This window comes from Nilaparvata lugens, chromosome 3 (assembly GCF_014356525.2).
Source record: "Nilaparvata lugens isolate BPH chromosome 3, ASM1435652v1, whole genome shotgun sequence".
NCBI lineage: Eukaryota > Metazoa > Arthropoda > Insecta > Hemiptera > Delphacidae > Nilaparvata > Nilaparvata lugens.
In genome coordinates, this window is record NC_052506.1 from 95,093,688 (window position 1) to 95,150,528 (window position 56,841).

General features: G+C 34.3%; 3 protein-coding genes across 3 annotated transcripts; all 3 read left to right on the plus strand.

Annotated features, from left to right (window-relative positions):
* Positions 1-4,521: 4,521 nt before the first annotated feature.
* Positions 4,522-26,488, plus strand: LOC111054837 (DEAD-box helicase Dbp80). Its single transcript, XM_022341948.2, has 10 exons — positions 4,522-4,779; positions 7,785-8,035; positions 10,299-10,391; positions 12,099-12,201; positions 13,033-13,147; positions 16,129-16,306; positions 17,438-17,675; positions 18,547-18,709; positions 22,104-22,295; positions 26,213-26,488. Exons 1-10 carry the CDS (start codon positions 4,717-4,719, stop codon positions 26,272-26,274), a joined length of 1,458 nt encoding a protein of 485 aa, XP_022197640.1. The 5' UTR covers positions 4,522-4,716; the 3' UTR covers positions 26,275-26,488.
* Positions 26,489-31,184: 4,696 nt separating this feature from the next.
* On the plus strand, positions 31,185-48,068 carry LOC111054840 (arylsulfatase I). Its single transcript, XM_039425138.1, has 11 exons — positions 31,185-31,581; positions 34,604-34,745; positions 35,118-35,277; positions 37,733-37,959; positions 41,189-41,438; positions 43,542-43,699; positions 45,014-45,162; positions 46,089-46,231; positions 46,388-46,536; positions 46,722-46,861; positions 47,619-48,068. Exons 2-11 carry the CDS (start codon positions 34,614-34,616, stop codon positions 47,782-47,784), a joined length of 1,674 nt encoding a protein of 557 aa, XP_039281072.1. The 5' UTR covers positions 31,185-31,581; positions 34,604-34,613; the 3' UTR covers positions 47,785-48,068.
* Positions 48,069-52,790: 4,722 nt separating this feature from the next.
* Positions 52,791-53,855, plus strand: LOC111055115 (ceramide glucosyltransferase-like). The gene has a single exon (XM_039422975.1). The coding sequence runs from the start codon at positions 52,791-52,793 to the stop codon at positions 53,853-53,855; it is 1,065 nt and encodes a 354-aa protein (XP_039278909.1).
* The last annotated feature ends 2,986 nt before the right edge of the window (positions 53,856-56,841 follow it).

Below are 56,841 nucleotides of genomic sequence, written 5' to 3' on the forward strand. Positions count from 1 at the left end.
ACCCAACCCCTGACCCTTTCACATTCTATACTTTGGATTTCAAAACAAACTCCTAACCCCCTAACCTATCCTTTCACCTTTGAAACAACAAAAAACATAACTCTACCTGGACCCTGGCCCCTTCTAGCATATTGCAATTTCAAAGCAAAAACCTAACCTAGCCTCATGAAACATTATTAAATATAACTTGAAAAAACTTAACCCTTTCACATTCAATACTTTGGATTTCAAAGCAAACTCCTTATCCCCTAACTTATCCTTTCACCTTTGAAACAACAAAAAAAACATAACTCTACCTGAACCCTAGCCCCTTCTAGCATATTGCAATTCCAAAGCAAGAACCTAACCTATCTTCATGGAACATTATTCAATATAACCTAAATAAACTTTTGAAACAACAAAAAACATAACTCCACCTGGACCCCAGCCCCTTCTAGCATATTGCAATTTTAAATCAAAAACCTAACCTATCCTTATGAAACATTATTAAATATAACCTAACCCTCAACCCTATTTTGTCAATTAGTTGAATTTCTACATTGTTGATAAACGATGTGGCAACCTTGCAATGCGTGAAAGAGATCTGCTTTGTTGAATGATACACAAGGATAGCAACACCATTGCAAATCACCCACTACCATTATAACGTGGACCTCACTATAGATACTCAAAGAATACTTTTGAATAACTATGTGATAACTGTGACCGTTGCTGGCCGTTACTCTGTATGTGAGACAAAGAGAAGCTGCTGTTTTTTGTAGTGTGCTATGGCCTATGGCTGATAATAAACTCTGTGGATCTACATAGCCTCCCTTCAAAACAAAATTCCTTGATTTTTTCAACACTCAATAATCATGAACCGCGTTGAATTGATAAAAAGTAATATTCTATAACTTGTGTCACAAAAAAATAAAAGATTCAGCACTGTGTTCTTTCCCGCGGTGCTTATTTACAGTGACGAAATTCAAAGAGTAGAGCTCAACGAGTCAAGAATTGAGATCAAGATGGCATTGTCAAACAAAAAATCGGAATTATTGAGTAGGGACGTTCCATTGATATAGAGAATAAGATTAAGAAGAGCGAAGTCCGCTATGATGCCACTGCGCTAGTGTAGCTACCAGAAATTTCGGGCAAGAAGTCGGGTATTTGTATTCGCTGTGTAGAAAAAGAGCCTATTTCAAATGATAATATTTTTTTTATTGAAGCAATAAAAAATATTCAAAGTATGGTAGTTTCATGCAGTGCTTATGGATGTACGAATCTGCATGCGCCAGATAAAAATATTTCTTTTATACATAAGTATTTTTATATTTTCATCGGTCATGTTTCATGCAGGCTAAGCCTAGTGCCAAATGATCGTTTCAAGGAATATTGTGCTTAAGTTGATTCATTATCATTATTTGCCAAGTAATAAAATATAAGTTTCGGTAATATTATAATAAATTTTTTATTTCCATAGATCCAATATAGGTATCCATATTCCATTCCATTAATTTGTCTTATATTGTAATATTTTGTGAACTATGAAAATATTGTATGCTAAATTTGTATCATAAAAAATATTATTTGCTAAAATTGTCTATAAATTCTTCATCATTGCTATTGTTTTATTTTTCCCGTTCTTATAATATGTAGTTATCTATTATCTTATATTAAATATAGGAGTATAGAGTATAGTTAGGTACCTACTTAATATATATTAATTATACTTAAGTTGCAAAACGAATGAGAAACAGTTTCACGAAATATTGTGATAACGGTTAATTTATTATTATTTGCCATCTAATAGAATATTATTACGGTAGTACGGTAATATTAGCGATCTATAATTTTTGTTTTATTTTTCCTGTTCTTATAATATGTAGTTATATATTATCTTATATCAAATATAGGAGTATAGAGTATAGTTAAGTTGCAAAACGAATGAAAACAGTTTCATGAAATATTGTGATTACAGTTAATTTATTATTATTTGCCATCTAATAAAATATATGGTAATATTAGCGATCTATAATAAATGTTTTATTTTCCATATTCTACATACATGGTAGTCTAATAGGAAAATATTGTAAAAATGAGATTCATTTTCTAATAGAATGGATCAAAATCTGTAGTGAGGTAGGTTCACTAAATTAGATGTTTGGTCGAGTAAAAAATAATGTTCAATGAACAAATCATTGTATCATATGGTAATGGAAATGACAAAAAGTTGAAAAAAAATTATATTGAAATCCATCAAGTATGTCGAAAGATATAACGCAATGAAAGTCGATGTTTTCCCATATAAGTCTGTCTGGGCGCCTGACTTCTTGCCCGATATTCAATGGCGACGAGAAATGAAGGAGGCATCATGCTTCCAAACGCTTGAAGATATAGCTTAGTCATCTAACTATATATATCAATGGGACGTTCAGATACCGACGTTCTCTCGATACTTGGTATCGGAACGAGGTTATCGATATTGGTAAAGTATCGATACCACAAGTATCGATTGAGTATGAAGTGATGGAATGTACAAACAACAATGCACACTAGTAGTTCTGTGAACAGTAGACCTCACGCAGTATTCTCATCCACTAGTACCTGATGTCAACTGTTTTAAATGTTAACAAAATCAGTTCACGTTTGAATTTGTATTCCATAATTTTTATATATATTTATGTTAATTTAAACAATGAATAGAATATATTTCTATTCCAGAATTTATATAATATTCATCCAGTTCCGTGATAATCTTTCGCCATCTGATGAAAATTATTTTTTTCCAATCAAAAATATTATAATTTCTTCAGCATTATTTAGTTCATTTGATTATTTTCAATCACCTATTAAATTAGTTTTTTCGAATGTATGAGAATATTGATACTGATGGACACGCATAATAATACCATGACTGCAAAACAAAATATTGAAACCAAAGACCTTATAGCTGCGATTAGACCAAATTTATTAACAAAAAGCTAATAACTCAATCCTTATAGATTATAATATTGGATTGAACATAACTTATCATACACATGATGAACATGTGTGTTTTGTCAACTTGCTTTCAATCTAATAGAATCTGTAGGGATTAAGTTATTAACACTTTGTTAATAGCTTTGGTGTAAACCCAGCTTAAAGATGCATACCTCTTCAAGGTCTTTGATTGATACTATAGACCTTATACAAATACAGTAATAGACTGGCTTCTCCACACATCTGTGTAATCACTTGTCAGCTGATTTATGATGAATAATTCCAAAGACCATAGAGATCTTTAGGTATCTCTTTTAAGGTCTTTGAATGATTCTACAGTCTGATTCTTACTCTAATATTGGCGTATGAAGGAGGCTTCCTTTTATATTATCCTTGAAATGCAAAATTTCCAAAAACCATGTACATACGTTGACGCGCAATTTAAAAAGGAACATACCTGTGAAATTTCATGAAAATCTATTACCGTGTTTCACCGTAAATGCGCAACATATAAACATTTACACATTAGAGAAATCCAAACCGTCACCGAACTAATCCAAACCGACTATTGATATTATAAAAATATGCTGAAAATTATTAGAGAGAAGACATTTTTTCACGCTATTATTTCAAAATTCTAAACTCAACTAACCTAAAACTCTATTCATAAATAATAGAAAACAGAGCAGACGACGCAAACACAAGCGGTGCACCCTATTTGCATATTTAGCGCCTCCGTGAGCTATAAAAACAAACTAAGGCTACAAAAGCGAATCAGCTGATGAAAAATCTCTAAATACGTGAGCATTTACTCCAGAGTTCAGGAGCATAAGGTAAAAGTGAAAGGTAAAGCTTATTCATATAAAAATGAACAAATGCTTTTGCTTTTACCTTTTGCTCATGAGCAAAACCTTATGCTCCTTGCTCTTGCTCATGAGCATTTGCTCTGGTTTTATTCATATGGGCCAATGAATGTATAGACTATTTTTTCTGAGCAAACGTTCAGTTTTGTCATAGGCCCTTACTACAATATCATACACATTTTAATATCTAGGTCTACTATAAGAAAAAATAATATTCCAACTACTCATCCATTCATGATATTTAGAAAAATAACATTAATGTAAAACATATTTCTCAAGTTTCAAACAGAAAAGTTTCTAAATTTTTGAAAATTCCATATTTCTGGCCAAGTTTAACTCAGCATCAACTCATTCAAAATGCTTTAATCACTGATAGGCCTACACTACAGTACCGTAAATATTTGCATCAAATTGCAATTATAATAATAATTATGTTTATAGTGTAAAATACAATATTTTGATAACTCTGATAATTTGATTTACTCAAGTAATTTCCTAATTACCTGAGTCTTCAGAGATCTTTATACTCTTTCAAAATATTATCCATAGAAAGTTTATTTTCTATATTAGAAAAACTAATTCTCACGCTTTCGATAGGTACGGTACTGCTGTGCTGTTTCGATGCTTTAACAATAAAGTATCGAATCCTTCGATACCGATACCACCGGTATCGGAAGCAAAATATCGATACCAGTAAGTATCGGAACGTCCCTAGTACTAGTTGTGGTTGTGGTTCTGGTTCTGAGCTGAGAAGAGTTGTCTGGAAATCCCGAATAAAGTTATAGGGTTTATTGCCACTCATCATAAATTATTGATAGATCAAGTCAAAATACATGTTATTCAATTCCTCAATAAAGTAATATTCATCTCATTGTCCAATTAGACTTTTACAAATATGTCCAGAGGAAAAACGTGGGCAGCGTCAGCAGATCAACAGGAGAAAGATCTCTTAAAAAAGGTAATTTTTTCTGTAACATGTTAGCTCTGTTAAAATGTATGAAACCGAGTTTCAAATAAGTTTGTTCTGATTTTAAAATTTTAATTGTTTTTGTAGAAGTACTTGTGCAAAATCGTATAAAATAGATGTATTTGGGCTACGTCAATCAACATAACCTAAACTTTAGAAACTTTTCATTGATCAAACATGTAATTATTTTATTTATTTTTCAATGTACCTGGTAGTCAACTATCTATCAGTTGAAGATATATCAGACCATGGTCAAGGTCTAACCTTACTTCTTGGGATTTTGTGATGAATAAATACACCTTAAAAGATAAAATTTAATTGTTATTGATTACGGTAAGATTGCTTATCATTAAATTATTGTTATGGTACCCAACATTATTGTTTAGCATGATATTTTTCAAAGATAGAATTTTAATTTTATTTGATTAAAATTGAAAATTATGTTCCAACATTATAAATATACCTTCCAAGGTTTTTTGTGTATTGTTGTATAAATAAATATAATAAAACTTGCAAGTAAAGTTTATTGCTTGTAAGATATAGCCTACGCTCCCCATCCTGACAGTTTCTTAGACCTAAACTGTACGGGCTTCTCAGACTTCTTATTCTATCCAACGCCCGTCCTTGGCTGTTCAGCCATTAGAAGCCTTGCCGTGCAGTAGAGCCTTGCTTTTCCTTCCATAGTGTTGCTTTCTCCTTCCAGACCACTACACCTAGCCAGATGGTCGGCTGTTCCCTCTTCATTGATACACAAAGGGCAGATTAGTGAGTTTTCAAGTATTATTTAAGCCTGTTTAGATGGCTCTGGAGATAGTCGTATCCGGTTTTCATCCTTTAAGGTAGCTACAGCTATACTCCTTGACAAAGTATGAGAGATTGCACTCGTTGTGCAACCCATCAGCCTCACATCTGTAAAATTCAAAATAACAGAACGTATGATACACAGCCGTCTTCAAACAAGTACTCGTTGACAAGTGGTGTTATTGAGCATGAACAAGCTGGTTTTAGAAAGCATAGATCAACAACAGATTAGGTAATCAAGCTCACGCAATTCATCAATGACTGATTTCATCGCAAAATGTCATCTTTGGCATGCTTTGTGGACTTTCAGGGCTGAATCCTGTAACTGGCCTGTGATCGGTGGAGGCGTCTCCTGGGGATATCCAACAGCTCACTGCGCCTGGTGTTGTGGCGGTGGATGTCACTACGGGCAGCTAGGGTATGCTGTATCTTCTTGACATACACCAAGCACAGGAGGATGTAATGGCTGAAGACCGTCAGCACACCAAGGCGAGCAAAGATGGGCTTGCAGTGGGCAAGATGATCGCTGCCTGTTATAACTCTTATAGCCCTCTTTTGCAGTCTCAGCACATCAGCAGTAACTTAAGCCGGAAAATCCTTATGAACAAATTGGTGGATGTAAATATTTCTGGCAACAAGTTTTGGTGGCTCAATGGCTTTTTGTCACAGAGATTTGTGAGGGTGAGGTATGACGACTCACCAGAGGAGAGGACTTCCACAGGGTGCTGTACTCAGTTGTGTGCTTTTCAACATAATGATTAATGGCATCATATATACGTGAGTTGAAGAAAGAGCCAGGAATACAGGTTTTCTGTTATGCTGATGATATAACATTATGGACAACAAGCAGTAGTGTATCAAAAATGGAGAAAGCTGTCAATAGGGCCCCCTTTTCACTCTTTTCTCAAAAACGGCTCCAACGATTTTGATCAAATTTATACCTAAAATAGTCATTGATAAGTTATATCCACTGCCACTAGTCCCATATCTGTAAAATTTTCAGGAGCTCCGCCCCATCTATGCAAAGTTTGATTTTAGATTTCCAATTATCAGACTTCAGGTTCAATTTGAACGAAAAGTTTGAAGTGGAAAAGAGTGAGCATATATATCTTTAAAATTAATGTCCAGTAACATTTTCACCTAAAATTGAAAATAAAATCGAAATTCGTGAAAATGTTAATATTCAAATGCAAACTTGATGAGAGAGGCAACTGTTGATTCTATTAAATCATTCACTTTACTGGAAGAGATAGCAGAATTGATCTCGTCAGCTGATCAATTTCAAATTATATTTCCGAAAACTCGACTCTTAAGGTGCGTACAGACTGTCGCTCTGCTCCGCAACCGAACGTCACTCCAGCAGAGCGATTGATGATCGACCGGCGAGCAACAGTGGTTCGACCGGGGAACGCGAGAAGATCTAACATCTTCCGTAACGTTCATGATGGGTGCGTGGGAGGAGTGACTGTGGTTCGATGGTGGTACGAGGGCGGTACGAGGGAGGAGCGTGCTCGGTGCGGGTTGGAAGCGCGAATATGTGTACGCAGCTTTACGCTGGAGACACACATAACGGCAAGGAAAGTTGTGTGAGTGCGCCAAAGTTAGTAGACAGAGTGCGCCACACCCGATTTTTTCTATCAAAATCCTTTATTCTTGGAACAATTCGACAGTGATCATTATTAACGTACAGGAAATGTTTTATAACTAATGATACAGAAAACTAGTATTCTACTTGCCTTTTTCACACTTACACCCGGTTGCACGAAAGTCTGTTAACTTTTAATCCCGATATAATGTAACGAGAACCAATCAGAGAAGCCTCCTTTAAAAAAACCTTCTCTGAGTGGTTCTCATGGAATTTAATTGGGAATTGAATTTAATTTAAATTCAACAGGCTTTTGTGCAACCGGGCCTTACCAATTGTGGACCGACTCTTAGAAGTGCCATTCGATTCGCTTATTCTCACCAACAGCTGATCGTCAGCCAATCGGAGGACAATTCCAAGTGTCGACCAACAATCGGTAAGTGTGAAAACGGTCATTCTCTTAACGAACTGCGATTGCAAAATAAATTGCCAAACTTGGAAACAACAAAAGTTATTTGCTCAAGTTATTCCTGTTAATATTTAACAGTGATTTTTCATATATGAACAAAGTTTCCTGCTAAATGTTTTCTTACAACGTTCTATTTTTCAGGTTGATAGTATAACTTTGTCAAATCAAAGTAGGGAATCAGTGAGTGTTGGATTGAAAAATGGCGCCTCTAGTATGGGTGGTGGAGGGGATACGGAAGAAGAGGACAAGAAGCCTCTGAGTAAAGCTGAACAGTCTCTCCTTCAAAAGGTGGTCAGAAGAGGACTTATCGTTAACAAAAATGATATCGAAGTACAAAGAAAGGATCCCAACTCTCCCCTGTTCTCTGTCAAGACATTCGAGGCGTTACACTTGTGAGTATAATAACAATTTATTTAATTTTGAATGATTCTTCGTCGTTTAACTGTTTTAAATGCTGTGTCGTCAAAGTAGTCTTTGAATTGATAAATGATGGTTATTCGTTCATTGAATCTCAACTTTTCTCCCTGATTCGTATGTGCGATATCTCAAATGTGCAAGTATTTCAACTTTTCGTTATTTGTTTTTATCATTTCAAATTATGAGATAATTTTATGTAATATTAACATATTTCCATTTAAAAGCCAAAACCCAATCTCCCTAACCATTCCTTTCACCTTTTAAAACCTAATAGTGAGGAAAGTGGTACTTCAGAAGTAAGTTCCAGGGAAACAAATACGACTCTATAGTGGTTCAAATTCTAATGGCAGTGGAGAAAGATAGGAAAACAGCGTTGCCGATTTTCTGCCATGCCTTTGCCTTCTATAAAGTCAAATCAAATCATTCTTTATTGTTGCAAAACATTACAATAATGTTAAAACAAACGTCATATGAGTTAAAAGGATAGCTGATACTGATGTAATTAAATATCAACCGTTCATTTTTGTTTTAAGTAGTCAGTTATGTATTAATTGTCAAGAATAATTATTTGTGCAACTAGTGCGCAAAGTGACAGTTTGCTGCACCGAAAGAAACGTTTACGCCCGAGCCGTAGGCGAGGGCGGAATGGTTTCTTGAGTGCAGCAGAGGAACTTTGCGCACGTATTTCACATTAAGTTTTTCCTACAGTTACCATTGAATATGAAAAGTGGGTAATTATGAGTAAAATTGCCTGAAATCCATCAAATGTTTTTCTGTGTAATTTTATTATTGATGAAAACCTTAATCCTAAAATCCTAAAGTCCTCGCTGTCCTTGGTTATAATATGATGAATAATAATTAGCGCGTTGTGCTTTGTTGCACCTCTGCTCACTATAGCAGCCACAGCAGTCACTGTTACCAACTTCATTTTGATTTTGCTGCACTGTTGCTCCATATAACCTACTAAGTATTTTGCGTTGCCATGTTGCAAATCTGGAGTGCAGAAAAATTTTTCCCGCACTAGAGCGGAAAAGTGATTCTTTGCGTTCTGTAATCAGTGCAGCAATGGCCACTTTTCAACGTAACTGTAGGAAAAGATAATTTCAGTGATTGAATAATAAATTTTCATAATTATTGAGGTGAAATATTTTGTTAATTTATTAAATTATATTTCCACATAGTTGAAATACAATATTTCCACATATTTGGAACACAATTTGGTAACGTTGCAGTGCTAGAAAAGGATAGCACTTTCTGCTTTGTTGACAAGTATAGCTAAAACAATGTTAATAAAAAACTACCATTATATCGTTGACTGTAGGTGGAGGGAAAATGTTGAAGATGATAATCCATATGAGGCTTAGGCTTTTACATGGATATAGTGAGGTCCATGTTATGATAGCAGTGTTTGATTAGCAATGGTATTGCTATCCTTGTCTGTCATTCAACAACGTGGATAGCGCTATTACTCTCTCGCTTTGCTCTGTTGTCAGATCAATGTAGAATTAATAATCAATTCACAAAATATTTCATCTTATATTATGAAAATTCATTATTAAATTATTGAAAAATATAATTTCTTGCTTAATAAAATATAATTGATTATTTTAAACGAGAATGAATAGTTAATATTACATCAATAAACCTGTATCAGCTACCGTCTATAGAGGGCATTGACAAGACAGAGGATCGGCAACTTTTTTCTCCTATCTTTCTCCATTGCCATTATAACGTGGATCTCACTATAGTATGGTAGATAATTACCTAATTTTCACACTTGACGGAGTATAAGATGGGGTTTGTGAGTGATGAGTGGACCAACAGTTTTATGTGGCTCACCAAACCATCATTCAGTGGAGCTAGTCTCATTCAGCCGTCCTCTCGAGATAGCGATACTCAACTAATCAGAGCAATTACATAATTATGAATGTGATTACTGGATTAACAGATTTTCCGGTGTTATATTATTATCAGCTTATGGCTTTCAATGGTGAGGAGACCCAAGGGTAGTTCCAAATCGCCGTATACTAAGGTTATAGTATACATGTATCACTAGAGTGAATACTTTTATAATCTATATGTACAAGCTTATGAATTAAAATCAATCGTAATTTGAATGTTTAAACTCATTTATCTTTTGTAAAATCAATCACGCGTTTGTCCGCTCCGGATTTTGCAATTTTTCACATCAATTTTGTCTGTGTCTTACTACAGCTTATGACATTTTACTCGCCACAGGAAACCGGAACTTCTCAAAGGTGTTTATGAAATGGGATTCAACGCTCCGTCTAAAATTCAAGAAACAGCTCTACCATTTCTTCTGGCAAATCCGTAAGTAATCACAAAAACTCTCGAACTTTGCATTTATCAGTTTGTTTAAACTTTAAACCTTGGAGTGATCAATAATCACCTTGAAGTGGTCAATAATATTTTTTTAATCACTGAGCAAATTGCAAAATAAATAGGTAGAATAATTTGTTTTTTGTGTCTTTCTCTTATCTAATTTTAGAGTTATTGTGAAAAATTAAAAAATATTCCAACTAATCTATCCGGTTCAAAGTGTGTTGGCATCCAAGTTCCTTTCTCTTGCAAATGTCTAGCAGAAAGCTGTGATATCTTTGTTACTTAAATTGATGCGATTGCGATGCGATTTGCATGTCGGCGACGGGGAGTGAGAGAATCTTGAGCCCGTGGTTAAATGGTTGGACTAATGCTATCCATGTAAATGTGTCTATGTTAAAAATCAATCCACTAATTTATATAATAGAGAAAACATAGCATAAGCTTATGAAATATAGTTTAAGCTTTCTTTTCTCTACCCGGAGAGTCGAATCAAATGTATAAAATTGTGTGGAAATCTTTTTCAACGAACTTTCAAAATAATAACTCTCTTATTTTAAAATAATCATTCATTATTCAATCAAATTATTTATGACTAGCAGGTAGCCCGTGCTCCGCAAGGGTCTTATTAAAAAAATCACCTACTGAAATCTTGAAGAATTTAAAATAGGCCTGTAGTAACCATCCTCGGTAAATTATTCTTCGACTATACAGGGTGATTCTTGATTAAGGTAAAATAATTTAATACGTGATAGTAGAGGTGAAAATAAGAAAAAAGTTCTTATAAACATATATCCATAAACGCTTCATTAGCGAGCTTATAAACTTTTTCGTTATCTTAATTCAGTTTTGTTTCAATTTTTAATATTTGTCCTTATTTCTAATCAATTTCTTTCCTACTTTCTAATCTTCCTTTAAGCAACTTTTTTCCTAATCACGTTTTTTCTCAATTTTTATTATCAAGTTCTTATTTTTAAAACATTTTTAGATTTTTTTCTAAAACTTTTTTCTATTTTCTATATCTAGTTTTGTTTTGCTTTTCAATATTAATTTCTCAATATTATTTCTAAAACATTTGTGTCATATTTCTGATGTAAATGAGGTTTTTTGGAGTTTAGCTGTAAACCTCTTAGAGTTTTATTTTTCTAATGTAATGTATTCTCAATAAATGAAAAAATGTTTAAGAATCTACAGTACATGCAAAATCTCAAGTTGATCAGTCCAGAAGTTCAGACGTGATGATGCGTCATTCGTGAATTTCCTATCCCCCAAGTGTATTTAACCCAATTCTTCCCTTTATTATGTTATAGAGTATTTTTTACATTAAAATCAATCTTTATAAATTGAGTTGATCCAGTTGAAACCCATCAGTTATCAGTAAATGTGTTGTCTTCGATAATCTCAGTACCTTGGTTACACAAAAGCCGGTAAAATTTTAATTCCTGGAGAACCAATCGGAGAGGCCATCTTTTTCACAAAAAAAAACTTTCTCCAATTGGTTCTCGTGAAATTAAACACGATTGGAATTTTGTGTAACCGGGCTTCAGTTTTGAAATCGTCGCCGTCATTCGAATCGCAATAGTGTGCACAAGGCTTTAACCATTAACCATCGAAACCCAATCTGCGTGGGTCTATTTATTCAAGTTCACATTCAGTAAATTTTGCTGTTTTAATAGTAATTTTTTGTTTGTTTCGCAGACCTCAGAATATGATAGCTCAATCACAATCGGGCACTGGTAAAACGGCTGCATTTGTGTTGGCTATGTTATCAAAAGTTGATACTTCAAAACATTATCCACAGGTTGGTTTCATTTTCTACAAATCTATTAATTATATTCATAATTTCCTTATAGTAACTACAGTCTATTAATAGTTCTATAAATATCAATAATTGAATAAATATTTATCGACAAATCTGGTCTTAATCTTAAAAGTCAAATCTTAAATTTTCATATTTTGTTATACGAGTATTATCTTCAATGCTTCAATATGTCAACCACTCAACTGTCAATATTGTTGCTGTCAATTATTATTTTAAGAATGTGTTTTATTTCGTTCTATCTGAAAAAATCTTCTAATTATGAATCAATGATAATTCCTCATACGCATTAATTTATGTAACGAATAAATTTACTATCACCTCTAAGTTTCCTTTAAAATGTTTCTTTAGATTTTAAATGTTCTATTTTTTCCTACTAAACTGTCACTTCTCAATAATTGTTCTTCGTTTTGCTTGGAGTTTTTCTCCTCATATAATTTATAGTTAGTGAATATTAAGTTAGGATAATTGGGAGAATAAAATTAGTGTTATGCCCTGAATTCCCCTTATTGGGGTAAAAAGTAGGCTTCTCTATTCAATTATCAATTCTATTCTAAGTTCTAATATACGGTAATAAATATTCTTAATCAATAAACAGAAGAGTTTAATCAATTTCTTATTTATTTTTGAAAATTAAACAAAAAATATAAATTGTACAAGAAATAAATTTGTTATAGGAAGGTTACTCGGCCTCAACCAATATTTTCTTAATGTATGATATACAGAATATGTAGCTCAATAACAATCTAACAATGCTTTCTATTTTGTCTTTTCAATAATATGGCATTGATGTTTTAATGGAATATGTTGCAGATTCTGTGTTTGTCACCCACGTATGAGCTAGCCATTCAAACAGGAGAAGTAGCCGCTAAAATGGCGCGGCGCTGCCCCGATATCGAGATCAAATACGCAGTTCGTGGTGAAGAAGGTAACAAATGAATGCACACTCCCTAAATAAATAGAATCTTGAATGAATAATAAACAATAGAATTCATTTCATATCACATTAAGATCTAACAAACGCCGTCTAATGAAAATTCGGAAAATGAGAATGAGAATCTATTCTGTCTTAACCATTTGCATACAATTTTATAGTTTCAGAATAACATGGGTTAGTGTGATTCACGCCAAACAGTCAATAATAGGGAAATGGGGAACTTTTACTTTTGTTGTAAAGTTTCGTATTAAGACCACTGAAATTAGTGTCATTTGCATTGTAAATAAATTAAATGAAATTAATCACCAATCCGTCTTGCTAGGACTGTTTTCCAGTCATATTTAGTACCTACATTTGATTGATAGCTATTAATAGTGTTCAAGCCTTTCTTTATCGAATTATATTCAACATTGCTATTATCAAATTATGAATTATCATAATCTAGATAGAATATCTTTTAATTTTCAAGTTATAAAATGCCCCAAAAACATTTGTATTTTTTATAGTTTCAGAATTATAACATGGGTTAGTGTGATTCACGTCAAACAGTCAATAATAGGGAAATGGGGAACTTTTACTTTTGTTGTAAAGTTTCGTATTAAGACCACTGAAATTAGTGTCATTTGCATTGTAAATAAATTAAATGAAATTAATCACCAATCCGTCTTGCTAGGACTTTTTTCCAGTCATATTTAGTACCTACATCTGATTGATAGCTATTAATAGTGTTCAAGCCTTTCTTTATCAAATTATATTCAACAAAATATTATCAAATTATAAATTAGCATAATCTAGATAGAATATCTTTTAATTTTCAAGTTATAAAATGCCCCAAAAACATTTGTATTTCAGTGTCGAGCCTCGATATTGAATAAATTTCAATATCCAATCAAAGCCAATCTCCCAAAACCCAATCTGTCACAATGGTCTATAATACAGGTTGTTTATAATAATAAAAATATCGAGCCTGGCTGGCTGAGGTCTGGTGTCAGAGTTTTCAGGTCGTAACTCATGAATTTCAGGGCCTCTGTCATGACATAACGACTGCTTTTTTAGGCAGCCGAGACCGACCGCTAATCGTGTCCATCCGAAACACCGGAGTGCCCCAAGAGAATACAGATTCTTTGATTTAGGCAGGTTAGCTGGTAGTGGAAGCACATATACACACGATCCTTGATGAAGCCCCAAAGGTATAAATCGCATGGCGTTAGGTCGGGAGAACGAGGCGGCTATGAAAAGCAAGCCCTGTAATTGGGGCCATAAAATGCTTTCTGTTCACTAGTCGCCATCTTTGTTACTACCGCTGTTTAGCGGATTACGGTGGAAACATTGCACGCACATGCCAATAAACAAATCTTTTTGAGTTACTCTTTCATTGGACATATCATTGATAACTAACAGTTTAATGTAATAAACATTAAAACCCCATAAAAACATTAGGAGTTAAAACCCCTATATTCATTCATATACACTGTAAAATGACTAATGTAGGCTAGAAAGCCCAAAATACCTTTCAAGTACAACCAAACGAGACTGAAACAATGTTATATTTACTCGATTAAGGCTGTGCAAAGGCTAAAAAATAACTTTCTACTGGTGATACTTTTCAAAGTGTTCCGATTTGTATATCATAAAGCTATCAAAATGAAAAAGTTTCCTCAGGAAAACATTTTTTTGTCCGATCATTACTTTTTGAGATATGAGCGCCTAAGTTTAAATTTTTTGGACAGAACATTTCAAATTCTGTTAGAGATAAATCCATAAGAATTAGAGTACAAATTTTTCAAGGTATTGTTGTTTGAATAAAACAAAAATTTCTGATAATATCAATTGTTGAGAAAGTTATTCAATTTACCAAAAATAACTCAACTACCTACAAGCTATTTTTGGTAATTTTTAGTAAATTGAATAACTTTCTCAAAAATTGATATTCTCAGAAGATGTTTGTTTTATTCAATCAACAATACCATGATTAATTTATCCTCTGAATCTCATGGATTTATCTCTTACCGAATTTGAAATGTTCTGTCCCAAAAATTTGAACTTTAGGCGCTCATATCTCAAAAATTTTTCATTATTTCATTATCAAAAACTTTTTCATTTTGATAGCTTGATGATATATTCAAATTGAAAAACTTTGAAAAATATCACCAGTAGAAAGTTAATTTTTGGTTTTTGCACAGCCTTAAGTTTAAAAGTACTGTACCCCTTTATGATTAACCATACATTGCTCAGTTTGTAGGCTATCAGTAACTTATTTGGTTTATTCAAGGATAGCAAGCCTCGTTTCAAGCAATGCTGACTGCTGAAGCGAACTTTAGCATTGAACTTATATTTTCCTACAGTTACGTTGAAAAGTGGCCATTGCTGCACTGATTACAGAACGCAAAGAATCACTTTTCCGCTCTAGTGCGGGAAAAATTTTTCTGCACTCCAGATTTGCAACATGGCAACGCAAAATACTTAGTAGGTTATATGGAGCAACAGTGCAGCAAAATCAAAATGAAGTTGGTAACAGTGACTGCTGTGGCTGCTATAGTGAGCAGAGGTGCAACCAAGCACAACGCGCTAATTATTATTCATTATATATTATAACCAAGGACAACGAGGACTTTAGGATTTTAGGATTAAGGTTTTTATCAATAATAAAATCACACAGAAAAACATTTGATGCATTTTAGGCAATTTTACGCATAATCACCCACTTTTCATATTCAATGGTAACTGTAGGAAAAACTTAATGTGAAATACGTGCGCAAAGTTCCTCTGCTGCACTCAAGAAACCATTCCGCCCTCGCCCACGGCTCGGGCGTAAACGTTTCTTTCGGTGCAGCAAACTGACACTTTGCGCACTAGTTGCACAAATAACTATTTTCACACTGCAGATCTATTCTGAAAGTATTTTTAAATGTCCTAGCCTTTTTTTCAAATTGGCCTGCATTGTTCTAATTTCCACCCATTTGTAATTTCAGTTCCACGGAACACGAAACTAAAAGAGCACATAGTTATCGGTACACCTGGCAAAGTAGTGGACTGGGCCACCAAGTATAGGTTTTTCGATCTATCGAAAATAACAGTTTTTGTATTAGACGAAGCCGATGTAATGATTGCTACCCAGGGCCACCAAGATCAAAGTTTTAGAATACACAAGTAAGTAATTTTATTGCTCATTATCAATAAGCTATTCGGAAAATTGAGATAGTAAATAGCTATAGATAAATCAAGTCATAGATATAGATCAAATTACCACTTATTCTCCCTGTGAAGTTGAACTAAGAACTTTATTTACCCTAGGAATTCAGCTAAATTAAAAATGAAGTGTTTTGAACAAATTCACGTGAAACAAATATTGGCAAACTCTGAGGACATTAGAAGTCAGTTTTGAGGATTAATAAAAACTGGTTTGTGGATTAATTATTAATAAAAATAATTTACTATCCTAGTTTGCTATCCAATATTAATTGAATAAGAAAAATCGGAAGAATTGTACACCATCTGTCATTTCCCAGCAACAAAGACTAAAATTAACACATTTGAAAATCCTACACTAGCACTATAGAGTTGATTTGATTTGAATTATACTTGAAAACTATAACATTAAATTACGAAGTGAATAGAACGCGATAGTCTTCATCAATTGAACAATCACTTGAAATATTAAATTAATACCGACTTGTAAACTATTTTCATGAGAACTTGATTTGAAAGCTACCTAGTAACTTTCACGACGCGTTTCTTTCGGCATAGATGCCATCTTCATGTTCAGTAGATTTTTAATCAATTTGTCATAAAAATACATAAGCCTAACAGTCGATATTCATTCAGTAGTTCAAATGAATTTACTAATCGCAGTTAGTGATAGAACACAATATTTAATAAAAATTAACCTATTTCGGACTATTTGTAACCTCATCTAAATTTGGGAGAGGAATAGCACAAGGTTATATTATTTATCCTCTCCCTATCATTTCAATTCTGTACTTATTGTATGAATGAATAACGAATAAAATACATTCAATTCATGTGAACATCCTATATTCACAAAGCATTAAACATAACAAAATAATAATTTCTACTGATTTGAAGATTTCTTGCAAAGGTTTGGGGTCCACACATAGTAGAGCGTTGAAGGTAGAGTGTATCAGAGAAGGTAGCTGAGAGTGTTTAAAAATGCATGTATCCGCTTCATTGCACCTTTTACCCTACCTTCGCTGCTAAGTTTGACTCTTAGCTTAGACGTTGGGTTGTACTTTTTCTAAAGAAAATGAATGGACTTTGCAGGCAGCTCTCGCCGAACTGTCAGATGATGTTCTTCTCAGCCACTTATGACAAGGAGGTGCTCGAATTCGCCGAAGCCATTGTGCCCAATCCCGTCATCATTCGACTGAAGCGAGAAGAAGAATCGCTGGACAACATCAAACAGTACTATGTCAAGTGTCGATCGATTGAAGAAAAGTACACCGCCATATCGAACATCTACGGAGTTGTCACAATTGGACAGGCTATGATTTTCTGCGATGTACGTAAGCTTGGGTTTTCTACATAACTCTCAATGATTTTTAATTTATCGAAAAGAATTTACATTCTGTGAGCCTGAACGTCTTTAGACGGTTTAAGTTGTGTGAACATTCTGCCTTTCTTATGAAAGATAGACTAGTTTGTATGCACTTTTATGAATTGAAATTGACCGGATTACACTCATATCCGAGGATTTGAACAAAATATCATTCTTTTTTTGAATTTAAATGTTGCTTTTACAGTTCTGCAACCAATTATATTCAATTCAGATGAAAATCAAAGATGAGAAGCAATTCTATTTGTATCTTTGTAACCACCTCAAACATTTTTATATGGCCTCACACTGATCACACAATATTTCCACTAGAGTAGGTACTGAGTTTTAGGTTAAATCTTCGACCTTGTATAACTCGGTAACAAGGCATTTTTTACGTTTATATGAGTTTTTTTTCATTTTAGCTAAATAATGAGTTCAAAAGTAGTTCAGAATCAATCTACATATAACATCTCTAATTCCTACAAGTCCCTCCCTCAACTGATTCCATGGAATTGTTCAAAATTGATAATCAATATCAATAAAAAATTAGGTCCAGTCACAGCAATAATATTACTGTGCAGTTTGGATCGACCTGCGTCTATCTAACATCTCTAACCCCTTATATTTATTTTCTATACTGATACAAGATGGAATTTATCCAGCTTAACTTATTTTCCAAATTTAAATGATTATAAAATGAAAATGATTTCAAGTTGTTTTTATGTTCTTAATGAATCACTAAATAATTCATTCCATCATAGCCAAATCTCATTTTACGACGAGGATAATTTTTGGTGATTATTTAATATTCAATGAATTTATTTATCAATTTCAGACAAGGAAAACAGCCAGTTGGCTGTCAAGTAAAATGACAAAGGACGGTCATGCAGTGGCTTTATTGTCGGGAGAACTGACCGTCGATCAGCGGATATCTGTTCTCGACAGATTCCGAGAGGGAAAAGAAAAAGTACTTATCACCACCAACGTATTGGCTCGAGGTTAGTATTCGCTTGCTGTTGCACACAAACAAATAGTCGAGTGCGTAATAATTAATACCTAAGAGTTTGTAGTAAGTACTGAAAGGTTTGTAGAAACACCTAAGTGTTTGAGCGTTTGTGGTAAATACTAATGATATCAATATTAAATTCCGAAGAGTTTGAATAGTAAATACTAGAGTATTTATGGAAATAGCAAAGGATATTATACACTGAATCGAAAAACATTTTTAAAACACTAAAGCGATTGTACAAATACCAAAGATAGACTTAGTACCAGAGATTTGTGGTAAATAGTAAAGATTGTTGTATAAATTTCAAAAACATTTTGGTGAGAACGGAAGAGCTTATTGCTAATACCACGGCGTGTAGATGTAGATGTTGTGAAATGTATGTGCAATATCTGAGTATTTGAATGGTTCCAACACCTGAGGTGTTAAACTCTTATTAGTGAATCGATTTGAATATTCCTATAAAACAGAGTATTGAAATCATATAGAATAGCGTAAGAAACACCTTAAATTTAGTCCGAACATGCGAGTGACCTCTACCGCCTTCTTCTACGTAACGTAGTAAACACTAGTTAGTATATTTCATGCCAAATTCTCATATTTTAAGAAACGAATGAGCAATAAAAGGAACCAATCAGAATTGTTGAGCCCACTATTAAAGCTTTAGGCTAGCTTCACACACATTCGGTTTCATTCGGTTCGGTTCGTTGCCGAAAACTAATGAGACTTTCATACATATCAAGTTTTAATTCGGTATTTTCTTCTCAGACTTTAAGTGTCTGACACACAATAATATATCCATGCTGGTATTAAAATATAACAGCTGGTGTTTGAATAGTAAAGCCTAGTTTATACGATGCCAATTGGCGAGACAGTTGTCTTCTCGCAAGACAACAATTGTCGTCTCGTGGTTGCGGATTGTCGGAGGCCAGGCCAGTTGAACGAGAAGATGTTTATACGCGGCCAACTATTGGCACGTCAGTTGACAACAAAACATGTCCGAGTTCTCGTCACCTGTTGTGACTAAACAGCTGAACTGGCAAAACCAAGACAGCGCTACTGGCCTACACCGTTCAATTCTCCAGTTGACCGTCAATTGTCGCAACAACTGAGATTCCGAGTGGTAGGGGGCTCGCTGGGCCTAATTGACTGTCCATAGTCTACTCCCGGAGACAGTTGAATTTTGGAACAATTGGCAAGACAATTGGCCTGAAGTGTTTATACGAAGACAAAAATTTCATGCCAGTCAGTTGCCTTATGACAATTGTCTCGCCAATTGGCATCGTATAAACTAGGCTTTAGATGTGATTTATTGAACTACAAAATTTTCAAGTTGATTGAAACTCTTTGAATATTTTCTTTTTGATTATGTTAATTTTGGACGTTCAGAGTGATTATTTTTTTAAATTGAAAATTTATTTCTTGTTTTGACACATGGTACATAACTCTTCTCTCCAATTATGAAATCATATAATTTTCATGGAAAAATAAAATAATAAAAATTCTCCCTGAGTTTTAAGTCTAGTTTATACGATGTCAATTGGCGAGACAATTGTCATAAGGCAACTGACTGGCATGAAATTATTGTCTTTGTATAAACACTTTAGGTCAATTGTCTTGCCAACTGTCCCGACAATTGGCCCGAAATTCAACTGTCTCCGGGAGTAGACTATGGACAGTCAATTGGGCCCAGCGAGCCACCCACCACTCGGAATCTCAGTTGTCGCGACAATATTGGCGCCGTGTGAACGGTGCAGGCCAGTAGCGCTGTCTTGGTTTTTCCAGTTCAGCTGTTTACTCACAACAAATGACGAGAACTCGGACATGTTTAGCTGTCAACTGACAGGATTTGAGTCAGCTGTATAATCTTCAGTTTTCGACTGTCGTGGCAATAGCCCCGTATAAATATCGTCTCGTTTAACTGGCCTGGCCTCCGACAATCCGCAACCACGTGATGACAATTGTCCAAAGACAACTGTCTCCCCAATTGGCATCGTATAAACTAGACTTTAATTTATCTTCATATTTTTAGCAAACTATTCATTGAGAAAAAAATTACTCCAGTGAACTAACTGAAATGAATTGACCATATGACTTTGACATATGAGTTTTAAAACAGATAATCACGATATCAGGTTGAAATAAAAACAAAAATCGAGCGTGTGTGAAAGACTCTGTTTTTGTTTCCTGTTTAATAGCAACGAATTCGAATATGATGAAACCCAAGGTACCTAGAATACAATGTATTCTAGGTACATTGATAAAACCTATTCGTGTCGAGGGGGCGTTCGGTGCTATGCGGCTGCTATTCGGAACCGAATTCAAACCGAATCACCGTTTCATACTTATCGGAATTGGCTGAAAACGAACAGTAGGAAACCGAACCGAACCTAGTATGTGTGAAAGTAGCCCCTCGCTAGAAACGAATTTAAACCTGATAGAATTTATTAGTGTCAAGTGTGCGTTCTTTGTGGTTTCTATTCGGTTCTGAATTCAAACCGAATTCCCGTTTCATACTTATCGGAATCTGTCGAAAAAGAACCGAACCGAATGTGTGTGAAACTAGCCTTATACAACTAGTTCAAGAAATGATTTTTTAGGCCTTAGTGCTTAGGTTTTCACAGGCAGTTGATGTTCTTTAGTGACGTCCTCGTTATAATGGCAGTATTTGATTAACATTGATGTTGCTATCCTTTCTATCATTCGACAAAGCTGATAGCGCTAACCTTTTCTAGCTCTGCAACGTTGCCAGATTGTTTTTAACAATGTAGAAATATAATTAATTAACAAAATATTCAATATCATTTATGAAAATTTGTTATTTAATCATTGAAAAATATATTTTCATGATGAATAAAATATAATTGATTATTTTTAACAAATATTAACAGTTAATATCACATCAGATATACCAGTATCAGATGTCTCCTATAGAAGGCAGTGGCGAGGCAGAGAATCGGCAACGCTGATCTATTTACTGCCATTATAACGTGGACCCCACTATAGTACAATCGACGTCGATCCCATTCCAGGTCCAAAAGGATGTAAATAAAATAATAGGATATGTAAGGACGATTACTTGTATTCTTATATTACATTGTTTCTTGTTAGTGTGTAAATCTCTCAATTATTTTTATAGTTTTAACACAATGATTATTCACACAAGGGTTTTTTCAAAATCTCACATTCGGAGTGTAAATTAATCAACTTTCTTGAAATAGAAGCTAAAAGAGCTCAACATAGTGCAAATATAAGTGAATTTGAATTTTTTGTCAGGTATATTTTTACAATTTGCATGCGGAGTAAAATAAAACTGGTTTATTAAAATAAAAGCTAAAACAGTTAAAAAAAATGCAAGTCGAAGTGAATTTTAATTTGTTTGGCAGGTATTGATGTAGAGCAAGTGACAATAGTTGTGAACTTTGACCTTCCGGTCGACCAGAGCCGAAGGCCAGACTGTGAGACCTACCTGCACCGGATAGGTCGGACAGGCCGCTTCGGCAAGACCGGCCTCGCCATCAATCTCGTAGACAGCGAACAAAACATGAAGATCCTACAGGAAATCGAGCAGCATTTCGGTCAGTTTGTTTATCAATTATTTTTCATCATCAGTATTAACACTGTATATTTAAAGTTCAATACAGAAATGTTGTATTGTCCATGATGGAATAAAAACACAATGGCCTGGTTGCACAAAGGATGGTTGAATTTTAACCGGGATTAAATGCCACGAGAACCAATCAGAGAAGCAAGTCTTCTTTAAAAAAATCCTTCTTTGATTGTTTCTAGTGGCATTTATGATTGAAATCCAACAGGATTTGGTGCAACTGCGCAAATATACAGGGTGAGCATAAAGTCTTGATCTGATTTTAAAAATTTATTACAGAATAACCGTTTGACATAATAATTTAAATCTGGCGCTGTTACATAGGTTTGTGTTAGTAGTTTTTTTTTTTGACCAATAGATGGCGCTAGTGGTCCTAAACAATGACGCTGTCTGTTAGTTCACGTTAGTTGCGGTCAAAATAGCGTCGAAGCAGGAAAAAGCACAATGTGTGCTTTTGGTTTCACGAAACGAAATCGCCCATCACTTTTTTATGGGGATATATCAAGGACAGAGTCTTCGCCACACCAGTTGCTGACATCGACGAATTGAAGGCTAGGATACAAGCTGCTGTGGGTACTGTGACAGAACACATGTTACAAAACACCTGGCGAGAACTGGAATACCGCTTCGACATTCTCCGGGCTACCAAGGGGGCACACGTTGAAGTTTACTAACGTAAGTGATACTAGTAGTTCTGCGGAAAGTAGACCTCGCTCATGAATACAACTCTCAATCTAATGAGAAGGGCCAGTAAGTACAGTATATTATTGTGAAGATTTAGCCATGTCATCTATTATTTTCTCCATTGAAAGTGCTAGAGACACTGTTTGCAGGGACACCGGGCTTATCAAGGAGGTACCTTTATATCGTCTCCATATTCACAATATAAACATATATTACAACTTTTCTAATAATTAATTATAAGAAATCGGTCAACTGACGGAAAAATGGAATATGCAGTAGGTAATTTAGATGATGAATCGTCTCACAGACGATGGTGAGATGGAAAATGATTCTAAATAAGATGGGTTTGTTGGTGACAATGACAGGAGGTTGCTAATGATGTTTTTCATGAAAAGTGGATTCAATGTTATGGCTTGTTATGCCTATGCAGAATGTTAATGCTCACAAATCGGTTTCCAATATCATACCAAAAGGAAAACAAAAGACTTGACACTGTAGAGCGACACAAAAATGCACAAATGCGAAAAAGTAGGAACATGAGTTGCTGTATCTTCAAAGATACATTTGAGGTATTTCTACGGTTTTTTAAATATTACAAAAAAAGCGGAGGTCTTACCAGAAATCGCTACACATACGTTTCTGCGCCTTGTTTAAAAGAACTTGCATACCAAATTTCATCCAAATCGGACAATAACTGCGACTGTAACTGCGGTACAAACATCAAACAAACAAACAGACAAAAGCCGATCGAGTCGAAACTAAGACCTCAGCTTCGCTTCGGTCAATTAAAAAAACTACTAACACTAACCTATATAACAGCGCCAGATATAAATTGATATGTCAAACGGTTATTCTTTAATAAATTTTTAAAATCGGGGCAAGACTTTATGCTCACTCTGTATTGTATTTTCTACTGTTAATGTTTTATTCTCACAAAACCTTGAGAATCGACCCCCTGGGTTCTGTGAAAATAAAACAACATTTAGAAAAGACAACATAATTACTGTGTTTTCATGTTATTAGTTTCTAATGAATGAGATCATTTAATCTATCAATTTATTTTTCGCGGAGTTGTATTCTTTTATATTTTCAATGAAGAAAGCTGCGGTGACTATACAGTAACAGTGTAGTTATGAGGAGTCTTGTTTCCTTCAGATACTGTTGTCTTGTTTTCTATTGAGTGGTCTTTTTGGAGGTGAAATGAAAGTATTCTTTATTAGGTGGAGTTGGGACTTGAGAGTCTGTTGTGGAAATTTTTGAATCTCTGCTATGCTATGTTATTGGGATGAAGTGTATTTAATTCATATATGTGAATCATGATTAAGAAAATGGAACTAGATTCTTCAAGTGCAATATCATTTGGAAATGTTTTTATTTATAGTTTAGGAAAGAGCAGTTTTGAGCTTAGTCTGTTGCTCTCTCAGGGTAATAACTATATTATCATTTTGATAGTGTGATTGTATAAAAAATGATATTTTTTGAACCACTTCAGAACGTTCAACCAAGAAAAAACATGAAACCATTGCAATGCTGGTGTTTTCCTTTTCTATATTTAGACATAATTTCAAGGACAAAAAAGGAAAACTCACGTAAACACTTGATTATGTGAATATAAAGTTTAAATTAGTCTTTAATTGAGCAAAAAACCTTTGTCCGCTGGTGGATTTAAACCCACTTCCTATCAAAGTTATAAGAAAATTCTACCAGACAATAAATTAGTCGTCAATTTATTATTCTATCAGCATTCTAGTGTGTCTGCGTAAACAAATAATTTCAGAAATTATATCCATTAGTTAAGAGGCTTTTGGGTCAAGTTTGTAGTACAGAGTTACAGAGAGAACTGTAAGTCTTAACTTCGCCTTATAAATTATAGATCCTTTATCAAATTGTCTTTTTTCTTCATGGATACTCTATAATAGAATAGTTATTTGTGCAACTAGTGCGCTAAGTGTCAGTTTGCTGCACCGAAAGAAACGTTTACGCCCGAGCCGTAGGCGAGGGCGATATGGTTTCTTGAGTGCAGCAGAGGAACTTTGCGCACGTATTTCACATTAAGTTTTTCCTACAGTTACCATTGAATATGAAAAGTGGGTAATTATGGGTAAAATTGCCTGAAATCCATCAAATGTTTTTCTGTGTAATTTTATTATTGATAAAAAACTTAATCCTAAAATCCTAAAGTCCTCGTTGTCCTTGGTTATAATATATAATGAATAATAATTAGCGCGTTGTGCTTCGTTGGACCTCTGCAGCCCAGTCACTGTTACCAACTTCATTTTCATTTTGCTGCACTGTTGCCTCATATAACCTACTAAGTATTTTGCGTTGCCATGTTGCAAATCTGGAGTGCAGAAAAATTTTTCCCGCACTAGAGCGGAAAAGTGATTCTTTGCGTTCTGTAATCAGTGCAGCAATGGCCACTTTTCAACGTAACTGTAGGAAAATAAAAATCCCTTTAAAGTACCCTTTTTTCAAAACTGTTGATCCACAACATGTTTCGGCTATGATGCCACTTGATAATGGTATCATAGCCGAAACATGTGAGTAAACTATTTAAAAAAAGGTACCTACTTAGATTTTTATTTCTATCCTACATTAGATTTATCTTTTACATCAACTCAGACAATATTTCTCAATAGCAGTTTCCCTTTATAAAACCTATAAGCTTTTAACTTTTTTACCATCGATATTGCACCAAATTGTGGCTCCCAAACACATTGTTTCTATAGTCACTGTTGGCTTGAGAGGTTTTTGCCATTATAATGTTCCTCTTCCAATTAATACAAATGTTTCAAGAATGTAACGTAAAGCTGCGTACACATATACGCTCTTCCAACCCGCACCGAGCACGCTCCTCCCTCGTACCGCCCTCGTTCCTCCATCGAACCACAGTCGCTCCGCCCACGCACCCATCATGAACGTTACGGAAGATGTTAGATCTTCTCGCGTTCCCCGGTCGAACCACTGTTGCTCGCCGGTCGATCATCAATCGCTCTGCTGGAGTGACGTTCGGTTGCGGAGCAGAGCGAAAGTCTGTACGCACCTTAAGAACTCACCCTTGATTCTCCCTTCAATTTTGTTGCATTGTTTCTATGCAGGCTCTTATAATTTATAAATCGAAATACTCAAAATTAGTCCTGTGTAGAAACTGAATTACCAGGAATTAAATCTACCCTCATCTAATCTATGTAATTTTTATTTCAGGAAAGAAAATCTACCTCCTCAATACAGACGATGTGGATGAGATAGAGAAACTTGGGAATTGATAGTGTTTTTTAATCAATTTGAACGATTGACGAACGCTCGAATAATAAGTGCACTTTTAACTCATCAATGATTCATTTTTTTATACTTCTCCTTTGTTGTAATGTATTCTATTGTTCCAGTATATTCTATTTATTTTGCTGACAGATTTCAATGTACTGTATTGTACTATTATTTTGTTATTTAAATAGGAAAATTATGATGAATTCCGAACTATGTTGTTGTTTTTATCAAACACTCTTTCTCTCTCCATCAGCGAGAAACTACTTTTGATACTTTTATCTGCAGTCAACTAGGCGATATTTTTTTCCATTAATTGAGTAGTCACATTACATATCAATAATTCTCAACTTTACCTACTAACTTATTGACCTGACTTGTCTCATACTCCATAACTGGAGTCCTTGGGACGTAATCTTTATCTAAATAAGCTATTATCCTCTGGAAAGAGCAATTAGTAATAATTTAGTTAGAATCTGGCACAAAATTATAAAAATTAATGTATTAATACACTGTTATAATAATGTCTTCGTTGTAAGTTAAGTACTAAGAAAAAAAAATTGCATGGTTGCCTGTAAAGTGGGTATACGGGCGAAAGTTTTACGTGACAACGACTTTGAGTGGTAAAATAATTTTAATGTGAATATTCATTCGTATAGTAGGAAGAAGGATGAAATAATAACTCACAATGAGAGTGAGTGAGAGGCACGCGTCCCTTCTTCTCGGGCATGGTTAGCCCGCGCCCACCTAAGAGCGAGAGAGACAACCATTGACTTGACATTTTGAATTAGTGGCGCAGTCGCAGGAGATTGCTTGCGGCGCCTGCGCAGGTTGACTGCTCAGTTTCACTCTCTCTCCAGGTGAATGCCTTCGGCTGCTGCGGCGCGTTGCTCGCCACTGCTCCTATTCGTGCTCTTTCCAGACGACCGTGAACCGAAACGAACGCTCTCACTCGCTCTCATTGTGAGCGCATAACGTGGGAACGTAACGCAGTTTCTTGAAGTGTCTCCCGGCAAACCAATTTATTAGACGTTGTCATGTCAAAAATAGTTCTGATTGCTAACAATTGTTTTCAATCTATTTTTTAATTTTGTTAACCGATTTATGTTATTGCTAATTGTTAACTACTATGCTACTATTGCTATGGTCAACTACTATGTTGTAAAAAGTAAGTTGAAAAGTAACATTTCTTTAATATGCTACAGTATTTTGCTTGATGTTTTGCTAGACGAATTTATATTATATATGATCATATTATAGTGTTCTCACGTGCCAGCTTTCATCAATGTGAACATTATAATATGATAATACTCTATATATGATATTAACTCGTCTAGCAGACTTGCGACATCATTGTATTATTATAATGTTCACATTGAGATGAAGTTAGCACGTGTGAACATTATGATCATACGATATTAACTCATCCAGCAGACTCACGTCACGTCATGTTACGTCGCGTCGCATCTCAATTTGCGACAAGATTAAAGGTGACTTACCATAGTTGTATCGTCGACCGATACGTTTAAATTTGTGTATTACCGAAACTTCCTAACGCAGTTAGCAAAACCACAGAAAAATAAATAAGTAATAAGATTAAATAAGAGTAAACAGATTAAATAAGTATTTACTTACTTTATGGTAAAACATAACATGACATGAAAAGTAAAATCCCATAAATATTTAGCATTAGAATACCGTAGATTTAGCGTTAACTTTATGTAGTAAGATTCTCAGCAATCCTTAAACATAACATCAACGCTTCTCATTAAACTAATGCCTTCAGTTTAAATTGCATATACATACCATTAATCGGATTAATGCTCAACCCAAAAACAGGATAATATGTTATAGGATGTTGGTTAATGTATTTATTATCCAGAGACAACTTAAAAAATATTTTACAATGAACGTTGTTACACTGAGATTTACTTTCAACTGGCAGTATTTTTACATAGCAACAATGCTTCTTATTCAATTAATTCTGGTATCTTAAAGTGAATCTCACTGTAGAGATTGATTGATTGAGTACTTTATTTATGTAGATTACAATATATACTGTCTTATACACTTATATACAATAGCTTACAATACAGCAAAATTATAGATGAATTTACATGATATAGACTAGGAAAATAATTATTGAACTGTATATGATATGAAAACGCAATTTGTAATATAATAACTATAGATAATAATTATATTGTTATGCATCTACATAAATTGGCGGAGCTTTGGACATATCAATGTCCATTCTTCGGAAAGAATATTAAAAATATCTCCCCACTAACTCTCTACCAGAACGTTAATTTCATTATTTAAACTAAGGATTTATTTATTAATGGAAATATTGTAAAAGTTTTAATCAATATGAATATTTAAGAGAAAAAAAACAGAAAATTTATAAAGTAAAATAATTATATAGGTAGATAAGATCAAATAATTGATTAATAAAATGAAGTAGGCTGAAAGTAGATCAGGGTAATCAACTTTCAGTAATATACAGCAGTATGCAGTGGATAAGTGAAATAACATGAGCTTATATAATATATATATATACAATTCGTTCTATAACAGGTTTAAAGGTTTGTATTTGTGGGATGGGTGGGGGATGGTTGTCATGTGATCGTTCTAGGGCCGGACAGTTTCAGTCATTTCTTCCAAAAGATGTTTTTTAAAGTCAGGATGAAGCTCGCTCGGCTCTCGATGGACCTGATAGAAACAGGAAGTGCATTCCATGCACGACAGGCACTGACTAAGAAGGATTTTGTGAAAATAGTAGTTCGATGATTGGGTATCCTTAAAGTACTTTCTCCGGTTCTAGTATGTGAAGCATCTATCCTCCTACCTTCAGAGACAAATTTGAAATCATCTTTAAAATAGTTCGGATTACCGTATTTCAAGATATCTCTAACAAGCTTGACTATTCGAAAAAGCCTCTGATCGGGAAGCTTCAATGTTGAACTAGCAATGTGGGCTGGGGTGATATGATCATGGCGTTGGAGAGAGTAGACGAAACGTAGACAATAATTTTGGCAACGCTGTAGTTTATCATTCAGAGTGACTTGCATATCGTTAAGAACAGAATTACAATACATTAAATGTGGGAAGATGAGAGATTGAACCAATAATAATTTAATGTTTCTAGGGAGGATATCGTGCATTTTCTTCAATGCATGCATGGCTGAGAATACCTTTTTACAAGTTTTGTTCACTTGTTCTGACCAGTCAAGAGTATTATTCATAATAATGCCTAAATTTTTAACTGAGCTACAGTAAGGAATGTCATTACCGTCTACACTAATTTTGTGAATCGATTCAAGGTCAATATTGTTTATAAGACGAGAATATCCAATTATAATGGGTTGTGTTTTGATGGGATTAAGCTTAAGGCCATTTTTCTTTGTCCATTCCACTATCGAATTGATATCCTGATTCATTATTACAACTGTTTCATTAATTTTTGTTATGGGACAGCTTAAATAGATTTGAAGGTCGTCTGCATAAGTATGGAAACTCGAGAATTTGATAATGGAAGAAAGGTCATTAGCATACAAAGTGAAGAGGAGAGGGCCTAAAATTGAACCTTGTGGTACTCCATGCATAACGTTTTTCCAAGTTGACTTTTTGTCACCGACAGATACACATTGTTTCCTACCTAATAGATAGGATTTAAACCAAACTAACGAGTTGCGACTGAAACCAAGAATAGCCAACTTATTCAGAAGGACTGTATGATCAACAGTATCGAATGCTTTAGAAAAATCAAATAGGGTGAGGATGGTGCATTTTCTTTGGTCCATAGCTAACCTTATATCATCAGTGACACGAAGCAGAGCTGTCTCAGTTGAATGGAATTTTCTAAAGCCTGATTGAAAGTTATGAAGCTTACTATTGTTGTCTAGAAATTTTACAACTTGAGCATGAATGAGTCTTTCTAGCACTTTGGACAATGCAGGTAAAATACTGATTGGTCTAAAATCCTCAACTTTATTGGGTGATGGAACTTTATTTAGAGGGCGAACCAGAGCAAACTTCCAGTTTTCAGGGAAAATGCCTTCTTCAAGTGACTTGTTGAAAATGTATGTAATGGTTGGTAAAACAGCAAATAACATCTTCTTGATAAATTTAATAGGAATTTTGTCTACACCCGTAGCATTACTATGAATACGTTGAATTGCTCTGAAAGTGTCTTCTTCTGAGATTGGATGGAAATGAAATTGATCAGTGATTGGTAAAGAGATTGGTAGAGAGAGAGAGATTGAGTACTTTATTTATGTACATTACAATATTTACTGGCTTATACAATTATACAATAGCTTACAATACACAGCTAAGTTTTAGATGAATTTACACAACATAAAGTAAGAAAATAATCCTATACTATTAAACGAGCAATTTCTGTTTATATGAAATTAAATTTTTGCATTCCTCTGGGAATTAATCTCAATTTACTGTGATTAGATAGAACATTTCTGTATGTTATTATAATTTCTTCTTTCGTGATAAATTTTTTTATGCTTTTGTACTCCAGAGCGAAGTTCGGTCCCCGATATTAATTATTAAACTGTATATATGATATGAAAAAAAGCAATTTTGAATAACTATACAAGATAATATTGTAATGCATCTACATAAATTGCATCTAATAAATTAAAAGAGAGTGAGAGAGACTGAGAAAATATGATTGCTATATATATATTTTTTTAATTTTCATCATGTAACACTAGTTGAAAGTTCCAAAAGAACAACAATGCTGATTGAAATCCCATTCAATTAATGCTGACAGTTTTGAGGGAATCTCACCATAGAGAGAGAAAGAGAGAGTGAGAGAGCTACCTTTGATAAGACCAGTGATAGTGGAAGGGGAACAGCTTCATTGGTAAACAGAACGCTAGCTGTGAGCTACTAGAGTCACATGTCGTCTTCTATAACAATCACAGTGTTGTTTAGGACAAGATAGGAGCAACCAGCCAGCATTCGATCTGAAATTCTTTATTTGTTCCGGTTGAATTCAGTGGAGAGTGGAGCCGTGAACTTTCTTTGTAGGCCTAATCGATATCGACTCTACGGATTTGGAACGTGATTTTTAATCGCCGAGTCGTTTGGCTGCTGCTATTCACCTCAAACAGCCAGCATTGTTAGAATGGGAAGCACTGATGCCAATACTATGAGGCTGCTGACAGTATGAAGTGAATCGCACTGTGTAGTGATTTTATGCAACTATCTTGGATCACCGCGTTTTTTATGCAAGACGTACTGTTCTTCCGCCTGGAACATTTCAGTTTTCTTCATACTTTGTTTATAAGGTGAGTACCTACATCTTAATAAAAATTTAATATATTTTGACCTATTAATGGGAAAGATCTAATAGACTAGTCGTTTAAATTGTGAACTGTATAGTTAAGCTGCATTTTCACCAAAGTTATTAACAAAATGTTCAATTTTCCGTCCTTATAGATTCTATTAGATTGAACGGAACTTGACAAACACATATGCTTGTGTATGATAAGTTTTGTTTAATCTAATAGAATCTATTAGGACGGAGAAATAAACATTTTATTAATAACTTTGGTGTAAACGCAGCTTAATAAATAATGTTTATTTCCATCTGTGCCTAAATATGACATATTTTTAGAAGTTCGGAAATGAAATGTGTTAATATAAATTATTTTCAATTTAAGAATTTGTATGGTCTTCTCTGCAACTCTATATTTTTTTGCAAAAGCATTTTGAATTTAGTGTTTTCATTGTAGAAATGTTCAAAAGTAGAAAGTCGAAAATAATGTACACTTAACAGTCATCTTTACAACAGCCAAATTTCTCATTTTTCATCCGTAGCTAGTTATTAATATCATTTACCAACTGAAAAGTACTTATATTACAAAGGCGAGTTCGTAGTTTTCTATAGTATAAGTAGGTAGGCTAACTTACTACCCTCTAATTAATTACTGCAGAATTTCTTTGACGACTTCAACAACGATGCAATGCACCATCATGAAACAAATTCCAACAATATTTTACCCCTTAGCTTTATAACCATCTGACATTGTCATTATCTTCTCTATGGGGGACCAACTTCGTTTATTATTTATTTAATAGGCTCGTGCATGGCAGTATCATCTAAATAAATAGCCTGCAGGTTAAATAATAACGTAGGCCTACCTAATTTAACAAAATGCTTGAAATTGTATTCACTGCATTACAGTCATCGTTGTTTGATCCTTCTGTTATAATAGCCTCAAATTTCTCTGTCTTGGAACCCAACCAGAATTACATTTTGTAAATCTTTACATTCTTTTGTATGAACTGAGAAAATGTTATTTTGGTTTAATCCTTTAGGTATAATGATGTTATTGAAGGCAGTAGAGAAACTGTCATCACTTACAGTTACAGAGAATGGAGTTACAAGCCCACCTACTCCTCAAAACTTCTGAAAAGTTGATTGAAAATATTATTTTGAGTGAATAAGTAGTAATTAACTAGTGAATGTGATTGTATTCACTCAGTATGAAAACCCATCGTTTATCGTAGTATTAACTATTACTTCCCACCATTTCCTATATTATATTTTGATAGGGTTTTTAATTATAGGTCATTGACAAATTCCATTCAACATTAGGCTAAATATAGACTTTAAATTACTGTAATAATTTTCTATGTCACTATAATTTACTAAACTTTATCATTTAGGTCTACTAGAAATCTATAGAGAATTTTTATAATAATTTATCCAAGACATTTTTTAAATATGTCGATTTATAGAAGCAAGAATAAATACCGGTAATACAGTATGTTATGTTATTTGATAAGAATGTTGTTGTTTGTATTATATCATAAAATGTAGACTAGTAGGCCTAAGCAGGTCAACCGCTATTCTAATTATTTATTCTTGTCACATCCTGAAGCAGCATATTGTACTCAACTTCTGTAATAGGTATATCATACGTTTTCCTCTATTCTATCAGAAGACCTGGTCAACTTATACTCTAACCTTATTCTTATTCTGTGAAGCTTGAATTAACGTTTTTTTTTAATTACTGTATCTCTGTTATGAAAAAACAATGTTCAGCCTAAATGCATAAGATTAGTTTACAAGTAGTGTTTACTATTACAAGTCAAAGGACTTCTTCAACTTTCAACGATAAAAATCCCGAAAGTTTAAACAATGTGAAAACTTACTTAAAAAATCTATAGGGAGTTATCATTCATTTAAAAAAAGTTATTCCGGAAAACATTTTATTAAAATGAACTTATTATTTATGTAGGACTATCATGAATTGTATGAGTAATTAAAAAATAAGGATGTTTATGGGAATTTTTCTGGGAACAGGAATTTTTTATACAGTAAATGGGTGTTTTCAGTTCTTATAACAGTTCAAATCAATACACCCACTTGTTTAATTTATATTTTTCTCAACTTTTTTTCATTTTACTTGAACGAGCAGTCAAGTCCAAGCAGTTGCCTACGTAAAAACCACGAGAGAACTCTAGGCCTACTATTCAATTATTGTATTTTTTGCATTTCAACATATAATTGACATGATTTTTAAAAATACAAATAAAACTGAACTTATAGAAATGATATTTAATTTATATTATTTATTGTATTAAATCATGTTAACTTAAATTTTGTTTTTGTAAAAATCGCATGTTATTTGACCCAGTGTAAAGTTTACTGTGACTGTCGTTTTGTTTTTCAAACATATTTTAATATGTGAGGATTGCAATGCAGTACTAATTATTGTACTAAATTCTCTAATAGAATCAATCTTCAATAATATTTTAATACTGTATTAAAAAGATTGGCACCTATATTGATATTTGAAATAAGGTTAATTAAAAACATTAAATTCTGTCTAAAACTTTATACCATAGAATACGCAATAAAAGTGGCTTGCAAAACTGAAATGATTGGAGATCATTTCCAAGATGATCTGGAGAATATTTCCGCAATTTTCTATAAATAATTCATGATTGAGAATCATCATTGCCTTTGTCTGTAAGCAGACATGTAATTATGTCATAATTCTGTAATAACAGGTGGAGTCAAAAGGTGCATCACTATTATTAGCTTGTAATAGAGGTCTAGTTAGTGCAGGCCTCGTATTTTGCCACCTTTAGCCACTTCTTCTCATCCTTGAATTGAATCCAACTATGTTTTGCCTTATATGCCGAAAAAAACAACTAACATATTTCATCATTATTATTTGAAAATATGTTTTTTTAATTCTCATCCCTATACTGTACTATTTATTTTTCCATAAACCATTAAAAACGTTTTCAAGACTCGTGAATTTTCCAATATTTACAATAATTTTTCTGTTTCAGATAAATTCAAATGAAATTCACTTTCAAGGTCCTAACAGTGCTTATCGTTGTTCTACCTGCCTCTTTTAGCGATACACAAAATAATGAAGAAGGTGCGAATGCGAAGAGACCGCATATAATATTTATTGTCGCTGATGATTTGGTAAGTTGATAATATTTTTTTTTAATTTCTAAGGATAATGCATATTTTCAAAAAAACAAAAACAAGAATAATTAAATCTGTTTATAACTCTATTGCCAAATCTGTCAGTGTTATCTACTGTACCTATCTGTCTTGATATCGATGTTGCTATATTTAAATGATTTTGAACTATTATATGCCACTTCTTATCTAGAATTTCCATGTAGCTGTCTACCCTGTTCCCCTGTTGTCAATATTTGCAGTGACAGACGTCTGGCTGGGTAATTTACAGCATTTAATTGGGATTTTCGTTCAATAATAATATCATTTATTATATGTAATTGAAGTATTATAAATTTATTGATTAACTTTTACTTGATTGTTTTATTCCAGGGTTGGAATGATGTTGGATTCCATGGCTCGGACCAAATTCCCACAGCAAATATTGATGCTTTGGCCTACTCAGGACTGATTCTGAACAACTATTATGTGAGCCCAATCTGCACGCCGTCCAGAAGTGCTTTGATGACAGGAAAACATCCTATACATACAGGTGAGCTGCTGATGTCATCATCAATTTAACATTCTATAACTAATCTATTTTACAATACTTAACTGTTATAGGCCTAAGTAGATGTAGAAGAATGTTGACGATAAAGTGAAAGTTTAATACAATGAGAATTAATTCTCAAATACTTTATATTAATTTGCAAGAGTTTCAGAACAAAATTGAACCCAAGTTCAATGGTACCTACCAGTTCAATTTGTACCCAGTTACAAATAATAATTGTTACGGTACATTGGAATATAAACAAATTAGAAGACCAGCCACCATGGAGGAGTGATAACTGATTAGGCTATTAGCAGAGAAAACTCCTATTGTATTCTGTGCTATTAGTTAACTAGTTCTATTGAGGTGTATCTTATAGCATGATAGATTAAATTATAGAATTTAATTAGTATTGTCTTATACTTTTAATATAAGTAATATACTTTATGTGTTGAGTAATTTGTAATTTGTTGATTAATTTATCAAGTAATTTGCTTAATTGTGAGTATTGCCTTATACTTTAAATTCTATAAAGAGCGACAAATAATTCCAAATTCATTCATGGAAGTGCCAATACATTTCTCTGCTGTAGTTGAGATTAGTAGTGTTTCAACTTCAACAGAGTTATTATAAAGTGTCTTGTCATGAAAAACAACATTAATTCCTATAATTATTCCTATTCATTCATAGCGTTATTGTATTATGGAGAAGCTCCACAAAATTACTGAATCAAAAGTGTAAATTTCATCTAAATTAACAACTTATGCATAATAATTTTGAGGTGAATAAGGTTTGTTTTAGCGTTCAGCAAGCAGTACCGTAAACCTCTTTGAGCTGCATATTATTTTTATGTTAAGAATTTTAAATAAATAGATGGATAAAAGAAAGAATGTAGAGTAGGCCTGGACACTCTTAAAAATGAATAGAATTCTTGCGATGTTTAATCGAAGATGTTAATTCGAGAGTTAAATTACCCAACATATTATTATTTACAATATTAAACATCAATGACAGAGTTGTGAAAAATGTGATACTCAATATTTTTCCTACAGTTACGTTGAAAAGTGAGCATTGCTGCACTGATTACAGAACGCAAAGAATCACTTTTCCGCTCTAGTGCGGGAAAAATTTTTCTGCACTCCAGATTTGCAACATGGCAACGCAAAATACTTAGTAGGTTATATGGAGCAACAGTGCAGCAAAATCAAAATGAAGTTGGTAACAGTGACTGCTGTGGCTGCTATAGTGAGCAGAGGTGCAACCAAGCACAACGCGCTAATTATTATTCATTATATATTATAACCAAGGACAACATTTTTATTCTATTTGACAATAAATTAAGGTTTTTATCAATAATAAAATTACACAGAAAAACATTTGATGCATTTCAGGCAATTTTACCCATAATTACCCACTTTTCATATTCAATGGTAACTGTAGGAAAAACTTAATGTGAAATACGTGCGCAAAGTTCCTCTGCTGCACTCAACAAACCATTCCGCCATTCTCGCCTACGGCTCGGGCGTAAACGTTTCTTTCGGTGCAGCAAACTGTCACTTTGCGCACTAGTTGCACAAATAACTATATTTCATTTCAAAAACTTTTATAACAATATTTAAAGACAAATTGTGTGAGTTTTCTATGACTCACCAATTCTAAATTTTCAAAATGAATTGTAGAAGAACTAGGTCCCTCAAAATTCCATAAAATGTGAAAAGCATAGTACCGGTTACCTATTTAAAAGTTATCTCAGAGATAGATTTGTCAATCTAAAAAAGTGGGTCCGAAATCCTACTAAGCATTAAGCAATCTCATTGCTTTTGAATTAATGCTTAGCAGGCTTCCGAACCCACTTTTCAGATTGACAAATCTAAATCTAATGAGATGACTTTTATCCTGTCAGCATTCATTACGGATAATAACTCTCTAATGCTTCCCAATATAGAGACATTTTGAAGTAAATTTTACTTCTCTACTCTCCTTCCTCTTCTTCTTCTTCTTCTTCTTCTTCTTCTCTTCTTCTTCTTCTTCTTCTTCTTCTCTTCTTCTTCTTCTTCTTCTTCTTCTTCTTCTTCTTCTTCTCTTCTTCTTCTTCTTCTTCTTCCTTCTTCTTCTTCTTCTTCTTCTTCTTCTTCTTCTTCTTCTTCTTCTTCTTCTTCCTTCTTCTTCTTCTTCTTCTTCTTCTTCTTCTTCTTCTTCTTCTTCTTCTTCTTCTCTTCTTCTTCTTCGTCTTCTTCTTCTTCTTCTTCTTCTTCGTTCTTCTTCTTCTTCTCTCTTCTTCTTCTTCTTCCTCTTCTTCTTCTTCTTCTTCTACTCTTCTTCTACTTTTCTTCTTCTTTACCCTTCTTTATTTCGTCAGAACGGCAACTGATATTCTATTTATTTACTGATGACAGAAATTATTCATAAATTAATGACATGCCAATGTTTTTATATTTTGATTTTGCTTCTGACAAAGGCATGCAACATGGAGTTCTGTATGGCGCAGAACCGAGAGGACTGCCTTTGAGCGAGAAACTTCTACCAGAGTACTTGGCGGAGCTGGGCTACACCAACCACATTGTCGGCAAGTGGCATCTTGGCTCATACAAGAAGGAGTACACGCCACTCTACAGAGGCTTCCAGTCACACACCGGCTACTGGACTGGGCATCATGACTACTATGATCACAGTGCTGTTGAGACGGTAGGCATGCATGCTTTATTGGAATTCTAGAATCTTCTATTACACTTTTGAATGAAACTCTATAGTGTATTCACTTTATAAACTCAGTGGAAATGATAGGAAGCATTGTTGCCACTTTCCCCTTTCTACCGCTTCCTATAGTAGATAGCTGTAATTCAAGTTATCCCGGTGTACAGTACCCAGGTAGCACAGAAACGTTGAAATAACGTTACAAACACGTAATACCTTAACGTTGAAAAGACGTTGAAATTCAACGTTGAAAACACGAAAAAATGTCCGCCGTTTCCACGTTATTTTCAACGTTGAATAATAGTTGAAAAAACATTCTAACAACCATTATTTTCAACTATAAATAGACGTTGAAAGCACGTCGTGACAACCATTATTTTCAACTATAAATAGACGTTGAAAGCACGTCGTGACAACCATTATTTTTAACTATAAATAGACGTTGAATTAGCCATACTTTTGAACCGGTACCTTATCAATTACATATATTCATTTTATATTAATTGTCGATTGTCGACTCTTGTTACTTATTATTAGTTATTATTTTACTATAATAAAGGAAAGAACTGGCTTATACACGTACGAGATAGGAAATTCACGAATGACACATCATCACGTCTGATCTACTGGACTGATTAATTTAAAATTTTGCATATAGATCCTCTATTTACTTGAAATGTTGCATATAGATCCTTCATTTACTCAAGATGGTTATAGGCCTATTTCAAGTTCTTCAAGATTCCAGTATGTCAAGTTTTCAGTTTGTCAAGTTTTTATATAAAGTCTTTTCGGAGCACGGGTTACCTACTAGTAATCAATGATTATATCTCAAATAGCACAGGCTTTAATAACCAATCATTAATTCCATAATCAATTCCATATCATAACAATATCATAATCAATAATTAATTTTTATCAAAATCATTTATAATTATCTCAAATAGCGTAGGCTATTTATCATATTTACCAAGAAATATATATCTATTCAAGCATTCTAATTATAGATGGAATTAAATAGAGAATGCATTTATTCAAATGCTAATTAATATATAATTATTATTGAACGAAAATCCTAAATAAATGCTGCAAATCACCCCGAAGACCTCTGCTACTGCAGACATTGACAACAGGGCTAACAGCTAGATGGAATTCGATGAGAACTACTATCCAAAATAGTTGCCAGCCCGGGAATCGAACCCGGTACCTCCCAATTGCCAGTCAGGAATGCTTGCCCTTACACCAAACTGACAATCTCTGGATAGCAGCGCTCATTTTATACGAAGCCATAGCGGCCAACTAGTTACAGATGGAATTAAATAATGGAATTAAATTCAATAATAATCATTCTAATTATACATTTTTGTAATTAAGATTGAATATTCTTGTGGTTCATTATATTTCTTCATAGCCTACAAACGATTTGGCAACGGTGCGGACTTGGAGAATGATAGAGCTTGTCTGATGGCAGCCAAGGATATCCTGATATTACAACTGATTATAACTTGCATCTCACTGTAGAAACTATTACTTTTTGCATGAATGAAAAATTAATCAAGATGTAATAGTGGCGTCCCGACTCATATATATTTAGTGGGAACCACAATTCAAATTTTACTATCAGTTGAATTGAGATGAGTAAATTTGTCAAGTTAGGCTGGTACTTTTCAGCGGACAATAAATAAGCTAGCTATCAGTGGCAGTGAAAGTGGCCGACTCAGTAAATAGTTATTTGTGCAACTAGTGCGCAAAGTGACAGTTTGCTGCACCGAAAGAAACGTTTACGCCCGAGCCGTAGGCGAGGGCGGAATGGTTTCTTGAGTGCAGCAGAGGAACTTTGCGCACGTATTTCACATTAAGTTTTTCCTACAGTTACCATTGAATATGAAAAGTGGGTAATTATGGGTAAAATTGCCTGAAATCCATCAAATAACTTAGTAGTGTTTGAATGGCGGGGGGCAGCTGTGTGGTGTGTGCTGTGGTGGCACTGTGCTGTTGCTGTCCTCGTTATAATATATAATAGTAATAATTAGCGCGTTGTGCTTCGTTGCACCTCTGGTCACTATAGCAGCCACAGCAGTCACTGTTACCAACTTCATTTTGATTTTGCTGCACTGTTGCTCCATATAACCTACTAAGTATTTTGCGTTGCCATGTTGCAAATCTGGAATGCAGAAAAATTTTTCCCGCACTAGAGCGGAAAAGTGATTCTTTGCGTTCTGTAATCAGTGCAGCAATGGCCACTTTCCAACGTAACTGTAGGAAAATATAATTCCAATGAGTTCTGATTGGACTGTTCTCGCTCAGCACGACCATGCGGGTATGAATAGTCCTATAAGAACGTATGGGAATAATATTCTATATTCCCACTCTATTGGTCACTTTCACTGTCACTGCATGTGCGAATCCTGCTTAATTGTTCTCTGTAATTGAAGTGTTTATTCTCAAAATTAAGTCCTTGGATGTGTTTCATTTTTCTCTAAATATAAAAGATATAAAGGGCCGGTTTCCGAGCTCGGGATTTAGCTAAGTCCTAGACTTTGAACAGCTAGAGTCAGAAAATTGGCTTCCCAAAACGGGGCGTAGTCACAGCTTTTATAACAGTAGTCGTAGTTTTTATTTTTTCATTTCTATAATTGGAAACGTTTTTCCTTGACGAAATTAGACATTCCTAAATAAATCAAAATAGCTGAATCTTTACATTATTTTCTCTTTATTTTATTTTGTGTTCAATTTTCTAGTTTTTCGAAATTTAATTCAAACGTGACTATATGACAATGACTGCGACTACGCCCCGTTTTGGAAAACTAATTGTCTGACTCTAGCTGTTTAAAGTCTAGGACTTAACTAAATCCCGAGCTCGGAAACAGGCCCATTGAGATAAAGCGAAATAAAGATATAGTTATAAAGACTCCTTTAGATGTGTTTCACCTACTACAATGCCTTCTATAGACGGTAGCCGATACAGGTTTATTAATGTGATATTTTAGTAAGTTCATTCTCGTTGAAAAAATCAATTATATTTTATTAAGCAAGAAATTATAATTGGATGTGTTTAAAGCTTACTAAATTTTTTTAACGTGTAATAATTATTGTTATCTGACATTTTTGGATGGATATTGTAAGCTGCTTTTAATGCTTTGTTTTTTGGTCAATAAAAATCATTTGATTGATTGATTATTTATTTTCTTAACTTTCTTTATAAAAATGTAAAACTTCGTAGGGTTTCTGGGGCTTCGACATGCGCCGCGGCATGGACGTTGCTTGGGACCTGCATGGCAAATATTCGACGGACATTTTCACAGACGAGTCGGTTCGGATTATCAGGGGGCACAACAGCAGTCGTCCCCTCTTCCTCTACATCGGACATGTGGCCGTGCACTCCGCTAATCCGTACAGCCCCCTCCCAGCTCCCGACGAACTGGTCGCCAAGTTCACTACGATTGAAGATTTCAACAGAAGAAAGTTTGCAGGTTTGAAATAATAATCACACAACAATGAGTCCACTCCATTTTAATTGAAATCAGTTATCAAACAATGTAACCGCCTCTGAAATGGTGTGAGTGGTATTTGTCCATGATTCATCCATATTTATAGAAAACTATTGTCTCTTATAAAGAGCTCTGAGCTCCTCTCTGTTGCGTACATACATGTGACTATAGTGAGGTCCACGTTATAATGGCAGTGGAGAAAGATACGAGAACAACGTTACCGATCCTCTGTCTTGACAATGCCTTCTATAGACGGTAGCCGACGATACAGGTTTATTAATGTGATGATAGTTTAGTTCATTATAGTTTTAAAAAAATCAATTATATTTTTCAATGATTCCATAATGAATTTACATAGAAATAAATAGAAATACAAATCTCAGTACCCTTTTAGAATTATTTTATTTTAGTGATAAAATAATTCAAAAAGGGTACTGAGATTTGTATTTCTATTTATATTACAAGTAGTCCTGAACAGAAAAGAGACAATTAAGATGAGATATTTTGTGAATGAATTATTAATTCTACATTGTTAAAAGACGATCTGGCAACAGAGCAAAGCGAAAAAGAGATAGCACTATCCGCTTTGTTGAATGAAAGATAAGGTTAGCAATACCATTGCTAATTGAACACTATCATTGTAACGTGCACATCACTATAGTAGGCGAATAATTATCTCTCAACTCTGGAAATAATTAGAGATTTGAGCCACTAGCCGACAAAAATCGGCGTTATTGCTATAGTGAGATCCACGTTATAATATTAGTGGAAATTATAGGAATGCATTGCTGTCGTTTTCCTTTTCCACTGCCTTCTATAGTACATAATGTAGCTGTGATTAACGTTTTCTCTGGATATGTGGTTAATATTGTTATTCTTGTTAATAATGATAAATGCTCTCTAAATTGTATTTTATTCATCTAAGAAAGACTTTTCATGATTTATTGGTAAATTTCCATAAATGTGAATAAATATCTTGTTAGTTCATTATATTTCTCCAGAATCATATTATAACAGATAAAAGTTCGGAGGTTGAAAAGGATGTTTTTTTTTTTTTTTTTGCTTAGGGTGATGCCCACATGAGCTCTAGTCTTATGCGTGGGTAATAATAAGGCGGATGATAATGAGAGATAAATGGACCTCAAGTTTTAGGTGGGTTCCGAACCATCGAGAAGCGATTTTACAACTCAAGAATCATATTCAGAGAAGTTGTCTCAAACGGTCACCCTTCCGACGGGAGTACCGTATCAGGCGCATGATTCTTAACTTACGATATCTAAGCGATAGCTTATTAGCGCGACCACTGAGTCAAATCGCTCCCGCTTATCTATAAGAATATCTGCTTCGTATAATGACAGACAAAGGTAGCACATCAATGTTAGTCAGATGCTGATTTTATAAAGTGAATCTCGCTATAGAAATGTGAAGGTGGAAATAGTTATTTGTGCAACTAGTGCGCAAAGTGACAGTTTGCTGCACCGAAAGAAACGTTTACGCCCGAGCCGTAGGCGAGGGCGGAATGGTTTCTTGAGTGCAGCAGAGGAACTTTGCGCACGTATTTCACATTAAGTTTTTCCTACAGTTACCATTGAATATGAAAAGTGGGTAATTATGGGTAAAATTGCCTGAAATGCATCAAATGTTTTTCTGTGTAATTTTATTATTGATAAAAACCTTAATCCTAAAATCCTAAAGTCCTTGTTGTCGTTGGTTATAATATATAATAGTAATAATTAGCGCGTTGTGCTTCGTTGCACCTCTGCTCACTATAGCAGCCACAGCAGTCACTGTTACCAACTTCATTTTGATTTTGCTGCACTGTTGCTCCATATAACCTACTAAGTATTTTGCGTTGCCATGTTGCAAATCTGGAGTGCAGAAAAATTTTTCCCGCACTAGAGCGGAAAAGTGATTCTTTGCGTTCTGTAATCAGTGCAGCAATGGCCACTTTTCAACGTAACTGTAGGAAAAATTATGTCTTAATGTGAGTATTGTGAAATGTTGGATGTAATAAATTAATATCCAATATGTTATATTGGATGTAATTTCCTTCAATAAAATTCATGATTTTGTTTTTCTTCTTAGCGATCATGACCAAGCTAGACGAATCAGTCGGCAAAGTGGTTGCTGCTCTACAGTCGTCCAAAATGCTGGAGAACAGTCTGATTGTATTTACCACCGATAATGGAGGACCGGCTGCTGGGTTCAACTCCAACGCGGCTTCCAATTGGCCCCTGAGAGGAGTAAGTACAAGAGAATCTTCATTTATTTCCAATCTTAAATTCTTCCAATATCATATATTTCACTATAAGTATCATATAATACACTACGTGTGAATGGGTTAATAATACTAGGTCCCAGTTGCACAAAAGCCTGTTAGATTTGAATCATAATGAATGCTATGAGAACCAATCTGAGAAGACTTTTTTTAAAAGAAGGCTTTCTTGGATGGTTCTAGTGGCATTTAATTATGGTTAAAATTTAATAGCCTTTTGTGCAACCTAGCCTGAGTGGAGTAACCTGCCTTTTTTTATTTTTATCTTATAATGTTAAAGGATGGCAATGTCCAACGATTCTACTTTATGAAAATAATTAAAGACTGAAAAATTTGTGAAGTGAAGAACTACAAGACTAAAACTATTTTTGACTATGTTTAACCTTATTTAAATTTGTGAGAAGAAAAGCACAAGATACCTTATTTTTTCCCTCCTATCAATTTGATTATGCACTTATTGTATGAATGAATAAAGAATCTCAAAAATGACTAACGATTCTCAATAAATAATTTGGAATAAAGAATATTCAATGCACAAAAATTGATTTTTGCTGGGTTTTATCTTTGAGATAAATCGGGCAAATACCTTATCAAGAAACAATAATTCATCTTCGAGGGACATTTTTTTGTTCAATATTGCATGCATATAATTTTGATTTGCTGAGGATGATGTTTATGAGCTCTAGCTTGTGCGTGGGTAATGACGAGACGGATGGTGATGAGAGATGAGTGGACCTACAGCATAAGGTGGGCTTCGAACCACAGGGGAGCAATTTTTTAACTCATAAATAATGGTATTTTAATGAGTTTGACTCTTAAAAGTGGCAACCTTCACAACGGAAGTAGCAGGCGCATGGAGCTTAACTGATGATCTTAACGGGTAATATAGGGAGCGGTTTGACTCAGTCGTTGCGCTGATAAGCTATCGCTTAGATAAGTTAAGAATCAGGTGCCTGGTACTCCCGTTGAAAGGGTGACCGCTTGAGTCAACTCTTCTGAATATGGTTCATGAGTTGTAAAATCACTTGCCGGTGGTTCAGAACCCAGCTAAAACTGTAGTTCCATTCATATCCTATTATCATCCGTCTCATTACCCACGCACAAGCCTAGAGCTGATGTGGACATCACCATAAAAAAAACAAAACAACGATAGCGTAAATATTGCCAGTATAGGTAGCCTATATACTGCATGAGAATACGTGTACAGTTGAACTTGTTCAGTGTACCTTAACGTTGATGACTGACAGACTGGTGACTGGCTAATGAATATCTCTTGCTGCAGGTGAAAAATACTCTATGGGAGGGAGGAGTTAGAGGCGCAGGTCTTATTTGGAGTACTCAACTGCATCCAAGCCACCATGTCTCCAAGCAACTCATGCACATTTCAGACTGGCTTCCTACTCTGCTTTCCGCTGCTCAAGGTGATACCAGGTAAGTTGCTGGCCGTTCTCATCAAAAAAATATTTTTTAAAGACTATAAAACTCTTGGAAAGTATCTGTTACATTGAATACACTCATAACAATTGACGAATTCCAAGCTCACTATGAGATGCAAAGCTAGTTGTGCATATCTATGAATTTGTACAACTCCTGACTAATTCTGACATATTCAAATGCAGGTGGTCCTTGGACGAATAATGATCTTTAGAATAGGAATAATATATGCTTCAATCTAAAACTGTTCCTATTCAAATTCATGAAACAGATTAAATACAGTAGGTTTCAGATTGAAGTAGGCCTACCGCTTTTGGTGTTTTAGTGAATGGTGATCTCGTAGATATCCATTTCAGATAAAACAACTTGGAGTTTTCAAAACTCTTTATTTATAGAAAAAAATCAAAAGACTAATATCGGTTGTACACCATTGTCAATCTTTAGTGAGCTCTTAAATTGTTTTTTAGATTGACAACTATATATGGTATCTATTTCTGATTTACAAAATCAATGTTTTTTTCACTGTAGAGGTTGATAATGGTGTAGTAACTGAAACTATAGTATTTGAACTCATTAATAAATAATATTCCAAGTAGTTTCATTCAAAATTGAGATACCGGAACTCCAATTATTCAGAAAACAATGCAATATGTTTTAATACTATAGAGAATAATGTAGAAACCGAAACTGTAGTTTCTCAATTTCTCTAATAAATTAACAACTGTGACAATGTAGTCGTTTAATCCAATATGGATATTTAGCACAACATCACCTTCACTACAACACATGAAGAAAATTTTTTGGAAGAATATTATCATTAGAATATCAATCTTTCGAAGGATATACAAGTATAATACTAATGTCTTGATGTAGGGCCTAGTATATCTAGATAAGTAAAAAATACTCTCTTATTTTTGTTGCAGTGTTCTGGAAAATATTGATGGCGTCGATATGTGGGAATCACTTCTAAGCAATTCACAATCCAACCGCACAGAGGTGCTTCACAATATTGACAGCATAACTGGATCAGCTGCTCTAACTGTTGGAAAATGGAAAATTGTTCAAGGTTCGTTGAAAAATAAATAAATCTCTATTCAGTTGATAAAAATTGAATTAAACTCTATTTGTCGAATAAAACTCTTGATAGATGAATCCCAACAGTTTTAGCAAGCATTTCAATTAGCATCGATGAATACAGGTTTTCTGTTTCATGTCTGTACAGGTACACACTATAACGGTCAATGGGATGGATGGTATGGGCCTTCAGGTAGACCGGACGGTCACACGCCGGCCTATAATATAACTTTGATTGCATGCAGTTCTGCCGGAAGGGCGGTTCGAGCTGCCGGGAGACCTGTCAACTTGGATCAGGTCAGAGTTGTATTATACGAAATTGTTGTATTGAATTTGAATATTGTTCTATTCTTCATGTGCATTTCCATTTTGCGATTCAATTCTATGATTTTGTGAGACAAAAGTTTTATTTACTTATTCGTTTATTAATTTTCACTCATCTACTAAATTATTTATTCATTCACTTATTTATATTTTTCTAGGTGGAAGCTATTCGTGATGAAGCAGGAGTAACTTGTTTTACTGGAAACATTACTGATCACAAACCTTGCTACCCTTTGGAGGCACCATGTTTATTCAATATAAGGGATGATCCTTGTGAAATAAATAATCTTGCTGAAAGGTGGGAATATTTTTGTTTCTGAAAATAATAGTCTTATTCTGATCACTATAACTTATCTTTGAATTCATGTCTTAACTAGCTAACTCAGCTCCATTAGTCACAATGTAACAGAAGAGCAAATCAAAAAAAGGAGATCATGAAGGTTAAGAACATTAAAACACAAAACTTCGATTTCATTTTTATTCAAATTCTTAGTGATTTGAAAGACGTGATACCAAAAGTCAATGACTTTTATGAGAAACAAAATTTGTCAATAATTGAAGTTGTTCGGTTAACACTGATAGTTGCACGTTCTTCTATCAAATTTGACCACCGTAAAATTCAATGATGACAGGAGACCCAATGAACGATTCATTAATTTTTTAAGACGTTATTTTACAGTAGTTGAATTAAATAAGCATATGTGCAAACGTGGATTGAATGTGGTAATGTTGTCGATCGTATGGTATGTCTATGTATTATTTTCAATATTCAAAAAAAATTTAAAAAAAGTTTATTGCATCCCTCAAGATTCGTTCATTACCCACGCACAAGCTCAGCAGATCATGTGGGTATCATCTTCAACAAAAAAATCAACTTATAAAATTTAGATCTTCTTAATACAAGTTTTACTTGTAGCCTAGTTTGATTGTTAAAGATTTATAAAATCTATGTTGACTTTTGTCTTGTATACCATATAGCTGGAGTTTTCAGAGAAAAAGCTTCAACATTGTTTTTATTTTTTTTAACTTTGGTTAAAAAAGTATTACTTTTTCAGGTTTCCACAAGTACTTGCTCAGTTGAGCAAACAACTGTCAAGAATCAATGAGACAGCCGTTCCACCAGGGAATCTCCCAGTCGATCCTAGAGGAAATCCCAATTTCTGGGATCACACGTTCACCAACTTTGGAGACTACACTGTCACTGTCAACAATATAAGCTGATATTTTCAAAAGAAAAGTTACTGAATTTTCAATTTTCTTACTCTCAAAGACCACTCTTGTAAGAATACTAATCATGAAGACATATATATTCTTATTCATTGATCAATTTGACAAAATACGGCGCCGTGCAATGAAGTTTACTTATTACAGTTAGGGTCAAATAACACACCTACTTCATACTTCTTTCCTGAGTCATAACCAGAGATGGATTGACTGAGTCTGTTTAGTTTATTAATTACTTCTAACTATATAAAATTTGAAAATATACAATTATTCAACTTTTATCAAGATGGCCTTGCCTGAAAGCATCACATTATTATCACTTGATGTTCAGATGGTGTTTCTGTTGGCCTCAAAGTATTCTTCCAGTGAGTAAAATGATGACGCTCTTAACCATTTCTTGATTTTTGCTCTGAAGCTCCTGTCGTTCAAGCTCTTCACCCTGTCAGGTAAGGCGTGTAAATCCTCAGGGCTAGTTCCAAAAATAATCCTCACTCAGCCTGCAGAATGGGATGTCATTTAGAAATAAAAATAAAAATCTAATTAAGTACCCTTTTTTGAAAATTGTTTACTCACAACATGTTTCAGCTATGATGCCATTATCAAGATTTTTATTTTTATCTCTGTTCAAGAGTAGCCCGAACACAATGGGATGTCTATTTCCACTTTCCCTCTCGTGTTGTAGGAGTGTTTGTCTTCTCTTCTTATCAGTGAGTGGAAATTATCTTTTCCTACAGTTACGTTGAAAAGTGGCCATTGCTGCACTGATTACAGAACGCAAAGAATCACTTTTCCGCTCTAGTGCGGGAAAAATTTTTCTGCACTCCAGATTTGCAACATGGCAACGCAAAATACTTAGCAGGTTATATGGAGCAACAGTGCAGCAAAATCAAAATGAAGTTGGTAACAGTGACTGCTGTGGCTGCTATAGTGAGCAGAGGTGCAACCAAGCACAACGCGCTAATTATTATTCATTTTAAATTATAACCAAGGACAACGAGGACTTTAGGATTTTAGGATTAAGGTTTTTATCAATAATAAAATTACACAGAAAAACATTTGATGGATTTCAGGCAATTTTACCCATAATTACCCACTTTTCATATTCAATGGTAACTGTAGGAAAAACTTAATGTGAAATACGTGCGCAAAGTTCCTCTGCTGCACTCAAGAAACCATTCCGCCCTCGCCTACGGCTCGGGCGTAAACGTTTCTTTCGGTGCAGCAAACTGACACTTTGCGCACTAGTTGCACAAATAACTATAGTGTGTGCAACAGAGAGAAAAGTGAAGGTAGAGTTTTGCTACACATTAAAAATAAATCATATAAATATTGAAGAACGTCTGAATAAATCATAGTAGACTGGCAAAGGTAGTAGAAAAGAAGCTGAAATTGTTAAAATAATACATGCATCTGATGCGTCAACACATAGTAGACTGGCAAAAGTAGTAGAAAAGAAGCTGAAATCGTTTAAATAAAGTATGCATCTGAAAGTCTCCGCTTCTGTCTACCCTACCTTCGGCACACCATGTTCTGCCACATTTGAATACACGCATCTTGAAAACTCTCATCAGCTACCTTCGCAGTTCTACTATGACCATTTTTAGAGGCAGCAAAACTAGTTGTGGTCACATACATGTGACAGTTCACTGACATTTTTAAGGTGTTGGTGAGGGTATTTTAGAAATTTACTTGCATACTAGTTTTTATTCATTTCTGTTCCATTATTCATCATGAAATGGAATGAAGATGCCAAGATGGTCATTTAGGGCAATGTTATTGATAATATTGGTCATGCAACATGCATTTTGTGCTCATTATAATAGGTACTGCTTCTCTGGTCCAGACATCTCTTATCTACTTCACCAGTTTCTCTCAAGTTATTTTCCAAAAATTAATAATATTTGTTATAGTTAATTAAATACGTATTCCTCACGTTCAGTTAATGATCGAACATGTTTATTGTTTATTGTTATTTTTTATGATCTACATGACTGTTTTTCAATGTTTTGTTTTGTTTGATTGAAATATTAATGTTAAAAAGTATGCATATGAAATTGTTATGTCTCTTGTGTTTGGAAAATAAAGAGAAGTAATTTATTTGGTAACTGATGATCTAAACTTTCAAAAATGCAATTTCTACAATAAATTATTATGTCAAGACATGTGTAGCAGAATGTATGGTAACCAGAGCTATGTGGAAACGTATGTGCACATACAGGTCAATGTAAATGCAAACTTTCACTCTTACAGAAGCCAAAATTTCAATTTATGCTGAATTTTTTAGAGTTTAATATTGATTTGTTGGAGGTGACTTATACTTTTTTAATGATTTTCTAATTCGCTATATGAGCACGTAGGTGGAGGAGATTTCAAAAACGGATTTCTTTTCAATTCGTTAATTGACCGAGCGAAGTGAGGTCTAAGATTCAAGTCAACGGTATGGCATTTCTCTTAATGTTTGAATGTGTAAATGTTTATATGTTGCGCATTTACGGCGAAACGCGGTAATAGATTTTCATGAAATTTGACAGGTATGATCCTTTTTAAATTGCGCGTCGACGTATATACAAGGTTTTAGGAAATTTTGCATTTCAAGGATAATATAAAAGGAAAAAGGAGCCTCCTTCATATGCCAATATCAGAGTAAAAATCAGACTGAAGAATTATTCATTATAAATCAGCTGTCTAATTAATTATAAATTGCATGCCATGACGCATGCAATTTAATATCTCAATGTAACTTGGTAAAAAATAAGCTGCTGTGTAGACTATTATAAATTGCATGCCTCATTGAATGCAATTTTTATGCACTATTAAATAGGATGCAAAGAACTTATAACAGCTTGTCTGGGCGCCTAGATGTCTTCTGGTTTTCTCGCGCTAAATTCCGGAAAGCGTTATAATATTGTGATAATTAAATTTTGTGTAAGCATGATCTGATCAAATAAATAGTTGGTGTATCAGTGTGGATGTGGTTTGGGGCGTCGTTCAGTTATAAATGTTAAGCTTTAATATAATAAGATTTATTATATTTTTATTTATTGATAAAATTTTTGTTCATTATTAGTTATATTCTTTAATTTTTATAAGTTTTGGAATTTTGAATTCTCAATTTGTTTTATTTTTAATTTTTTTAAATCTTTGTACTTTTCATTTTTGAATTAGGTGGTATTTTTGTTGTCAATTCAATTTATTACCGTACTTGTCATGGCTAAACAATGGTAAGCATAGACAATAGTCACATACGGTACTTTCAAATTTTAACATTCATTTACAAAGTAAGACTAGATAAATTTTTAAAATTGTGAAAATATAATATTTGAAAACTTATAAATAATATGTCAGTTACAACTTATACTTATATAGAAACAATAAAATCTGGAAACATTAACATTGCACTCGAAACTAACACGATAGATTCTTAATACATTTTCTTCAGTCTTATTTTGTTTTTCTCTAATCAGTTTATTAGGGATTGCCAACTATAGGGACACTGGGCTATCAACCAGATTTTCAGTCTTGTCCTGAGAACTGTGAGTGTTTGAGCCTCTTTCAAGTGGTTCGGCAACGAATTAAATACTTTCTTACCCATATGCTGTGAGCTAGATTTGTAAAAGGTCTGTGTGGCTCAATTCTCAACGCACCTCTGGATCTTGTGATATGACTATGGATATTTGACCCTTGGTTGTTTGTATTATATATTATTGCATAAGTTCGTATTATTTTTATCATTGTTTTTATTTTTTCATTTGTATCGGTACAATTTTTATTGTTAAGGAGACATATTTGGGGAAACCCGTTGTCTCCATTGTGAATAAATAAATGAACTATTGATTGCGTGCAATTAATAACTAAAATAACATAGTGTTGTCTCTTGAACTTTCTCTGCTTTGAACTTGGGCTGTCCTGTTGCCAGTACGGTATGTCTTGAAGAAAATATTAGCTTTTGATGTTAGCATTTTTGATACACCAACCCCAACACCCATTAGCATTAAAAACGCAAAATAGTTGTTATTGTATATTGTTATAGTAAATATAACACTAATAAGCTACTAGTGAGGCCTTTCTTCAATTAATTTGAAATAAACTCTGTTGATTATTCAACAGAATGCAGATCTTGTAGATGATCATAGCCAAGCCAATCTAGCCAAGTCTATAAAACCTTGATCATAGCCAAGTTCTCTAAAAACCAAAATTTTATAGACCTTAGGTATAGCAATTACAAATACAAGACTGGCTCATTTGACAAATCGAAAAACCATATTGGTGAATATGTAGGTAAGTGGGTGTTGATACGGTATGTGGGTTTGCTTTCAAGTACATCAAAGGATTGATCACTACTTCGACGGGAAATCAGGTTGCTACTTTGAAAACCTATTATACAAGAGTTTATCTTAAAGCTACCCTAATGCTATATTGTTTCAGTCAGCTGCTTGTCGTCTGTCAAATTTTTAGGTTAATGTTCACTAAAACTAAATTCAAATTTCTGCATTATAGACAATTTCTAGTTATAATAATAACTGTATCAAGTTGCAGTTAAACTATTAAGCATTTATTAGCATGAGTTATCGGTCCACATAGAAGTGCGTTAAAAAGTAGCCTATGTTGTGAATTAATTATGTTGATAGATTTAGCACAGTGTGTAAAATTCAGCCAACAATCTTTTCAATTGAAGAATTGACAATAAACATAAGATTTTAAGAATTTATTTTTGTTGTACTGTGAAACAATGACGTGATCAACTTCAAATCGAATAACGCAACCTTTGAAAAAAATCTGTAGATTGTTGTTAGTAATAAGGAATTTGGTAGACAGATGTCTAAAAAAACTATTTTGATTGAAAAAATTGAAAATGCTTTGTGATAACTATGTTTCGGTGCAAACCATCTACCTGTGTTTGGTACGGTGTCTCAATTCTAATTATATTCTTTTGGGGTCTGATGTGGCTGCATCATGTCATCGCCATTATATACGCTAAATTTAAATTGTACAAACGATTAAAAATGTGTCCTGAGTCTTCCAGCTACATGGGTGTTTCCATATTAAAACCTCTGATGGGCCTTGACCCAAACCTCCTTTCAAATCTAGAAACATTCTTCACTATGGACTACGATTGCTACGAAATACTATTTTGTGTAGCCGAAGAAGGCGACCCGGCCATCAAAGTTGTCAACAGTCTACTAGATAAGTTTCCAACAGTCGATGCCAAATTATTTGTGGGAAATAGTAATGTGGTTGGTGTGAATCCAAAAATAAACAACATGCAGCCTGGATATTTGGTTGCAAAACATCCGTTGATTTTGATATCGGACAGTGCGATTCGCATGAAACCGGACACTTTAAAAGATATGGTCGAACACATGACTGACAAAGTCGGACTAGTGCATCAGTTGCCGTTTGTCTGCGACAAAGATGATACTTTGGTTTCGGTTATGGAGAAGATATTCTTTGGAACTTATCATGCACGCATTTATCTGCTAGCAAACCTTTTGAACGTGAACTGTGTGACAGGGATGTCACTGTTGGTACGTAAATCGCTTTTAGATGAAGTAGGCGGACTACAGAGTTTCGGTGCATACCTGGCTGAGGACTTTTTCATAGGCAAATCTCTGAAAGACAGAGGATGGAAATTGCAAGTTAGTGCGCACCCCGCCCTCCAGAATTCCACAGGATATGGAATGGACTACTTTCGTAATCGTCTGAGACGATGGCTGAAGCTGCGTTTGAAAATGGTCCCATTCGTCACGTTTCTGGAGCCTTTTACGCAAAGCATTCTAATTGGCTTTCTGGCTTCGTGGGCCTGCAACTACTTATTTGTGTGGAATCCTGTTGCTGTTTTCTTGGTGCACATTTTTGTGTGGTTCATTTTCGATTGGACCATGATGACAATATTGCAGAATGGACCACTGCGAATCAGCCGGTTTGTGTTCTTGGTGGTTTGGCTGCTGAGGGAAGTGGACAGCAACGTTTTGTTCATGACAGCGCTGGTTGACCCATCCATCGTTTGGCGAGATAAGACTTTCAGAGTTAGTTGGGGTGGGATGACTGAAAAGGTTATTGAAAAATAAATTTTTGGCTCAATCATGCAGTTATTTATTTATCTTGATATTTTAAAAAATTAGTCACACTTATGTGGAAAACCATACATTAGTAAAAACCATTTAAAGTGCGAGATAAATTTCTTTTAAAGACGGAGAGGTCCGATGCTCTAATCCTCCACTAATCTCTCCCACTACCTAGCAGCATTCTCCTTCTTTTGTGTCTGTGTGAGAGAGCTTTGTAACGCTTCTCTCCCCTCCACTGGCAATGTTCCAAAGTGATATGTTTGTGTATGTTACGGAGATGTGTTCATCACAAGAACCTGGAGCGAAATGGCACGGCGCATCCAATTGTGCGCAGGATGTCCGTCTGTGACTATGCTACAAACTGTGGAGGGAGAATTGGGTTTCTCCTCTTCATGTTAATAGTTATTTGTGCAACTAGTGCGCAAAGTGACAGTTTGCTGCACCGAAAGAAACGTTTACGCCCGAGCCGTAGGCGAGGGCGGAATGGTTTCTTGAGTGCAGCAGAGGAACTTTGCGCACGTATTTCACATTAAGTTTTTCCTACAGTTACCATTGAATATGAAAAGTGGGTAATTATGGGTAAAATTGCCTGAAATCCATCAAATGTTTTTCTGTGTAATTTTATTATTGATAAAAACCTTAATCCTAAAATCCTCAAGTCCTCGTTGTCGTTGGTTATAATATATAATGAATAATAATTAGCGCGTTGTGCTTCGTTGCACCTCTGCTCACTATAGCAGCCACAGCAGTCACTGTTACCAACTTCATTTTGATTTTGCTGCACTGTTGCTCCATATAACCTACTAAGTATTTAGCGTTGCCATGTTGCAAATCTGGAGTGCAGAAAAATTTTTCCCGCACTAGAGCGGAAAAGTGATTCTTCGCTAATCAGTGCAGCAATGGCCACTTTTCAACGTCACTGTAGGAAAAAGTAATTTATCTCGCACATTAGTACATATTTTTTATGTTTGAAGCTTTGTGCACATAGGTGCAAATCAGAACGCTCCCGTCGCCGTTTCGCAGTGGTGTACGCAATGCTTCAAGTTGCTTTTCATATACATTTCAGAGCAAGATCTATTAATTTTAGATCTGTAAAATATTGTAGCCTCTTGACTACAGACGATGCAGTCTGTAATTCATTAATCTTATTTATCTTTAATACTTGATTTCATTGTTGAAGACTGGGGATAATAAAAATAGACAATGTCACAAGTCAGACTAGTCACTGAGGTACCAAAGTTAAGTATTTTATTCATTTATGAAATTATTCATAATCAATGGTATAGGAACCTTATTATTAATTATTTATAACTATCATTTTATGAAATAAAACCAGGAAATAAGTCATCCAAACAGAAGAAATAAAATTAGCTCTATACAAAATTATAATTAGTACTAATATTTTTATGACACGAATATATTCATAATTCAGTCAGGGTTCCACATCCTTTTAATAAAGTATCTCATGAAGGAATCAAATTTCACAGATTTGAATCTACATAAATTGTTGGTTCACTTCACCTCGATACCGAAGGCTTACGTCGCGAAGTTCGGTGATTTTGTTACTATAGTCCGTAGAAAATTACTTTTCACTTGGAAGGAATATGCGGCGCAGAGAATGGAGGGAGATCAGCCAATTAATTACTCTAATTATTAGAGTCATAGGCAGAAGCACAGTTGCCAATTTGTTGATTAGACTCATTGATTCTAGACAGGAAACTTTGTATTTGTAGCATGCGCACTTGAGCACTCACTAGAAATTTGAAAACGCTGGCCGGTTTAGAACGGAAACATCGCGCCGTTGTACCCTCACCTTTCTCTGCTGCGCATGTCCCTCCAAGTCAAAAGTAATTTTGTAGAACTATAGTTCTTGTTATCAGCCATATACATGGATTTGTTGTCAGGTGTGTCATTTACCATTAGTCCAGTAAAATGGTCGTTTTTCAGGAAACAGCCCCGTCGACGGTTCTATAAGTATTTCGGAGCGCTGAATTTGAATCTCTGAAATTTGCTGACTCGCCAGAGGGCGGCTTGACCCCCAAAAACCCAAAAGAGGAGAAAATTCTCTACAACCTTGACTACTTTTTGGATTTTTCATCTTTGAATATGCGAGACTGTGAAAATGATTAACGTATCACGAATTATTCGCATATTCAAAGTTGCGTATCTTGTGAAACACTTCAGATGAAAATTCCAAAAAATAGTCAAGGTTGTAGAGAATTTTCTCTTTTTTCGCTCCCATAAATCGTTTTTCTGATTTTAATACCGTTCAAAAGTTACAGCCAATCGAAAAAATTATTATTTTCATTTTTTCTGCGATTTTACTGTTATTCAAGAGTTTCTAAAACGAGTAAGATACATGATAGAAACTTGCGATTGGTCTCAATTTAAAGAGAATTAGATGCTCTATAAGCTACGTTGCCTTATAAATCCATCTTTCCTGACTGTGTATAATCGAAAAACTGTCGAGAATGTGAAAATGAGGAAAATATCCCAAATTTCTTGATTTTTTTGAAACAAACGTATCTTACCTCACGATTATATTTTAACAAAATTCATTTACTTCACATGAAAGAGAATATTCTGTTCTTCGAATCAATACCAAGTCCCATTTTTTATTATTTCGGTTTACCGAGATGCACAGTTTTGAATATAGAAATTGGCCATTTTTCTGTGTATTTAAATATGGGCTAAAATACCGGTACACTAGAAGAGGATTTTCTTATTTTTCATCAAATTTCAGTAATGATACATGATTTTGAACCGCCTTGACGAGCTGTAGTACGAGGAGATCTGATCATTTTGTCAAAAGTTATAAGTTTAAAGTTTTGATCCTTGACGTATCCTAATGACATACCCCCCCGCTGGGAAATACTGCAATTAAATGTTTATAACGGGTGATTCTCATAGAAAATAACCCTCGTGAGATGATTTCAGCCGAAATATGTATTTTTTTGTTAGGAAGGCCTTGAAATAAAAAATTTGTATT

Coding starts and splice junctions, on each gene's coding strand:
- LOC111055115 (XM_039422975.1), top strand. CDS start 52,791: ATGTGTCCTGAGTCTTCCAGCTACATGGGTGTTTCCATATTAAAACCT.
- LOC111054840 (XM_039425138.1), top strand. CDS start 34,614: ATGAAATTCACTTTCAAGGTCCTAACAGTGCTTATCGTTGTTCTACCT. Junction 37,960..41,188: donor ATCACAGTGCTGTTGAGACG/GTAGGCATGCAT, acceptor AAAACTTCGTAG/GGTTTCTGGGGCTTCGACAT. Junction 41,439..43,541: donor CAACAGAAGAAAGTTTGCAG/GTTTGAAATAAT, acceptor TTTTCTTCTTAG/CGATCATGACCAAGCTAGAC.
- LOC111054837 (XM_022341948.2), top strand. CDS start 4,717: ATGTCCAGAGGAAAAACGTGGGCAGCGTCAGCAGATCAACAGGAGAAA. Junction 10,392..12,098: donor CCATTTCTTCTGGCAAATCC/GTAAGTAATCAC, acceptor TTTGTTTCGCAG/ACCTCAGAATATGATAGCTC. Junction 12,202..13,032: donor CTTCAAAACATTATCCACAG/GTTGGTTTCATT, acceptor AATATGTTGCAG/ATTCTGTGTTTGTCACCCAC.